A 72,089-nucleotide genomic window follows, 5' to 3' on the forward strand; every position below is an offset into this window, starting at 1 on the left:
GATAAAAACAGGGGAGTCCTGGTGACAAACTATTCTGGGTACTATATCTCAAGAACTTCATCTGTCCTAAAAGAGAGAGAACCAGGTAATAGACGGATAGGGATCATTGCAATTTAGTGGCATAAAACCACGTTACATATATGCCTTCTAGGAATTGGGTAAATTCTCCAATAGGTATGAAGGAGGATTTTACCAACACACAAATGGACAGACTATAACTAAGGCAAATTCATATAACCTATCAGTTTTATAAGTCATTGAATGGGCTTATATTATAGTTTGCTCCAAAGTGAGTTAAGAAGAGGGGGAAGAATAAAAATAATAAAAAACACACACAACAACAACACTTGACTGTAAGGAAAGAGGAACCACATACAAACATTTTTTAAAAAGACAGTCCCTTGGTAAATTGTGTTGTTGACCCCAATTTTTCACCTTTGCTTGTATACATGCCCATTCCCATATGACTTTGGAATTCCTTCCAAAAAGTCAGAATACATTTTTCCACACATTGAGTTTTGGTCTGGACCAACGTGTATTTCCCCACCCCTTGATTTAGTTAGTAGACAGAGATAAATGTAGCAGTGTGCCAGTTCTGAGCCGAACCTATGATCGCTGCATGCTCTGGCTTACTCCCTTGTATATATTATAACCATGAGAAAAATGGAGCTAGCCAACTGGTTGGATGTAAGACGAAGGATAAGTAGAGCTGAGCCTGCCTGTTCAATCTACTCCAGTTGATCCCAGTCTAGATGCATGAGTGATGATAGACAATTTTTGTTTGGTTCATTCAGTTTTGGGTTGTTTTAAATATACAGTTGTTAATTTGAAACAGATCCCTCAAACTGCTCTATTGCATGAATCAGGAAAAAAATGAGAAAATTCTGAAAATTTCTAAAGGTGTAAGATTTGGCCTTCATGAAATATAGGCAGAATATATGAGGAAATAACTTTAGAGATGACAAACTAGGATAAAATATAAAATAAGATAAAAAATGATATAAGCATGTATTTACAGTAAACCAGTCATACATCAAAAAATAAAAATATTAACAGAGGAAAATTATATAATTTATAGATAAGATGAACTTGAATACCTCATAATATATAATAAAATAAGTAAATATATAGGGAAACAAAGATGAAAAGGACTTGTAAAAATAGTCCTTTATAAAAGAACATTTGAGAATCTATATTAAGCGGGGGGAGAACCTGGGGTTTCTTAATTTTTTTTTTCTTTAATGAAATAATTTTTTTCAGTCAGAAGGAGGGGGCTGAGCTTGTAGATCCAGATCAAAGAGTTCAAAACATAGTCTCAGGAAATCAGTTTCAAGACACAACTTGATAGATTCTGACAATGGTTTTAATTGCAAAAATAAAAAAAAAACATTTATACCAAAGCCATGCAGAAGAAAATAAAGGATACCCCCCAAAATTGTTTTTTCCCAGACTTCTCTCCTCCAACACTAAATTTTGGAAGATAATAGAATAAATGTTATTTTTCATCAATTCATGACAACTTTGTATTTCAAAATTATAAGGTGATAGTTAAGACTAAGAGTGAAAAGGGTTTTAAAACTTTACTCAATAGTTATTAAGTTGACAGAAAAATCAAACAAGATCAAAGGTTCACAATCAGAGTTTTCCAGATCTAAAATTCTGTGCTTCTATTTATAATTTCTGTGATTTCAATTTAAAATTTTATTTTAATTATACTGTAGATTATAAGGTGGTTTCTCTAGCCCCAGGGAGAAGCTTGGCACTTCAGGTTAATCTTTTTTATTCTGTCCTAGAATTAGAAATGTGGTTGTTTGAGCAGGAAAATTTCCAAGAAACAAAAAATATTTTTTCTTCCACAAAATGATTATTATGATTATTAGGGTAAACTAATAATCATAGACATTATCTTTCATCCAAGTTCTTCTATATAAATTGCTCATATATTATCAAATAAAATATGCAGTATACTCTCAAATGTAAATAGTAAAGCACAAATTTTTTTAATTCAGTGCACAAATTTTTTAGCACTTGTTATTTATGAATTTTCTTTGTTCTGTATTTGCAAATTTTCCCAGGTTGAAAAAAAACATGTAATATTTTTATAATGGAAAAGTCTTTACTTAAAAAGAGGAATGTGGTCTGTATAATTCTACTTTGGACATTTTTGTGTGATCTAGTGTTGACGGTATTATTTGTATGTTAGTGATAAAGCTTACCTAACAATCTTGGAGAAATGATGTGAGAAGAAACAGGTGTTTCTTTAATTCTGCTGCAAGTTCTATATTTCACTATACAAGTGACAGCTGTGCCACTGATTTTAAATCACATAATGTTTAGTATCTATTGTCAAAGAGAAGACATACAGATCAACAAAATGATAAAATTGTGTATATAGTAATGTCCAATTATATTATGATTATTTGTAACTGCTCATTATGTTTCTATTATTTTTTCAATTTATAACATGTGCATTTGTGTGTATATGTGTGTGTATATATATATACAGTATAATATATATATGTGTATATATATTTATGTGTGTGTTTGTATATATATATATATATATATAGCTACAATTCCCAATGTCATTAAAATATCATTTCTAAAGACATTTATCCCATTGTCTAGAAATAGGAAGTTAACAGAATTTGAACCTCCAGAAATAATTATGAATTGTAACTAGAAAGTACAGACCAGTATTTGACCTACAGTTATTGCCTTGACAAAATTCAACTGACCATCCATTCCCCTATCTATGATATTCATGAGCCTGTGGGTGGATGGCACTGCCTATGTCAATTACTTTTAAATAGTTTGTTACATCATGTATAATCTAAGATAAAGTTTCTGGAACACTTGAGAATTCAGCTCTAGTCGTTACCTTATTGTTAATTTGAAAGCAGATTATTGAAATAATACTATGCTAATGGTGGCTATAATGTTGGGAAATTATTGTTGGTATATTTGAATTTTGGTCTCCTTGGAGAGCAATTCAGGAATAATACCTAAAACCACTGCAGTGCAGTCCTGAAAATAATTTTAAAAGAAAACAAAACACTATTTTTAACTTTCTCAGACACTTCTAATGAGATTAGAAATTTTTTTTCATGTAGTATTAAACATTAGGATGACATTTATATGTTTTTTTCTGCATTGATTCACATTTCTAGTGTTTGTCTCTCCCTATTAAACATAGGTTATAGGATTTTAATGGGATTCTATAATTTAATCTGAATCCTGATGTTTTAGAAAGTTTATGGTCCGAAGAGGCAAGGAGTGGTCAGTTAGAGTGGGGATAAACCTGCTATTTAAAACTGTGGCGACTTTTGAGTTCCACTAAAAAAGGCTTGGAGTAATTTGTGAATTTGTTTTACCACTGTTCAGGAAAGTAATGGATAGTAAGCAACTTAAATGTATTTCAGAAGAAACTTCTCTTTTGAATTGAGGAATTTCTAAGAGAGAAATAATTTTAAAACCATAAATGAGTTGCATTTCCTGTAAGAGACTGAGACTGGGATTGAGTGAAAAATGGGAGAAATTGTATTTTCCTTTTTTAACTGGTCCCAGAAAAGTGGGAGAGGGGAGCTCATATTCTGGGTATGGGAGCATAGTTCAGAGGCACACACATTAGGAGAAAACTTACCCCCCTGCCAGGCATGGGAACAACTAGGCAAAACAGAGAGTGGTGGTGATAAGGGGCTCCTTTAGGAGGAGTAGGACCCATGATTCTGCAATAGTTGTAGCTTGTAGTCAATAGTGGGTTTGATTTCCTGCCTTCTAATTCCCTTCTGTTGTCCTCAGATCTTCGGAGAACCTGTCTTGAAATTTCTTACCTTTGTCGACCTGGTCTTAATTCTACTTTCGGGAATCAGGTAAGAGAGGATTATAGATATGATCTTTAGGGAGTAGAGGAGTGTTATACAGGAAAATACCCACTGGTCAAGATTCATCTGACAGTCAGATTTGCAGGATGTGTAAGTGTTGTGTAGGGATCCCCAGAAACCCCAGGGAATCTAGTGAAGGTTAAATTTCCTACAGACCTGTGAGATGTGGGTCAGAGGATTATTATGTTCACACTGAAGGTACATGAAAGAAAATTAAAGAAATTGGAGTCTGAGCAACAGAAATAAGACTATAAGAAAAAGTTTTATCAAAATTTATTTAAGGTGTCAACTACAAGAAATTATTTCGATATTTTTTTTCCTTTGCTCATGTTTCATAACTGAATCTACCTACAAGTGTATATTTTTAGAATTGTGTGTGTGTGTAGTAGGTGTTATGAGAATCTAACAGAGGCAAAGAAATATATATATTAGGAAGAAGTGTATGTAATTCAGCATAATCAAGAGTGTAAATAGGTGGGAATATCAGCAATATGGATAAAAGGTAGTCAGGGGCCAGTTCACAAATAGACTTGTATTCCAAGAGGAGACCTTTGCGAGCCACAGATGGTGGCCCAAATTCAGATAACAGATGTACTTAAAAAATAAAAATCTTGCCCACACAGTATTTTTTAAGTTAAAATTAGTTGCAAAAAAAAAAAGTGAGAGGATCCAAATTTCTGTCTCTCTTGAAATATAAGGAGGAGTGCCAATGTTGAGTCTGGGTTGCTGGCCTGCACCAATTGATTGAAGATGAAGAGCAATTCCCTTCTTAAGTTGTTTCCTTTTCTGGTGACTGACTGGTTTCTGTTGGCTTTATATTTGTGATATTTGATGAGGTCCTCGGTTCTTACAATATCACTCATATCCCCCCCTGCCCCAAATTGGCTCTAAAACCCTCCTACATCTAGCTAGGACACACTGACTTTTGAAAAAACTTTACTTTTATTTTTTACACTGTTATAGATGGACCATCCTCTCCCTCCCCCGGCTCCCCGCCCCCCCGCCCACCGCCTCCGCTACCATTTGTACACTTTCACCTAGTCCCCTGCCCCCTTTTCCCTTTGGCTATCACCACACTGCTTTCTGTGTCTATGCATTATGTATAAATGTTTTTTTGGCTAATCCCTTTTCCTTCTTTCATACATTCCCCACCCCCCCTCTTCTAACAGCTGTTAGTCTGTTCCATGTATCCATCCTCCATTTCTATTTTGTTTGTTAATTTATTTTGTTCATTAGATTCCAAATATTACTGAGATAGTAAGATCATATGGTATTTTTCTTCCTCTGGTTTATTTCACTTAGTATAATAATCTCCAGGTCCATCCATGCTGACACAAAAAGTAAGATTTACTTCTTTTTAATGGCTGTGTAGTATTTCATTGTGTAAATGTTCCACAACTTCTTTATCCACTTATCTACTGATGGGCACTTGGGCTGTTTCCAGATCTTAGCTATTGTAAATAATGCTGCAATCAACATAGGGGTACATATATTTTTTTGAATTAGTGTTTCAGAATTCTTAGGATATATTTTCAGAAGTGGGGTCACTGGATGAAAAGGCAGTTCCATTTTTATTTTTTTGAGAAAACTCCATACTGTTTTCTACAGAGACTACCCCAGTCTGCATTCCCACCAACATTATATAAAGATTCTCCTTTTTCTATGTCCTCGCCAGCACTTGTTGTTTGTTAATTTATTGATAATAGCCATTCTGGCAGGTGTGAGGTGATATTTCATTGTGGTTTTAATTTGCATCTCTCTGATGATTAGTGACAAACATTATTTCATGTCTATTGGCTATGTATGTTCTCTTTGGAGAAGTGTATATTCAGGTCCTTTGCCCATTTTTATATCGGATTATTTGTCTTCCTGTTATTGAGTTGTATAAATCCTTATGTATTTTGGAAATTAACCACTTATCAGATGTATCATTGGCAAAAATGTTCTCCCATACAATGGGTTCTTTTTTTCATTTTGTTGATGGTCTCTGTGGCTGTGCAAAAGCTTTTTGTTTTGATATAGTCCCATTTGTTTACTTTTTCCTTTGTTTCCCTTGCCCTGTGAGGTATATGCAAACATATTGCTACAAGGGATGTCTGAGTTTTTTATTGACTAAGTTTTCTTCTAGAATTTTTATGGTTTTACAACTTACATTTAAGTCTTTTATTCACTTTTAGTTTATTCTTGTGTATGGTATAAGTTGGTGGTCTAATTTCATTTTTCTTTTTGCCCAATTTTCCCAACATGCAAATGAAAGCGTACAAAAAAGATGGGGTAGCAATACTTATATCTGGCCGAATAGTCTTCAAAACAAAGGCCATACCACAGACAAAGAAAGTCACTCCATAAAACTAAGAGGTTCAATCCAATAAGAGGAAATAACCCTTGTAAACTTATGCACCCAACATAGGAGCACCTAAGTATATAAAGAAAATTTTGGTGGACATTAAGGGAGAGATTGATAGCAATACCATCATAGTAGGGAATTTTAACACCCCACTGTCATCAATGGATAGATCTTCTAGACAAAAAAAAAAAAAAAAATCAACAAGGCTACAGTGACCTTAAATGACACACTGGATTTGAAGGATTTACTTCATATTTACAGAACATTTCATCTCACAGCAGCAGAATATACATTCTCAAGTGCATATGAAACACACTCAAAGATAGAACAGATGTTATAACACAAAATAAGTTTTAACAAACTCAAGAAAATTGAAATTATATCAAGCATCTTCTCAGATCACAATGGTGTGAAACTAGACATCAACTACAATTTTAAAAAATGGAAAATATTCAAACACCTGGGGGCTAAATAGCATGTTATTAAACAGTGAATGGGTTAACAATGAAATCAAGGTTGAAATAAAAAATTACCTAGAAACATGATTTTATTCCTCTCACTCTACTTACAGTGCCTTCCAGAAAGATAGTTGCAGAATATTGAGTTAAATATGTTGAAGCAGTTTCCATAAAATGATTTTCTGAATTGTGTAACAAACACTATAAGACCCCATGATGTTCTCTCCAGGTCAAGAATCTTAGGGTAGGACAATAATTTGGAAAAACTGAATGTCCTTCTCTTGAAGATTTTGAATGCATTTTAACATATTAAGATACCTTAGAAACTACATCTTTTCCAACAACAATCACTTATCCTATACCAACTTGGTGGCCTACAATTGAACTCAATTCAGACACTAAATTCCTGGAGTTAGTTCAGACCCCACAGATTAGGGACTCAGTCCCATGATACTTCCCTTACTTCAAACACCAGCCACAAGTTTTAGGTATCCCCAGGTAACTCAAACTTCTGCCCAACACACTAGAAGCTTTGGGGTTCCCACGATACCCCTCTAGGTTCAATAATTATTTAGAACAACTCACAGAACTCAGGAAAATGCTATTCTTAAATTACAGATTTATTATAAAGTATGCAACTGATGTATAGTCAAGTAGAAGCAATATTTAGAACAAGGTAAGGGGGAGGATACAAAGTTTCCATGCCCTTTCAAAATGCACCAGCCTCCTAGGATACAGATATATTCACCAATCCAGAAGCTTCCCAAATCTCATTGTTTAAGATTCTTTTTTAAAAATATATTTTTATTGATTTCAGAGAGCAAGGTAAAGGGAGAGAGAGATAGAAACGTCAATGATGAGAGAGAATCATTGATTGGCTCACTTCTATATGGCCCCCACTGAGGCATATACCCTTGACCAGAATCAACCTAGGACCCTTCAGTCCGCAAGCTGATGCACTATCCACTGAGCCAAATTGGCTAGGACTCAGGGGTCTTTATCAAGGCTTTGTTACGTAGGCATGATTTGTTAAATCATTGGCTATTGCTGACTGAACTCAATCCAAGGCTCTTCTCCCCTCCCCAGAGGTCAGGAGATAGAGATATAAATTCTAACTCTCAAATCCCCTGGCTGTTTTTTCTAGCAACCAGCCCCCACACTGAAGCTATCTTGGGGTCCCAAGAGTCACCTCATTAGCATAATGAGACACTCCTATCACTCTGGAAATCAGGGACCAAAAAACAGATGTATTTTTTATTTTACCTAAGAAGTCCTTCAGGAAACATTCTGTTTACTTTAATGTAATTTGGTATAAACCATACAAAATTGTGACAGGAACATTTTTGATAACCAGTTTATATTACATGAAGTAAAATTTGAAAACATCTATATATATAAAAGGCTAATATGCTAAGTGTCCAATCATCTGACCAGTCACTATGATGCGCACTGACCAACGGGGCGGGGAGAGGGGGGGGGGCAGACGCTCAATTCAGGAGCTGCCCCCTAGTGGTCAGTGTGCTCCCTCAGTGGGAGTGCCGCTCAGCTGACTGACCAGTCCTGGTGTCCCACCAGCCCAGCGGCAGCCACTCACTCCCTCAGTAGTCCTGCAGGTCCAATCTCCAGAGAATGGGCCAGGCACCAACAGAAAGCCGCTGGCAAGATCCCGACAGCGCCTCCAGCCTCCTGGAAGATGGCCTCAGACACCACAGCTGCTTCCCCTCCCTAGATGCTCTGGAAGGAAGAAACAATATAAAAGCAGCTGCCAGGTGGCTCCTGACAACCAGCGCAAACATCAGTGGGACAGATCCAGATTCCAGGCCAGCAAGGGCATCCCACTGCCCTCCTGGAGGGCCAATTGCGTCCCAGCCCCTCACCTCCACCCCCTTCTGGACAGGTGCCAGATGCAGCGCTCACAGCTGGTGAGTGCCTGCTACAGGGGAGCGAGCCTCTCCAGATCAGGACTGACTGGGCGTGCAAGCCCACGGCAGGTGCAGTGGGGCCGGGATGAGCAGGAGCAGCAGGCAGGAGTGCCAGGTGTCATTGGACTGCCAGTATTGGCTCAATCCCTGCAGGCCATGCTGAGAACCCCACCTGTTCACAAAGTCATGCACCGGGCCTCTAGTCTTTTATAAACTTAAACAGAAATACAACAAAACAAAAACAAAACTGAAAACCTGATGTGTCTGAATTCAACCATTTCTAAAGATGACCAAATGGTTTTTAGCTGAAAGTACATGTTCCTAGTGCTTTCTGATTTCTGGCATACCTAAAAGAAAAATGTAGATAAAAACACAGTTTTTAGCCTTCCCAGATGTACTTCCAAATTCTAATTTCTGAGTTCAGGACCAGGCACAGTGTAGGCAGTGTCTAAGGGGCTCTGGCTGGCTCTCCACCCTGGCTTTCCCTCTAGGCTGGCTTGTAAAGGTTGGGATTGCTTCCAATTAGTGCAATTTTACCCAAAGAGTGGTAACAGAACAGATATGTGTGGGTTCTGAAACTCCTTCCTGTTTCACCTCCCTTTGCAAATATGAAGGCTAACGGTTCCAAAATGGACAATAAGAGAGTTATCTTATTTATTCATTTATTTATTTAAATTCTTTATTACATATGTCTCCTGGCCCATTGTTTATTACATATGTCTCCTTTTTTCCCATTGACCTCTCCCCAGCCACCCCACCCCCCAGCACATGCCCTCACCCCCCTGTGTCTATCGGTTATGCTTATATACATGCATACAAGTCCTTTGGTTGATCTCTTACCGCCACCCCCACCCCGCCTTCCCTATTAAATCCAATGAGTTAGTAACTTGATTTATCTGTAGAAATGATCACTTCAATATAGAGATATCTTATCCTCTTCCTTTTTGTATTTCAAATGCTTTCTTATAATAAGTTGTTCCTTTTCCATTTCTAACCCACATAGTCAATATACAGCAAGTGACCAAGAATGTAGTAATTGGCTTCCAACCAGACTCTCTATTTGTAAAAACAGAATGGTAATATCACACCTACCTAACTCCTTTAATGTGGAATAGTGAAGGAAATATTGACAGCCTTTTGATTTTTCCAAGCAAAGCGTTGGTTCAACACTTGAAGCCTCCTATCTACCCCAGTGATCAACTTCAGCTTCTGGATTCCCTTCCTCCAGAGATTTCCTGGACCCACCCCTCCTCTGGTTCGCTTTCCTAGGTGTGCTTACCTAAGGTTCCTAACTCTTTGCACCTCGATTCTTTTTTCAAAATCTCAAGTTGCTTGAGGAGTGAGACTCTTTCTTCACCCAGAAGGCTATGCAGACATCATATAAATATCAGGTTGTCAGTAAACCATGGCTTATTTTTTATCTTTCACTTCCCTGTTGTGACATGTTAGGCAAGTACACTACTTGCTTTCCTATGGTAGCTTTAATGTTCTCCTCTGTAAAATGAAAGGGCAAAACTAGAAGCCTATACTGCTCTCTGGGGCTGTTTGGAGTACAGAGGAAGTTATGACAAAGCAGAGGGAGCACCAGGATGGCTCACTGAATCACATCACATGGATGTACTATGTTCAGACGTGTTACATATAGGTCTTACACCAACTTGTTGGGGGTTACTGTTCTTTGGGTAGAGAGGCAGACACTAGATCTAAGAATAAAACAACAGCATGGATCTCATCAGCTGTTGGATTTTATCTGGTCTGAATCAAGGTCAGCAAGGCAACTAGCAATGATTGAGTTCCCAGTATGGTATAGACACTATGCCAGGAGCTTTCAATTGTTGTGCAATTTAAGCCTCACAACAACTTCATGGTTATGTACAATAAATTATCTATATTTTATGGGTAATAAAACAAGTTTATTTAGAAGTAACCTAGTGAAAGCCAGCCAATAAGCATTAAAACTGACACTCAAACTCAGGTTGACTTGCAACCTTGTTTATTTCATTTATTTTGCATTGTGTCTCCCCAGATACAGCATGGTGGGGCCCACTGTAATTGTATTTATTTAGAACTAGTGGTTCATATTCTTAGCCACTGCATTTGTTTTTTCTAAACTTGGCCCAGCCTGTGGCCTCCTCGATTTTCTTCGATAAATAGATTGGTTCATCAAAGGAACAGAGCATCCCATATAAACAGAGAAAAAAAATTAACAAAGGCCCAAACACTCAGTAAAACTGGTTCCACAAGATTTTATTTTACTTCTCCAAAGTACTTATTTTTGTCTGTAATACTTAGAAGTCTTCTAACTTTCTTTACTCATGCTTTGAGTAAAAATGTTCTCCTTTTTCTTTTGACATACTAAAATTGCAATAGACTTCAGTTGGAAAACAGTATATTCTTGTGAGGCAAACTGAATTACAAGCAATTCATGCAGATAGGTGCTAGGTATATTGATTTCTGTGTACAAAATGTCCTTTCCCTGATTTGTTGATAAAATTTTAATGTTATACCTGTTAGAACTGTTAAATACATCCTCCAACCATAGGGTTCTTATTGGTGTTATGGTTTCCCCTTTGATCATTTGTTTTCGTAGGACTTTCACATATTATGTTGGAAATTGGACAGATTGTGATGATGCTGTGACCAAAGGGGCCTCATTGTATAATCTTTACTTGCCGCTTTGAGCATTAGGTCAGAACATGGACAATTTCCAGACTGTTCTAGGTATACCTTAAAATTGATGAGTAAAACACAGAACTGGTTACAATTTGGATTTAGTATCAAGGCATGATTTTTCTGTGACTCTAGAGGCTGATCAAAAAAAAAAAAAAAGTAGGAGAGACTGCTTCAGCAGATAGGCTAAAATTATATTAAAATCTAAGTGGAGGCCAAGAGAAGCCCTTTAGTCAATAAAAATGTCTATGGTTCATGATTGGGCAGAAAATGTGTGACAGGGTTAAAGGTAGATCCCAAAATAAAGCAACATGCACCAAGCAGATTATTCAGAGCTGTTAGTTCTCGGTTTAGATTTATCTCCTGCTGTTCTTTTAAGAACCTGGGCCATCAGGTTATTCCTGGTTGCTGCACCACACTCTGCACTCACATGTAGGCATGCTGGTGTCTGGGCCTGTGATGCTCCCATTGTACAGGTCATAAATGCCCTGCTCTCTACTTCCCAGCTCATCTTTATCTAAATCCTTCCACTATGTAGATTGATCTCTGCGCAGTCAGCCAATGTATGTCAAATGAGCATCTATCTCATTTGCTCTGCACTATTATGGGGACATATTAAAAAGCTCGGAAGAATGCTAGAGGTAAGGAAGCCCACTGAGGATCCACATTACCAAAGGCCTCCAGCACATGTGTGATTTGAATTGCAGGGGATTTGGGTTGGCGTGAAGTTTTCCAGATTTCAGCTGCCACCTACACAACGATTTATTTTCTATTAAAAAACAACAACAACAACAAAACACAGTATCATTAACTGAAATCATTTTGATATGGAAACTTCACATCTTTGAAATTATATATATGCCCTCCCCCTTGAATTTAAGCTGTTAAAACAACAAGAACAAAGATAAAGACAATGAAAGTGAAATAATATTTCAAAACTGTAACTCTTACCTATTTCTGCCCAAGGCTCTGAATCTAAAGTCTACTCTAATTTTGTTGAAAAGGGATATTAGCTCAGGTATGGTGACCTCCTAACCCCCAAATGAGACTTTTGTCTCCACATAATCAGCAGTATTGAAAGAGAATTGAAACGGGAATAAATCTGTCATTAAGTGATTCAATGACATTTAAAGCCTTGTGCACATACCACTGGAATGACTATGAATCTTGCACTGGAAGTCATATTGTGTAGTGCTAGTGTTATGTATATATTCTTGAAAAAATTGAATTATTGGAAAAATGAAAAAAATAAAGTAAAATTAAAGAACAAAACAAAACATGTAAGCAAGGGTAGTGGGAGTTTTGATTAAAGTGTTTCTGGAAAACCATTAAGCCCTTCTAAGCAGGATTTTGTTTTCTTCCTTATTCCTCTATTGTATAATAGTCTATGCTTAATTTATATATGACCTATTGTCCTCAAGATAATATATCTCATTTTGTGCAGAAACAATGACCAACACTTCTTTACATATATATACACATATGCATATATACACATATGCATATATACATATATAACATATACATATACAGTGTGTGTGTATATATATGTGTATGTATATGTGTGTGTGTATATATATATATATATATATATATGTGTGTGTGTGTGTGTGTGTGTGTGTGTGTGTGTGTAATTATCCAAACAGGAAAACATAAAGGGAATAAATCATGGAATGAAAATGAAAATTGCAGTCTAAACACAGCCAAACCCGACACTGCTGTTCTCTGTCTTCTGTACATTCTTATGTGGACAGTATATGTACATCTGGCTTGCATGACTTTTTAGAAAATGTAATGCTAAATGCTACTAAATATGAGAGAATACACTCACATACGTGTGTGCACACAATACACACACACTCATTTATTCAAAATCCTTATGCGCATATACCACTAACTTTAGCCTGAAAAAGCTTTCATGGAGAACCTAACAATGAAATACCTTCAACAGTCTTTGCCCCACCCACTCACCCCACTATCTCCACAGTCTATACCTAACGCTATCTAGTGGAAAAGGGAAGGCAGCCTGCTTCTATTGTTCCTCTGTTTAAGTGAGATAAGATCCTCACTCTGCACATATTTTCCCTTTATCTCCACAGTCCTTGTGACTCAGCTTGTTCTTTGTTTAATGCCTTTATTTCTTGCTTTGTTTTGCTTCTTCATATCTCTCTGGGTTTTGAGATCTTTACTGATTTCAAGAGTTGGTCCTTTTTTTTTCCTTCTTTGAGTCCTTTCTTTGTTTGTTGTTAACTGGTTGGCTTATAAATGCGTCCAAAGAATATGGAAATCCTATTTTTCCTCCTTTGTCAGTTCAATTTTACTTTAGAAACTAACAATTGAGCCCTAAACAGTTTGGCTCAGTGGATAGAGTGTTGGCCTGCAGACTGAAGGGTCTCTGGTTTGATTCTGGCCAAGGGCACATACATGCCCAGGTTTCGGGCTCGATCCCCAGTGGGGGGCGTGCAGGAGGCAGCCGATCAATGATTATCTCTCATCATTGATGTTTCTATCTCTCTCTACCTCTTCCTTCCTCTCTGAAATCAATAAAGAAATTAAAAAAAAAGGAACTAGCCATTGAAATTTACTTTCAAGATTGTTTTGGCCATTTAGTGATATATTAACATCCATTCCCCTTCCCAACCAAAACAAAGCTTCTTTCAACAAAGACCTCTAAATTGACAGGCCTCTTATGTGTAAGATAATTTTGAATTAATGTAGCAGCACGTGATATGCCTGTAAGTACCTTATATCTTATTTCTTCACCTGGAAGATATACATCCCTTATCCTTGTCTATATATTGCAAGTGTTACTATTTCATATAAAGGAATGATTTTTAGAATAAAACGAACTCATCTATTACAGAATGGGTATAGTTTGCTTCATATCACAACTTGATGTTAATGAGTTAGTAACATCTCTAAATCTGGTCCTTACAATATCACTATCAACCTGGAGGATAACATTAAAAGGACTGAAGTACAAAAATGGCTGATTCCAAGGTTAAAGGATAACCTAAGTGGGAGGTTGCCATTGCATAAATTATTAAAATCAAAGGTCTTACTTGGATAAGAATTTGAATGAAGAATCAACACTTAAAAATGAGGATATTAAACTGAATCTAAATGCAAAAACATATAGAATATATACTAATATGCCCAGACATATGGTAACTAACTTAAGGGATGAAACAATCTACATTTATTATCCTTGGCCCTAGGAGAGCTTATCATGTAGCTGGAGAACCAAGATTTAAAAACATGAAGCAAGAAGAGAACTAATATAATAGGAATATAATTAAATGGGAAAAGTGCAGTGCATATTATTTATGTTATGAAAATCAGGTAGGTCAGAGATTATGTCTTATGACAGCACTCGTTGTTACAGGGCTGTTGGGGTCCATTTGCTACACATATCAAAGCCCAATTAAATGAGAACAGGAGTTTTCAACCAAGAAAGTAAGGGTTTACTGGTTGAGGCAATGGTGCCAAGCCCAGAGACACAGATGAGCTAGTGCTGAAAGACCTGCTCCCTGGTGGCTTCCAGTGGATGAGTTATATAGGGGAAGAATTATTAATCATGGTGGCTAAAGGAGTTGCAGTCCTGGGCTCTACTGATTGGCTGGGGCCAGGGTAGGAAGTAGTTGATCACTGTGTCAGGTCCTAATGTCAGCCATGGCATTGTTCTGTCAGTTTTCATGAGGTTGTGGTCTGTAGGGTCCTTCTGTTTCCATGGGCTTGGGGATGAAACACAACTAAAGACAAGATGTTATCCTTAGCTTGACAAAACTGTTTCTCTGTTCCTGAGGCTTTGTTCTTAAGACACTTTGATACTGACCAGAATCCGATGTCCTAAGGGCTTAGTGATTAAGGAAGGGAGTGGGTGGACAGAAAGGAGGAAGGGTCACTTAAAGAAATGGAGTTTCTGTGTGGTTGCCCTGTCAGGAAAGACATCATAGAAAGTAAAAGAAGCATGTGGAACATGTCACAGGGAAAGGGCACTATTGACACCTCTAGCCCTGAAAGTGCTTTTCATACATAATTGAAAGGGAACAATAATAATCATGACTAAGATTGGCTCAGTGGATAGAGTGTTGGCCTGCAGACTGAAGGGTCTCTGGTTTGATCCACTGTATTTAAATCTCCCTGTAGGCCAAGATCAAGACATTTAGCCCTCATAAACTATCTTATGGCTAAACACATTAAAATGACAATGAAGGTGGCTGTTTTTGAAAAGGCTAAGTGACTATAATCAAACAAAAATATGTCATGTCCATTTCATCTTTGCTAATATATAATCTACTTTTGCCTAATACAGGTCACTTGGCCCAGGGGAATAGATGCAGTAAGTTTTGTAGGCTCCAGAAGCGTATATTATCTAATCTAATAATAGACAAATATGCAAATTGACCATACCTCGGACACACCCACAAGCCACGCCCACAAGCCACGCCCATCATCCAATCAGAGCGAGTATGCAAATTAACCCAAACCAAGATGGCTACAGCCACAGAGAGCAAGGTTCCCTAGGTAACAGAGGAAGCCAAGCTTTCTGCCAGCCGTTGCAGGCCTAAGCCTCCACTCAAGCTACAAAGTTTCAATTATAGAAGGTAAACAAATTCAAACAAATGGCGGCAGAATGGAGCTTGAGAGAGCAGGCCAGGGTTGCTGCCAGCAACAGGGGTAGCAAAGCTTTCTGCACACCCTGGCCGGGCCCACACGCTCAAGGCAACAAAGTTTCAATTATAACCCCAACACAAATGGATTCGGGCCTCGGAGGGAGCCCCAGGCTTGGCTCTGCTCCAGGCTACAAAGTTTCAGTTGTAGAAGGAAAATAAATTCCAGATACCAGGGTCTCCGCTGGCATCCCAGGGGGCGTGGCCCACCTGCAAACCACCACAGGCCCCTCGCTCAGGCCGCCGCACGCCCCAAGGGAACCCCACCCTGATCAGGGACGCCCTTCAGGGCAAACCAGCTGGCCCCCACCCCTGTACCAGGCCTCTATCCTATCTAATAAAAGAGAACTATGCAGATTGATCATCACTGCAACACACAATATCGCTGCCCCCATGTGGTCAAAGATCCTGCCCCCATGTGGACACAAGATGGCCACCACAAGATGGCCAGCAGGAGAGGGCAGTTGGGAGGCACCCGGACTGCAAGGGAGGGTAGTTGGGAGGCACCCTGCCTGCAAAGGAGGGCAGTTGAGAGGGACCAGGCTTGCAAGGGAGGGCAGTTGAGAGGGATCAGGCCTGCAAGGAAGGGCAGTTGGAGGTGATCAACCCTGCAGGAGAGGGCAGTTAGGGGTGACCAGGCCAGCAGAGGAGGGAAGTTGGGGGCAAACAGGCTGGCATGGGAGTGATTAGGGGGTGATCAGGCTGGCAGGCAGAAGCAGTTATGGGCAATCAGGAAGGCAGGCAGGCAGGCAGTTGGGAGACAGCAGTCCTGGATTATGAGAGGGATGTCCGACTGCCCGTTTAGGCCCGATCCCAGGGATCGGGCCTAAACGGGCAGTCGGACATCCTTCGAGGGGTCCGAGATTGGAGAGGGTACAGGCTGGGCTGAGGGACAACCCCCCTCCGTGCACGAATTTCGTGCACCGGGCCTCTAGTCCATGTATAATAAAGGCTTCATTTGCACCTTGTTGTTGGGGAGCACACGAGACTTGTTTGGAACGGTCAAGGAATAATTAGGGGCACCATCTTTGACACTCCCCTAAGTCCCCCCTGTGATGTTTTAAATATGTATATTTCTAATATTCCCCCACTCCAAAATACCTTAACACCCAGCCAGTGTTGCTCAGTGATTGAGTGTCAACCTATGAGCTGGAAGGTCACAGTTCACTTCCTGGTTGGGGCATATGCCTCGGTTGTGGGCTCTATCCCTGGTGGGGGGTGTGCAGGAGGCAGCTGATACAGCCCTCGCCAGTTTGGTTCAGTGGATAGAGCATAGGTCTGTGGACTGAGGGGTCCCGGGTTGGGTTCGATTCCAGTCAAGGGCACATGCCTGGGTTATGGGCTCAGTCCCTAGTGGGGGGCATGCAGGAGGTAGCCGATCAATGATTCTCTCATCATTGATGTTTCTCTCTCTCTCTCCCTTCCTCTCTGAAATCAATAAAAATATATTTAAAAAAACAAATAAATAGGTTTAGTACAAAATGCTGGATGAAGAGTTCTGTACATTTGTGTATATGAATTTGGATGATAAAGTAAAGGTTTTTATGTTTTAACAAAAGTTAGAGAACATGGTCATGCCATGGAAAAAGCATTTCTAGATCAAGGATGATAAAAGAATGTAATCATGGCAAGAAAGCTTTGAACGAAAGTGAATTGTGAGCGCACCCCTGCACTGGAGTTTTGTGACACTCTGTTCTCGGCATTCAATCATTCTGTTAAAAATTGGCAGTACTCTTTATGCTCAAGTGACCGGAGCCTGGCAGGGATATTGACCATCACAGTAGCCTAGAATGATAAATGAAAACTGAGAAGGTGAAATTGGCCAAAAATACAGGTAAAGCATTAGTGGGTTCTTATCATACTTAACAGTAGATAACTTACAATAATTACAAAGTTTCAAAACATCTAAGGTGTTGAGAATCTACATGAGCAGCTTTGTTATTGGATGATCTCTGTATCTCTGAGAATATTCAAGCATGAAGGCACTTAAGGAATTCTGTGCTAAGAATCTGGAATTTAGTGGGAAATCATCACTTCCAGGTTATCATACTACCCAACCGAGGGGCTGAAAGACTTGGAACACTAGAACTATGCAAATTTGGGTTAACAACAACAACAACAACAACAACAACAAAACTTAATAAAGCAATTATTCCTATGAACTTTTAATGGCCTTTCCCTTGTCTATTCCCAGGGATATTGCTTTACCCCTGTTGTGGTGAGAACTTCAGTGGTAAATTTCTTATTTATCACCAAGTTTGCGTTAAAATAGCCACATCCAAACCACCTATCCAACTGATATTAGCAATGTCCTTTTACTTCCTGATTAAAGTGCAAAGTGCTTTAAACATTCAGCATAAACACATTTGTTTATTTCTTTCTTAATTTGTGAGGCCGCTCTTTTGGCAGAAACCAGAGTGGAGGAATCCAAGAGGCATTGATTTCTTTCTTCATGACTATTTAATTGGTTAAAGTGTGTACCACTTGCAAGTGCCAAGATGCTGGTTACATTTTAATAAATGTCCTCTTTGCTCGATCAATACTTCTCAGCCCCCAAATAAATAAATAAATAAATAAGCTGTTCTCTCATAAGTTAATGGGGAGAAAATCTTTTTACTATCGTCAGTCATTGTGACAAACAAGAATATGAAAAGTGTTAATGAAATGACCAACTGTCTATAAAATAAAAGACTTGCAAGACAGTCTCCTTTCTTCCCTTAATTTGATGAAACAAAATGGAAAATTACACTAGTGCCCATCCAGCGTGAAATGATGTTAACAAGCAGAAAACAAATGCTATAATGAAGGACTTCTAGGATGTACTATGTATAGTCTTACTTGTAAAGAGGGAATTACTGGGCAGAGCTCTAGCCCTGAGCAACATCCCACCCCCTACTGAGAATCACAGCTATCATCATGTCCCTGGGGAAGCAGCACCATTCTGCACAATAGGACAAATTGATGTTCACAGCATAATAATTATCCATGTGCTGCAAACAATAGGCCACACAATTACCAACCAGGGCAATGCCCTACACAGGCAAAGTGAAGTTGCAAAATGAAGCAATTGTACAGATAATTGGGGCAATAGCCCCACACAAAAAAAGGATGTGCACAACTTATTTATTGAGCATTGTTTGCGAAGGAAGAGTTACAAACAATTGAATTTTCTGGAACACTGAAACTTACCATTTAAGCGCAAAATGCTTCATTTTTAAAATACATTCATTGAGAATGAATATCTTAAAAGATATTACTAATTTATTTTCCCTTTTAAACGGAGTATATAAATGTGATTATATTTTGATGGCTCTCTGTAAAATGCTGGTTACATTTTAATAAATGTCCTCTTTGCTTGATCAATACTTCTCAGCACCCAAATAAATAAATAAATAAATAAATAAATAAATAAGCTGTTAAAGATTAAACCAACAAGCAAATCTTTTGTCAAGGAAAGGTGACCCAGAAATGACTGGACTTTCAAACACATTCAGGAAGTGTAGAACACGTCCCTGTCTTCTACATAAGGATAACACTAGACATATAGATATGCTGTTAGCCATCTATTGAGAGAGTTAACAGGTTCCTACATAAATACCTAAGGTGCAAAGCAACATACATCAAATGGCATTCCTAAAATTCAGTGGGATACAGGTGTAGATGTTTTAAATAGCTTGATGTCAGTTTTTATACATGTTTGTTTCTTTTCTTCCTAGAGAGTTGAGTATAGTGGTCATGTCTTTATCGTGAAGCTCAAACTGCCTGGGCTCAAACTTCACCTAGCATTTAATAATCACGTATCACCAGAAATCTTATTCGAATCTTTCTAAATGGCTGGATTCTGTTAAAAAAAAAAAAAGGAATAATTAAGATCCTATACTGTTGTGATTTTTAAACAAGGTTATCCATGCAAAAATATTTAGCCTTCATTGGCACTTAATAAGTGTTCTATACATATTAACAATTTAAGTAAGAAAAGGAGGAGGGAAATTGATTAAATAGAAATGTTGAGATGCAGGTATAAATGGCAAGCATGAAAAAATTAAAAGGATAAGGGACAATTGCAAAAACTAAAGGAATAAAGAAAGGAGTAAAGGCAGAGAATTTAAAGACACTGTGCTCTTAACCATTCATGTAAAAATTACTATTTCAGTATTAATAAATATGTATTGATCAACATCACAGACTAGACACAATGCCAGACACTATCAAATTACATATACCTTATTTTTCACCAACATCTTTGAAATGGAATCTATCACTGTCACTCTGTAGATGAGGAAACCAAAACTTAGAATAATGAAACACTGTAGGTAATATAATAAAATTAAAACATATTGTTTAAATATGTTATTTTTTGGCTCTAAATCCAATGTGCTTTTTGTCCTATCACAAAGCCCACATATAAATGTTTTTGTTGTTGTTGTTGTTTTGTTTTGTTTTCTTTTTTCTTCCTTGTCTCTCCTCTCTGATTAATTTTCTTCTTTGCCTTTTGTGGGATTTTTTTTTTTTTGGGGGCACTCCCTATGTGTGAAGCACTGAAATGAGAGAATAATTAAAATTAGGTCTTTGCCCTTAGAAATTTTACAGTCTATGAAGGACAAAAGCACAGGAAAACATGCATAGAATATAACAGATGACTTCTCCCACAGGCATGGGAATGAAATGCTATTATATTTTACATCTACTGCTTTGCCTAGAATGCTTTCTCTTCCTTTACAGGCTCCGGGATCCTGATATCCATCTTTCAAACTTCAGGTCAAATTTACCCTCCTCTTCCTAACTATACACACACTGTGATCTTCCTCTTAAATCTTTCCATGATTACCTAACGAGCCTGTTAAGATACACAGTGCTAGGACCTGGGGCCAGATATAAGAATTAGTATCTGGGATGGGTCACAGGAATTTGCACTTTACATGTGCTTAGGTGATCCAGACACTGCCAATCCAGGGACCATACTCTAGGCACCATTGGCTACTCTACAGCACTCCTTCAGCACTTGGCAAACATTTCCCCCTGGTGTTAGCTAACGTTCCCATTGCATATGCCCAGTTCCCTACTTGTCATTTTGTCCCTTCAACAGAAGGTTTTTTGTTATGTTTTGTTTTGTTTTTTGTTTTAGTTTGTACTTCCTCCCACAGCTAGTAGCATAGTAGTAGGTGTTTCACTTGACTGGTTGGTTGGTGCAGCTATTGTTGTGTGAACTCAGGTTACTGTGTGGAAATGGAGGTGAGCATATGTAAATATTTGTATTATCATATCTATCAAACAAGATCTCTCAAATAATGATACTTACAAACTTTTTCTCATCCTTATTTGCAGAGTAATACATAGACAGTTGCCTTGGAAACACTCACTCTGATTATTCTAAATTCTCTATAATAAAAAATCTTGCCTTTCCTTTTCATTTACACAGTCTCCTTCATTTTTGTGTTTTGCTGAGAATACATCATGAGATCTGCATACTGATAAATGTCATTTTTGAGGACATAATTATTGCATTCATGTATTTCTTAGTTCATAAACCCATTTTTGTCAATCAAGCTTCCAAAGAGCAATTTTCTAATAAAAATAAATGTTTAATGCTATTTAAAATTATGTTTTAACTAACCTCTCTATAGTGTCCATCTCTTTTTTATTAGCGCATTTTAAAATCATATTTTATTACCACTTCCCTCTATAAATTAAAATTAAAGTTAACATTTCCATGTTTGATTTTAAGAAACAGAAGAATCAGGCTACTTTTTCAAGATATGTCATTGAGTACAGTCTGGCCTTAACAATTCTGAATATATGATTCCAAAAATCCAATTTCTGGGCATAGCCATAACAAGTTGCATTTTCTACTAGACTCAGCACACTCTTCATTACTTATTGTTACTGTTTACTCAGTTTTGAGCTAGACTCTCCCAGAGTGCCAATTATGTCTGGAGAGTTAGTCCATAGACCACAAGGCGAAGAACAAGTCTGACAATTATCCTATTAATTTGATCTATATTTACATGTAGATGGTCAAACCAGATAATTCAGTACAAATAACTCACCCAAAGGACTTATTATTTGGATTGGTTTTCTCCATAGATCAAATTAGACTCTAATAACTCCCAAATCTCCACTTTACTTTATGTCCTATAGATATAACCAAAGGCGATTCTACCTGTTATAGCCCATGTATGCCAACCTATCCATTTGTAGAAAAGTGGATTCAACTCTCAAAGTTACTATATATTTACTGAAAAGTTCTTAAAGTCTGGAGGGGTCAAGAATAGTCACTAAGAGGCATTATTATAATTATTTCCTTATATCAACCAGAATGTATATTTCATGTGCATTACTATAATCTCTCTTCTGCATAGTATGAACTCTAAGATTAGTGATTGGAAAGAGCTACTCTGTGGGTGCTCCCTGGGAAAGGGGTTAACATTTCCACCAAAAGGAATGAATGACTAATGATTGGACTTCAGGTGGATACATACATTGGTGCTGGAGATGTTTTGGGGCAGGGGGCCTCAATCATCAGGAAAATGAATGAGGATATTAAGGCAAAGCCAACTGCTAAGTTATTTGAACCTGTTTGACTCACATGTCAGCATACCTAACTGAAGAACCTGAGGGAGTATGGGAGTCCAGTGTCACACTGGTAGATTCCAATCCCTCCTGAATAGGAGCTATTATGAACACTTGCTTTGATTTCACACCTACCTGCTAAAAGATGTTATCATCCTGTCAGTTCTCTGAAGGAGATAGGTCTTTCTGGGAGAGGGAGAGCAGGCTGACAGCCCTGAAATGTTCCCTGGGTTTTGCAGCTGGAAAAGACATAGATCAGAGTGGTGACTCAAGAAATTCCTGTCCCACATGAATTCTGATAAATATGCAAGCTCTAAAACATTAAGCTACCTTTGTCAGCAATCTTAGATCCTATTTTCTCCCCTTTCCAGCTAAGTTCTTTTATTAGTCACAATGATAATGATGCTAATAATAATCTACTTATTCCAGCTCCTGCAATGATCCTTAATAATTTATGATATCCATTTTTTTGTCAAAAATTCAGCACAATTCAACCTAAAAAAGAGGGGGGGGGGGAGGAAGTTACACACAGAAAATGAATTATGCACCAAATTGTAAATATTCCATTTCTTTTGCTGATCTAAAACTCCCCAAAGAAATATGAACACTTGATTTAAAATTCAGCTGCAGTGACATTTCCTAGCTGGAAAGAATACTTGCACAAATTCACAAGTATCTGCAAAAAGATAACTTTTTTTTGTGGTTACTAGTACATTCTAATGTGTTTTTAAAAACTATCCTATGCTTATATTCCCAAAAATGAATAAAATATTTTTTGGTGAAAGCTTATTCTGTGAATAGATTTTTGCAACATGTCCGCCAGAAGGAACTTTGTATTTCTAGGGATAACTTCATGATAAGAGGTATGTGGCAGTTACTTCCTGCCTGGAAAATGGCAAAAGTCACATCGATGCCTACTATAGAACCACAGACTTAGCTGTTAGTTATATTGGTTAACTGGTATGTCACAACTGGAAACTATGAGCCCACTAAAGTCTAAAACCCTACCTGTTGGGTTTTCACCAGGGTTTTCAAACATAAACTGTCTAATAAATTAAGCTCACAGAAATGCCTTTTCTTCTAGTGACATTTTTGCTTCTTTCTTTTTTTTTGTTTGATTGTTTTTTTAAAATGTGCTCTTGGCTTGCTAATGTTAAATGATTTTTGATGAATCAAATATACCAACTGTCCAAGTAAGCATGTAGGAGAATAAGTAAAAAAAACATAACTTAGTCAACATCCTTCTTTATTTTTATTCTTTTCAGAACACACAGATGCATAAAACACATTATTGCACCCTAAATATCTTTACACTGCAGTGAATAGTTGTTATAAACATTGGCAATAATAGGTACATCATACGTAATGGCTTCTGTTGATATTAATGTATTTAACATTCACTCAACACATACATGCTTTCTATATATCTCAAAGCGTTTTCATGCACTTTAATAACACAACCCTGAGAAGCATCATGGGAGGGATAGTTTACCCCACTTTTTTATGGATAATTTGAGGGTTATAAAGTTCATAAATTGGAATTCTAGATTTCTGCCTCCTCCCATTAATCATAATTAACTCACATAAGAAAAGGTCTACTGATTCTTGGTGTCAGAATCACCAAGGGGATTTTTAAGAAGCCTTTTAAGAGGGATTCTTAAAAATACATGCTCTATACCTGGCTGGTGTAGCTAAGCAGTTGAGCATCGACTTGTGAACCCTGAGGCTGTGGTTCGATTCCTGGTCAGGGCACATGCCTGGGGTTGCTGACTCTATCCCCAGTGTGGCATGTGCAGGAGGCAGCTGATCAATGATTCTCTGTCATCATTGATGTTTCTATCTCTCTTTTCCTCTTCCTTCCTCTCTGAAATCAATATATATATATATATATATATATATATATATATATATATATATATATATTCACATGACCTAAATCTCTAACACAGAGGAAGGCACTACAGAACCAGAATGTCAGAATGTGTGGGATCAGGACCTAACAATCACTTTTAACAAGTACCTCAAATAGCCTGTTTCTGGGAACTTGTCCTCTAAATACCTCTGGGATTTATTTGGTTGTTTGTGTCATCAGCATTACCTGGTACATCCATAAATATTCTTTTAATCTGGAATAGTGGCAACAGAGAGAGCCTCGGTCAGACATCTCAGATGAGAGGAAAAGATGAAGCAAGGCAATAGCTTCTCTTCACAGGAAGGCCTTTGTTTGAAAGAAATGGAAACTCAGGAAGAAAGTAAAGACAGCAACAGAGAATCCGCTGCAAGGGAGACCCCATGTGCACAACCCACCAAGTCTCAGCCTTCTCTAACCTTCATACAACACGAATAATTCACCAAAGATTTTCAAATAGGACAAAAGCTAGTAGAATGGAATTAGGTAGATTTTATTTATGTCTTGGTTAACTGGATCCCACAAAGCAGGTCCACATCAAAATGTTAGTGATAAAGTTTACTTTTAACATTTTTTTCACTTCCCCTTCTAAACCCTTCCTCTTTCCACACCTGCATATTCCAATCTCGTGAACTGAACTAGTCCTCTGACAGCCCTTGGGGCCCACATGAGAGAGTCTGTAATGGTGGCATGTGAACCCAGTGATTGCCATTGAGGGACTGATGTCACATTTAGACAGAGGTACCGTGCCATCATTCCCACATCACCCAACATAGATGTTGCCTCCACATCTACTGGAAAGACACATCCAGAACCTTAAATGTGTGGCCCAACCAACCCTGTTTTATTCCAGCCTTTGTCACTGCAGCTCCTCTCTAAGGCCAGGCTGGACAGGATTGGAAATAAAATCACATCTCTGATTCCTGCTTTCTATCCCTTGAGTTGTGTCCCTCAACTGCCAAGTCAAACTTTTTAGTTTAGTTTTAGTTTTTAGTTTCACCCACAGTGAGGCAGCAAGTTGATGGAACCTAAAGAAATAATTAATTCTGTCACGGGGGGGGGGGGTGGAGAATCAATCACATCTTTTTTTTTCTTTTTTTTACTTTGTGATTATTTATTAAAAACAAAAACATAAAAAAACTAGCAATTGACCTTTTACACTTTTTCTATAATTCTGTTGCTCTTAAAGAAATGACATTGCTAAAAATAAAAACAAAAAAAGACAATTAAAATTCACATTCAGGGTTTTATTCTCTCTTCCTACTATTATTTTAGAAATATATCTTTTCTAATTAAGTGTTGACCACATGCTAAAATGATATGCAACATACACACATACACATAATTTTCAATGAAATGCTAACATTATTGCAATTGACAAAATAACCAAATACCATCTCTCTCTTCTCTCTCTCTCCTTCACCATTCACCCTCCCTTTTCATCTTTTGGCTTATCAATATATCAAATAACAAATATGATGGCTTCTCTATAGATCTGTGTTTCAGATTTTACTCACCTCTGACCTGTAATGTTCCAATTTAGCTCAAGTACTTTTATTTATGCTGTTCCGTAGACCTATACATTTTGATCAAAGAAATGACACTCGCTGTTCAGTGCCTTCAGAGAGCACTTTTCAGGTACCATCCGTTCAGAAAAAGCAGTCACCCAATACATGAGATTGTGACAAGGTATAATGTAATGGTAGTTATGCGAACCTCCAATAAACCAGTGCTACTTCACAGATTACTTGGAGAGAAAGTCTCTTAGCGTGCTTGAAGAAGTATGAAATGAATTTCATTTCCTTCTCATTTGCCTTGCTTCTGAAAGGTTTCATGCAAGATATGTGACCAACTATTATAGTACTAATCCATCCATGACAGAGCTCAATTTTCTCTGAGAATTTACTTCTGAATGGGCTTCCGAAATACTTGAAAGCTCAAAATTAAAGTACACTGAACAGAGCAGCCGCTGAGCTGTGACAACTGTCAGTCAAGAACACCAGTCGGAACAAAATGGAAATTAGGTTGTATTTTATTTTATTTTATTTTTAAAGTGATCTATAATGATGAGGTGGTAAAGTTTTATAGCCCATTTCCAAACAAGAACAATAAGGAGGGAAGTGGCGAGAACTGTTGTTGTGAGCTTTTCTCATTACCGCAAATGGAAATGGGAGCTTGCGTTATGGAAACTAGGAGTGATGTGCAAACACGGCGGCTGGCTGCGTGCACTTTGGTTCTGGTGGGTGAGAGAGTGGTGGAAGGGGAACTGTCTGCCAGTCACTTGAGATAACGTCTATAAAACAAATGACAGTGCCTGTCGCATTCCAGTACTCAGTGAGGCGCAGTGGTCCGGGAAGTCATCGCTGATGTTGCCTATGCCAAAGACAGCTTTGATCCATTGAAAGGCAGGATTTTTAAAAAGCCAACCATATGACTCCAAAAAGCTGGGGGGCTAGGGATACATTGGATTAAAATGGAAAACATAATTGGCAGAATTGCCAATCGTTCTAATTTGTGGAGGTGAAGTTCCCGAGATGCTGGAACAGAAAGCTTACATTCAGGGCCTCGAAGGTACCCAGGCCTGAGCGGTGCGTAGTGGACATAGAACAAGTGAAGCCGGTTTATTGGGCTGAACACCTAATCCTTCTAGTAGCAGTATGGAGCAGAGGGTAAGAGGGTGAAGAGCGATGTTTCCAGAAACTTTTCAATTAACAATATAAGCAACAAATCCAATGTCAGGCAGCTGCTTAAGATGGAATGTAAGTTTTTGCTTAAATAACAGAGATTCAATGAACAGACCTATGTAAACAGTAAATGCATGCTATTTGAGTTGAATTAAATGCTTCCAGGGTATTTTTATTTCTCTCTCAGAGGTCCTGACACAACACTTTAAGGGGCACTGACAACTAGGGGACAACGATGCATGTGGGTGCTTGAGAATGCCTTTCATGAGATATCACTCTCCATTCTTATAAGAGGAGATAATGCGTGGGGGAGTTGCATCATTAAGATACAGCATAGATCTGGGCGTGATGATGCCAAACAGGCTGATGTAATGAGGGTGGGGTATAAGATAGCAGGGTAGGGGCAGCCAGCAAAACTCATTCTGCTTATTCTGCCACGGCTCCAGACTTCCTGGTATTTTCTATTTTTGTTTTGTTTTTGTTGTTTCTTATATAAATGGAGGAATTAAGTTTTACCCTGCTGTAAGTCAACTTTGAAGCTCTAATCCAATGAAATCAACCAGATAAAGGGTAGAAAATGATTGTACCGCTTTCCACACAGCACCAATTAGCTTTATCTTCCAGGGATTGTGTAATAGGTGAACATTTATAACAGGTTAGTACATTTCAAAACCCTCTTTTTTCCTTCCATCTGGGTGACAAAAGAGTAAGCCAGGGTGTCGCAGAACCAGATGTTCTAGTCTCTCTCTGTGATGACATTCAGGACACTTGATTTAAAATGCCAGTTCAGTCTGAGGCCCGGAATGATGGAAAATTATTTTTTAAGGCCAAATTTAACAGGTTTAAAACATCTTTCCAATTTTAGCTACTGAGAATAAGCTTGGACTTAATATTATACTTGACTACAATAATTTAAAAAGGTTATTTAAACCTGTTTTAATAAATTAAAAGCTTGGAAAGGTCATTGCAGTAAAAGAATCATTTAGGCACTTATATAAGCATGAGGTGTAAAATATAGCTTGGCATGGAAGGCCTTATTTCCAGAATTAAATTTTAAAATCTGATGTGTTTCTTCAGCAAAGTCTTTGAAACAAGAGTGGTTGAGACAGGGCTAGAAGGGGAGAGGATGAAGAACATTGCTTCCGAAATTTATCAGACTATAAAGAAACCATGGATTCAATGTCACAGTTTCTGGAAAGGAATGCACTCTGAAGCTGAAGAGAGAGAGATTTAATGAGCAGATCTATGGAGACAGGAGTTCCAATTCATGAGAGTTAAGTCAAACCACTTTTAGAGAAGAATTTTTTTTTTTCTTTTTCAATTTTTGGTGCAGTCTTTTAAGCGGTATTGACAACTAGGGGGGAACAGTATGGCAAAAACCTGATCATGATCTTATTTGAAACATGGTTGAAAGACTTGGGAAATTGACCTGGAGTAGAGAAGACTGGAAGAAGAAGGGCTGGTATAGGGCTTCAACAGTACTGTCACTTAAAAGACTCTATGCGACTATTTACTTGTACTTAATATGTATTTTTAAATAATCTAAGGGAGCAACAATAGAGAAAGGCCTTTGTCTCTCTATGTCCTAAGAGTGTAACTAAGATAAGTAGCTGATGTTGCCTTGAGTCAGTATGCTGTGGAGGAATTAAGAGCATGGGTTCCAGTTCTGAGCTGCCTAATTCCCAGCTTGACCTCCAAGTTCTCTGTAGATCTGGACACATTAACACATCTCTCCGGGATCTACTTTCTGTGCAAAAAGTATGAATGTAATAGTATCGCCTGAGAGTGTTGTCCTGAACATTCAGTGGGCTGATATTTGTAAAGCACTTAGAGCAACACTTGGCCGATAGAGGGCGTGCAGTAGGTATGAGCCGCTATCATGATATTCATAGGAAAGAACCTTCTAGCACTATGAGAAGTTGCAAAATGAGAAGACATACTTGAATGCCTATCTGTCACAGTGGCCTTAGCAGGTGGTTGGTTTATGGTTCCTTCCAACTCAAGTAATTTAATTAAGTATTCTTCAGAATAAAGAATAATTTTGGGAGGTGCTTGAAAAATTGTTCTTCCTCTAGGAATAGCCCGATCCAACATAACCAGGTTCTAGAGAAAAAGCTAACATACAGCTTTTCAGAGTTTATCTCTTCTTCCTATTTTTCTGTGGTCCTAAGAACCCAGAGCCATAGTGGCTAATATGGAGATGGGCTGAGTTTGTCCCTCAGCCATATGGAGAAGTAGCTGGACCCTTGTATTCTGGGTTTTCTTTGTTCACAATCTGTACAAACACAAATAAGAAATCTATCTATGCTAAAAAAAATATTATATATAAAAAAAGAAATCTATCTATGTTTCCATGTTCTCATCTACAGACAGTACTAAGAGGATTTGGAAGTCAGGAAAAAAGACAGAATCATGGAATGGAGGGATCTTTGTCCATGAATCATAGAAAGGAAAGCCTCCCAGAACTCTTACAGGAGCAAGAAATTAACTTGTATTAAACCCTGAGGTTTGAGGCTTAGCCCTTTATTTTTGTTTGTTTGTTTTGCCTAGTCTATCCTGACTAATAGATCAGGGAAATAAATATTGTCCCTTTTTTGGTCATGAATGAGGATATTGAGACTCAAAAATACTAAGCTTCTTGACTTCAGTCCCATTCTCTTCTTGTTGCAATAGGGGTTTTCAAGAACTACAATCAAATAGTAACAGTGGAAAATTAGTTAGGCCTACAGTATACAAAGCACTGTTTTTTATTGCTGTACGTGTATCCCATCTTTTACAAACTTACATGCCCCTGGAAGGTGAGCATTGAAATAGTCCCATTTAACTGGTAAGAAAATTGAAAGACAGAATTGTAAAATAATTTTCCCCAGGCCATCACTTAGGTAGGTGGTGGTGTCAGGATTAGAACTCACATAACATGACGCTGACTGTGAATGTGTGCCCAGAATATATGCACGGCAGGCTCTAGATAACAGGGATTTTACATCCTTAAAGGGCTACTGCCCTATGGGAAGCTGATCAGCATGGAGAAAGGGCAGGAGTGAGAATCATATCCAAGTTGTGCTATGTGTCTCCTGCTTTTGATTTTGCTTGATTTTCAATGTAGAAATTGAAATCATCCAGGAACTTTGCAGGAGACTCTGTAGTAAGTAGTAAGCAGAGGACTGTTGAGCACATGAATGCAGAAATCTGAATAGCTGAAATACAGCAGCAGTTGACTTACCTGTTTCTGGTTTGGGGTCCTGTCTCTGTTTTCCCTGTCATGATTAAATCAACAGTGTTTAAATCAGTCCTATTTACTCATTGTATAAATCATGGATAATAATAATTTAAAATATATTGAATGTATATATGCTTTATTTTTAGTGAAAAACATAGTATCAGATATAACTATTTTTGTCATCTGGTAAGTGAGTAGCTTTCCTTTCCTATGGTTGTCTCATATATATATTCATCATTTCTTATAATTTAACTATTCTCTTTTATTCTGTTCTTTTATTATTAGATCTTCACAAATCAATTAAAGAACAATACCATTTTACTTGTCTCCAAACTCACCACACACATTCTATTTTAATCTATTTAGTAGTATGTGACAAATAATATTCCATTTTGAAATGCTATAAAATTACGAAATGTATTTAAATTTCTGAGGGTATTAAATTTTATCTAAATGTTGTTGGTATGAGCTTCTTCAAAGCAGAGATATATTTTTATATCCATGATAATATCTTGCACAGGGCTTTGAACATAATAGCTATCCAAAAAATGCCTAGTTATTAACAGTGACCAAATCACCCAATATTGACAATCCCATACCCCAGCAAAGGCTGAGGTTGGTTGAAGTTTATGACCTTTGTCAAGAGTCTTCTGTGTTTTGTAGGAAGAATTCTGCTCCTAACTAAAAATGTTCTGAAGGACTAAGAAGTGAGCTAAGTCATAAGCCTACTGATCTTCATTGTGATTATCATGTTTATCTGGAACTTTCTGTAACTCCTTAGTATTTCCAGAAGTATTCAGTTATTTGATATTCATCGATGGAGATGACTGAGGACTAAGGAGATGGGGCACACCAAAAGCTTCTGGCATTGAGATTTACCACCCATCTGCTGGTACCCACCTAATTATGGTTTTGCCATGACTTACTTTCACATTTATTCCCTGTGATTATGGCAGGGTAGAACAACAAAGAATTCTGTATGATCAGTCACAGGAAGTAGACGTGGAACATAAATATTTTTCATCTGCCAAGTAAGTATTTTTATTCCATGGGCATAGTGGTTTTTGTATTTAAAATGACAGATCCTGTCACAAAGGGCCTTAATATTATATTGAAAAGATATCTGTATTACAGCAGAGGTTAAAAAACTCATTTATTTATAAGACTCTCAGGTCCTGGAGAGGTCTTCTGCCTCTTTCTCCCTGCAGACAGTTAATATCATCGAAAATAAAAAGCTCTTATATTATATGACAAGGCACAGTTGTATTAAAAACAAACACAGGCTGGCTGGTGCCAGAAATGTGCTCTGGTGGGGGGTAACTGTTGGACCTAATTGGGGAAAAAAAAAGTAGGTGCTGTTTTGTTTTGTTTCCATATTTTTCTTCCAGTAATTTTTAAAAAAAAAATTGCATACAGAATCTGTTTGATTAAATGTTACACAAGATAAAGTATGCTTTATTTCATGGAGTTTTCAGATTAAGAAAAAATAATCCCCCAAGGCATAGCTGAAGGATGAGAATTAGTCATGGAGCGGGATGGAGGCATAGCTTGTCTAACCTAAGCTACAGAGATGCTTGCAACATTAGAGAGATGAGGGAAACCCACTAAAAGAATAGGCTGAAGGGAAAAGGACATTCCTTCACTCCCTTGTGGCCTTTTATTGCCTTCATCCCTGCAGCTTTGGAGGTTAGGTAAAAAGTGAGGAAACTTGGAGACTGATGGTCTTGCCTTACTGAACACATGGTCAGTGGGATACAGGAACATGTTCACCCCACCTCAAGCACACACTGGGGTTCCTCCACAGATCCCAGCGATCTCCTGTCTGAGCCACCAGGTCACCAAATGAAGCCAATGGCAGCTGGTCCTGCTAAAGTAAAGACCACAGAGTAAATGAGCCTCAGAAGTCAAGTGGGACTAAAACCAATTGCCATAGACCCGTGCGATGCTGTGAGAGGCACCTGAAAACACATGAGCAAGCCTGCCTAGAGGAAAACAAATGCAAAACTGAAGTGCAATTCAGTGAGAAACCAGTTTCACCATTCTACTAGAGTGTACAAAGAGGAAAGAGAAAATAATATGTCCAAGCCCTTAGACACAGTAACAATTCCATATAACTTTCCTTCTCTAAGCCAAGATTCATAACAGGTGATGAAGAAAAAAGGGTCTAAGATGACTTTGAGAAGAAAAAGCTGGAGGGATGGTAATATTTTTTTTTATTATTATTATTTGTCTTCTCTGCTCTCGGCATTCTTCCACTCAGAGCAATGCTTTCAGCTCCCTTCATGCTGCTGGTTTGTGTTTGAAGGAAAACCAAATGAGATCAAGGATTTGATCAGTCAAGGCCAAGGTTCATGTTGGATTAGTTAGCTCAGCAAGGATTGAGCTACTACTGCTATAGAAATGGCATTGCATTGAGTGCAATAGGAAATCCACAGTCTCCACCGTAAAGCACCTACAATCAAGGTGGGAAGGATGGACGTGCAGAGAAAGGTCTTAAAAACAGTGCCAGTGATACAGAATGTGACAAAAGTTTGTTAGAGGGAGACTTAACTTTACTTCAAATACAATTGTCTTTTATCTTAGTTATCTGAAAAAAAAATCCATCATGTATCTATTCTATCTGAAAGGCAGACCTAGTTTATAAATATATTTTAGTGTAAGTGCAAGCATTTGTCTAATTCTAAAAAGAAATTGTGATATAAACAAATGCTCATTTTTAGAAAATCTGGGACTGAAGAACAATGTTTATTCTAATCATTCTGCAATATATGCTCTAAACTGTGGTAATACTGCCTCAAAATGCAGTGTTAGCTCTTTGCTGTCCCTCATGTGAGACTGCAAGGAACAGTCAGAGGTCTGCAAACAGGAAGAGGGTCTTTACCAGACCCTGACCTTGTTGGCACCCGGATCGTGGGTTTCCTGCCTCCAGAACTGTGAGAAATACACTTCTGTTGTTTATAAACCAAACAAAAAAGCACATTTTTAAAAAAATGTTGTCATAGAAAAGGTGTAAAATGTTTATTTTTAGAGAAGTGGAAGATGGGCCATGCAAGGTTACATCTTTACTAAGCCACTTCATGGAAAAAGAGAGATATAATTGATCTAGCTAGTTGGGCTCAGTGGATAGAGCATCGGCCTGTGGACTGAAGGGTTCTAGGTTCGATTCCAGCCAAGGGCACATGCCTGGGTGGCCTGGGTGGCAGGCTTGATCCCGTGCAGGAGGCAGCCAATCAATGATTCTCTCTCATCTTGATGTTTCTATCTCTCTAACCCTCTCCCTTTCTCTCTAAAATCAATAAAAATATTTATTTTTAAAAAGAGAGAGAATTAATATAGGGCTTGTGACTTAGATTCTTTTTTTAAAATATGTTTTTATTGATTTAAGAGAGAGAGAGAGAGAGAGAGAGAGAGAGAGAGAGAGAGAGAGAGAGAAACATCAAAGATGAGAGAGAATCTTTAATTGGCTGCCTACTGTGGCTCAAGCCACCAACCTGGGCATGTACCCTGACCAGGAATTGAACTGTGATCTCCTGGTTCATTGGTCAACACTCAACCACTGAGCTACACTAGCTGGGCTGACTTAGATTCTTTCTAAAAGTTTTCCTTCTCTATACTCTTCTTGGCCATAGGAGAAATTTCTTGAGCACATATGTGTATGTTTACACAAATTTAGACTCTGAATTCCTAGCAAAACTAGTTATTTTAAACTAGTTATTTTCCATATGGTATGAAGTAGCACATAAACTGTATGGAACAAGCCTTCCCTGCTTCCTTCTTTCCATATGACTACTAAACATATCACATTAATAAAGCTAGTACCCCTTTTATTTTTTAATATATTTTTATTGAAAATCAAGGAAAAGGATAGAGAGATAGAAACATTGATGAGAGAGGAACAAGGTCCATCGGCTGCCTCCTGCACGCCCCCTACTCGGGATCAGGCTGGCATCTCGGTCATGTGCCCTGACCTGGGTCGATGCTCAATCACTGAACCATATCAGCTGAGCTACTCCTCTTGTTTTATACCTGAGTATTACTACTGGGGATATTATTTTTGACATATATGGGTGTGGCTAGACATTGACATTTGACTCTGAACTTGTGGCTGAGATCAGAGTTTCTAATTGGGGCTTTTACTGACAAGAATTCTGTTCCGTTCACATGGCTCTCTTCCTTGAGCAACTTTCCCTAATGTCTGTGATATAATATGAACAACATATTTTGGTGCTTTTTAAATTTTGTCTTTCCTGACTTGTAACTTTTTAAATGTGGAAACCTCCTCTGCTCAACTTACAGAGCAATAGCTAAGGTTTCTTTATAACTCTATGGGCTTTTTGGGGGGAATGAGTCCAAAACAGGGCTTGATTTGTCCTTACATGGAGAAAATAATATCTTGTGGGGAGCAGGTGGTTAAAAGGTGGTATGTACATGGCATGAGGATAACAGAATGTGGCTTTATGCATGATTGGCTCAATTTCCAATATACTACAGTAAGCTTTTATGGCATGTGGATGATATAGGAGGCATAGTGTTAGCTACTGTGTCTGGTAGGGCCCAAACATGAAGAAAATGTGGTTCTTACCCACCAGGTTTTTCCACTCATTTGAGAAAGAGCCATTTGCTAAACACCCTTAAATTCAAAGGAAGTGATTATTAATATCCAAACACAACAAATTGTTATGGCTGTAAGCAGAGGGAGGTAACAATTCCAAAGGGTATAATTTTATCAAGATAATCAAAACTTATTAGGCAAACTTAATTTTTGCAATGCGGAAGCCAACAAATGTTGTTAAAAAGGGGAAGGGAGGAAGTATGCAACAACTGGATGATTAGACTAAATGGTGCCAGAAATCTATTTGTTTTGAAATATCCTGAATTCTCATTATTTTTTTCTCATTAATTTTTATTTCACAATTTGGTGACCTATAAGTTACATCATTGGCCATAGAAATATTCTATATATTTAGACTAATCACTTTGTCAAGTTTGCTTCCTGGGGATGCATACTTCTGTTTTTAATCATCTTTATCTAAACTGTTATTCCAGGAACACTAAATTGTGTCAAAATAATGTAACACAATGGTGTTCACTGCTCTTCAAAAGGCACTCCTACCCCAAGTTTAAATATTCTGTCAGACCAAATTTACATATATGGAAATGTCTTTAACATTTAAAATAGACAAAGGGTGAGCCACAGTTCAATCAAACTAATGGTAAAGGTTCCATCTGACTCAGAATTCAGATGTTTGGATAAAGAAGCTGGCAATTTCATAGTCTCTCTCTTTCTCTCTCCTTTTTTTTTTTTTAAGTTTCTTTAGAGACCAAATTAGATAAATTGCTATCTGACCCATTGCTTGAGGATAAACATTAAATGGTTTATCTAGGCAACCCAATCACCTCCAGCCAGAGTGGAGAATTGGCCTAAATAATGAAGGTGTGTGTCATTCATCTCTTTGTCTGGCTCGTGGTAACCTTGACAGGAATGAGTAGAGACATGCTGATTTGTATACACTCAATAATTCAAGGTGTTTGCTTATCTTTCCTTGTCAGATGCTGCTCATCCCAAGTCCATGTTACCATCTAATTAGCCATTTCTTAACTTTGCTTTTCCACAGAAAGCTTTATTTTTTATTTCATGAATTTAATTTGCAATCACCTTGCTTCTATAAAATGTCACAGTTATTTCATTTGTTAACATGTTTATTAGTTTTTCTTATTTGTATCCTTGAAATGCCTTCCCCCCATTTTTTTACTCACCCTCAATGTAATACTCCATTTGATTTTGCTTTCTGAAATATAAATGAACTATTTGTAACTAAAAAAAAATATTATTCCTCAACTGTGCTTACTGAAATCAGGTAATAGGTATTTTTGCCTCTGAATTCTTTCTCTGGCATTTTTTCATCAGCTTTACAGGCTTTTAGTGCTCTTTATAGAATACTATGCTTTTTCTGCTGTTTGGAGTCTGACACTAGTTGTTATAAGCGTAAGTATTTTTGGATTCTTCTCTTTCTGAGTATTCAAGGATTAGCCCCTCCCTAACCCTTGGGTCTTGGTATCTCCATGACTGGTCTGGACCAATGAAATATAAGCAGAAGTGTCAAAAATATATATTTTTGCTTGTGTGCGACTCTCCTCATAATTCTCTCCCCTGCCTCAGTGACCGTGGAGATGGTGCAGAGCTGAGCTGCTACCGGGATGACAGCTGCCCAGGAAGCAGGATTTGCTGAAGCTTTGGGCGAATATAGGACAAACCTTTGTGATTGGGGAGGTTGTTTGTTATTTCAGCATAGCCTTATTATAATCTAATTGATACACTATCTTTGCAATTATTCTGAAAAAGTATTTAGGCAGTGACACTCTATCAGTTGTAAATATCGTGCGCCCTACACTGTGCAATATCCTAAGGGAAATATAGAAGATACTCTATTACAAATGAGGCTTCGACCTCACCGCAGAGACAAGGCTGACAGACACAAATAACTGAAAGGGAATTGAGGCAAGTGTGTGACTAAATGCTTAGTTGTGGATTCCAAGTGCTCTAGAAGCTTCAAGATGGGAATTCCAAGTGGGATGCAATGGACCAGCAGAGAGTAGGAAATAAGGAATGCCCGGATATGGAAAAGACAAGGCTAAAAGAAAACACAGTAAGACAATAGGTATGACATGTGGTAAGACTGGATGGAGGCAAGGTTCCAAATAAATGGGCAAGGGCCTCTAGCCTGTCTTCATTGTTCTCCATCTCTTTTAGGTAGATATATTTTCCCCAAAAATAAGCTGCATATAATTTCAGATCAAGGAATAGGCTTTTGTCACTTCACCTCCAGCAGCAGTAATAACTTCTGTTTAAGAAATGGTCCTGTTAATATAGGTTCAGATTTGATACATCCTAAGCAAATACAAGCCTGAGTTCCTGCAGGTATTCAGAGGACCAGCCTAAGCACCATACACTAACAGCCCCATGGATATGCCTCTGCCTCCTAGGAACTTAAGGTGACAAAGAGCCACACTCTTTGCCCTCTTCTCAACTGGGCCTAAGTCTTGACAAGTAAAGACCTGAACATACACTAACATAGTTTCTAACAGCTCAAGGCTGCATCCCTAGGATGACCCCGGGCCCCCTTAAAGTGCCTGCCTAAGAAACTCAAGGCTGTGAAAAGAATGTCCCATTTGTTCCTCCTATATCATGTCCATTCCCAGCCTCTGTGGGCAAGAAAGAGCCTAACTTTGATAAGTGCCAGTTTAGCGAACCCAGATGGGTTTTACATGGACCAACCTCTCCTTTGTGCTTTGTGTAACGTTTCACCGCCCTGACTCTGCTGAGCCTGGCTCAGCCCTCTCTATTCCCTCTCTCTTGAAACCACCCAGTCATCTCTGTACTAGAAGAAGTTGAACAGAGTTCCCACTGGCCTCTGCTCCCTAATGCAGTGATATATGACTGATTAAAATCTTCCCTTACCACTTTAACTAGTGTCCAGCTTTGTTTATCTTTGGCATGACCCAAGAAGAAAATCATGCATGAAGATGGCATGCTAAGAATGGAAAGTCATGCTCTGGCTGGTGTTGCTCAATTATTAGAGCATCAGCCTGTGCATAGAAGGGTCAGAGGTTTGAGTCCTAGTCAAGGGTACGTACCGTGGTTGCAGGTTTGATCCCTGGCCCTAGTCAGGGTTCATTCAGGAATCACCAATCTATGTGACTCCCACCTTCGGTCTCTGCCCCATCCATCTTTCCTTTTCACTCTCTCTAAAAAGCAATGGAAAAAAATATCCTTGGATGAGGATTTAAAAAAAAAAAAGGAATGGAAATTCATGATATCAACAGTGTGTGTGTGTGTGTGTGTGTGTGTGTGTGTGTGTGTGTGTGTTCTAATACATAATAGTAATATCAAATCCACAGCCCAACTTTTCAGTAAGGGTACTCTCAACCCTCCACCCCACCTACTGTGCACTGCTACCTTCCCAGTCATCCTTACTGAGCACTGAGGGTGAGACACAACACCTCATTGTTTGGATTTTTTCCTGTTGAAACCTAAGACTGTTTCCTCTAGAATCTAGTCATCGTTTTGACAGCAATTAACAACATTTTAAAGTGCTGAAAACAATTACCTAAAGTCTACCATAGGTATAATTTTGGGGGTCTAAGATAACTTTGAGAATTTATTTTTCTTAAAAACTTTAGAAAATGGTTCTAGAAATTATGCTTTCCTTTCCGTGTTATGTAATATAATGGAAATTGTCATTGCACACACAATGTTTTGGATTAGTTAATTAAGACTAAAAAAATTTTTAATCAGAAAAATTTTGACAGCAAGACACTTTATAACTGGGCATTGAGGGTAGTTTATATGTTACTACATCTCATCTCTTCCATCTAGATTTTTAAAGAAGTGACATTGTTTCCTTCTTATCCTTCCTGATCATATGTTATATGTTTTCAGACATTAACATTTCTGGAGGAAATTAATTCATTTTATCTTTCAGAAACAGCTCCATGGTCTTTAAAAAATGGTGTGTTGGGCTGCATAAATCTCTCTTAAAGGCCACCATGATTTAATCCTATGATCCAACTGAGTGGAAGCAGTTGACTTCTCACTGTCTGTCTTCTAGTTCTCACTATAATTACTGCCCCCCCCCCCCGCCCCATTGTAACATATACACTTCCTGTGAATGTGCTCAAACTGACATGTACTAGAAAGAAAATAAGCCATTTTAGGACTCTGGTAAGACCTCCTTTAATCAGAGCTATGTTTTTGCTTGTCCACCATCCAAACCCTCACAATTCACTAAAAGCCCTCACTTCATCTTGCAAAATGCTTCTGACCAGTTGGACACTGGCTTGTCATTTGATTCAAACCAATGATCTAAGTCTCAAGTGCTCCATCTAGTAGACCTGCATAATCATCCAGCTTCCTGCACATTGTCCATTTTAATTAAGGGTGTGCTACACACATTAGAGAAAGTTTATGAGCCAGAGGCTGAGCTTATTTGTTCATGTACCAATCCCCAAAATGGAGCTTTAGCACCTCAAAAGAATAGGAATAATAATAATAACAATAATAATGAATGTTGGGTCGCCTTGAACACCAACCTCCTGCTAAATGCCCTTTCTCTGTTTGAATTTCTTTCTAATTCAATGCCATTAAAATAGATTCTCTTAAAGACTCTGTTCTGTCAAACACAAAAAAGAGAGATGTATGGAGTGTGGGATTTAATTATCACTGCTTTCTATCTCCAAATGTGAGTTTTTCTGAGTAATAATTGCCCAAGTTTGTCTTCAAAAGGCATTTTAATAGTGCTAATACTAGTAAATATTGCTCATTTTGATACTGATGTTCTGTTTTAATGGTTCCCATGGTTTCTAAAAGTCATTTCTTATTGTTTTACTGTAGAAAGAATCTTACTTTAATTATGTCATAATTGTTTGGAAGCCATAGAATCTTAATTAATGCCAGTGGCTTCAAGGCAAAACCAAATGTAGTGTTTGTATTCATGTTTGTTTCTTCAGCTCTTCCTGCCTGAAAAAGGCCCCCCATGAGCTTTTCAAACTACAGACATTCATAGATGTTTTTAAGAGACTGGCTATGTCATTCTTTTAGGTTGTTTAAGTCAGATTTTCTCAGCTTCACCTCAGATTTTGAAGGTTAATAAGCAATCAACATTCTATCTTTGCAGGGAAATCTTTATCTCGAGAATACAGTTGTTCACTCTCCATGGTAAGAGCAGAAACCCCTGGTTGCTTGCAAGGTGGGATGGGATGAACTCCAAATGTCTTTCCTTGGAATTCCATGACTGCCACAAATCAAGTGCACTTTCGTCTCCTGAAAAAATCGCTCCAGTTAACATACCACCAACTGGTTGTCTTCATACTTCCCACAAATGCATTTGCTCACGCTCTTCCCGCTTCCCAGAATCCTATCATGTCCCAGTTCAAATCCCAGAACCTCTCCTGCCATATTACACTCAAGCACAGATGACTGTACTCCACTGGTTAAACTCCAGGAATCACAGCTTGACTTTATATTCCATATACATTCATGGTTCTTTTATCTTTTAAAATCACTCCAGAGAAGACCATATCTAAAAGCTTTTGGATTTTCTATGGCATTTTACATAAGAACTTGCTTGAAGCTGATTCCCCTTAAATATTGGTTTAGTGATTGCTTATGGACTTTTCCCTGAGGACCTGGCAAGTTTTCAAAGATACATCTAGAAAACTGATCCCTGCTTGATATCAAAGAATTAGCATAGAAATTCAATCTCCTAGAAGCAGAAAGCTGGAAGTGACTTAGAAATTGTATTTTTGTACATTTAATAGAAAGAGGAAACTTGTGCACAGAACATTAAATTGTGTTTCCCAGGGTCCCACAACTAGTTAGTAGCAGAGATGTAACTAGATCACAGGATTCCTGACTCTAAGTGTTCAAGTTTTCCCTTGTAATTTTCACAAGTATCACATCAATCACTCTTGTTTAGCTATTCCAAATAGCCATCTGATTGTCTTAGTCCCATCCCCATTATGCATGCTAGCTGGTACACAAGGAATAGCTATATGGAAACCATTGCTAATCTAACATCTCATTTTCTCTTTAGTTTCAATCTCCTACACAAACTGAGATTCGAATAACAACAATTCATTTATCTGAATTGATTTGCAAAAGGCTTTAGGTTTTCACTCAAATGGGGAGAAAATTTGTGCATGAGCCCCTAAGGAGTGGGGGAGGGAGTGCAGGAATAAAGGGAAAATGGAGAGGGCAGCAGTATGACCTCTGAACTTGGTTCAGCTCTGTGACCCATTGCCTGAGTATGGCCAATAATGTTATTGATGTCACATGAGAAAACAGCAACTTGTGGAGGTCAAGATCAGAAATGTCGATGAAGTGGGACAGAGAGGGACCATCTCCTCATTCTCTTGGAAAATAGCCCAGATGAGGAGCTATACAATTCAGTGACTTTGGAATTGGCAGAAGGTAGCCTTTTTGTCCCAGATGTGGTGTTCATTGTCATGGTTAACCGTGTTAGTCACGGCAGGAGTGAGGCCCCCTTCAATATTCCTCAGACATACAACATGACTTGAGTGAGCTAGACTGAGAGTGGCAGGAAGAAATTGACAGACATCACACAGTGTAGTAGCAGACTGAGCAGACTCTATGAGAACTGCAGCTGTGACTTAGGAGACATTTCAGGGGGTTGGACTTGGGGACGTTTCTGGTACTCCTCTTCTGATGACCTCCTTCTACCCACAGGTCTGACACTTAGGAAATGGTATTACACCTTAATAATTAATATCCAAAACTGCTCTGAAGAGCTGTGCTAGACACTGAGAACAGAGCAGCAGCGGTGATCAGTTTCTTCTCTTTAGTTGTCCAATGACCTGTGTTGTTATTATGGCAAAATTAATTGTTACCTTAATCTGCCACTTGAGTCTACGTCAGCCTGGCCAGTCTGTGGGTGGCTGTGGCTCTGGAATAAAGAAGTTTACTGAACTTCTAAAGAGTGCTTTTAGTATAGCTGGCATGGCTCAGTGGTTAAGCATTGACCTCTGAACCAGGAGGTCACAGTTTGATTGCATGGTCAGGGCACATGCCCGGGTTTGGATTTCAGGCTTGATCCCCAGTGGGGGGAGGAGGAGGAGTGTGTGCAGGAGGCAGTCAATCAATGATTCTCTCTGATCATTGATGTTTCTATCTCTCTCTCCCTCTCCTTTCCTCTCTGAAAGAAGTAAATACATATTTTTTAAAATAGCCCTTTTATTATCATGTCCCAGGCCTCCACCACTATATTTGTGACCCTAGAACAAACATTTTACTTAAAATGAATAAAAGATTTCTCAGATGGAAATCCTATCATCATAATTGCTATAGTCAATGTAAGTTACTGGCCAGGATGAGTATTGAAAATTGCTGGTACATATGATGGTATTTGAATGAAAGTGGTATCTGAATCAACTTTGGGGAACAGGTATGTGAGAATTATTATGAATGCATTTCTGGACTCTCTTTCCTCATGTTTACCATCCATTATCTGCCTTTGTTCTGGTTCATGCTATTCTTTTTATAATCCTTTTTTTAAAAAATACAAAATCAATACAACTTTAATTACAAAAACCCATGGTGCCTCTTGAAAAACAGAACAAACAAAAAGGGACATTTTGAAAAGGGGCTTGTGATCTGAGAAGCCTGACCTCAGGCCATCCTATTTCTGAGGGGTGATGTTGTTGATCTGTTGGTCCCATTATAATGATTTACACATCCATATCTGGCCCCTTTTGTTCTCCAGCAGGCTTTGTGTATGGCAAATGGGGAATTGCATACCAACCAGGGGTTTGACATTTACAATGCTTTGTAGCATAAGATAGAGTCACATCTGGGCAAACATTGTCCCTGGTGGTTAGTGGCTCATATCATCTGTGCATAGTCTGGCTGCCAAAATGATGAGCACTCATTAGAAATGTCCCATTTACTCTCAGAGCCAAATAAAAGCACAAACTAATCTAAAATGAACATTCACAGGGTGTGTGTATGTGTGTGTTCAATTTGTGCTGGCTTCTTCCCGGGGCATAAGGCAGCTTGTTTTTTTTTTCCTTTGGATATTGTTTATCTCAGTGGTCTGAATCAATGTGAGTGTAACAGTGTAGAAAAGCTAATCCTTGATCGTGTGCCTCAGCCTGAGTGGAGGGACATTATATGAAAGAGCCAGATGAAATTCTTTTGCTGATTTTTAACGTGTATATACTACACATTAAATTAAAAACTGTGTTCACTACTTGACACAGCCTCAAGTTTATGAAGAGCCTTGGGGACAGTTTTCTTGAAAATGAGGCTTTCTCTGAGCAACTGGACTTTTTGTTTAATTTGGTTATTTGTCTGGGTTACATTTTCTGCAAATTAAGTACCTGATCATGAATCCATCTTTAAGTTGGCTCTTAGGAAGATAAGACACACAACAACCAATCTAAAGCATTCTAGATAACTTTATAGCAAACACATTAATCTCATTCTTGAATTTATCGTATTCTCTACCACGATTTTATGCCTTCCTAATTTTTAAGTTCTTTGTGCATTTATCTTGCAGAATAATGAGCAATTTGTTAGTCATTCCTTTTTGGAACAAGGTATATATAAAGACCTAAAACAAATAAAGTAAAACAAAATAAAACTAGTCTTTTACCTCAAGGAGCACATAAATTACTTGTGGAGACCGTATAAATTTAGAGAAAGATAAAGATATAAGGAGGTCTACACTAAGTGCCAATACATTGTAGACATTTAAAGCAATAGTACCTGCAAGGATGGGAGATTAATCTGGGTTGTAGGACTCAGGGGAAATTAATAGCTGAGATGGAATCTAAATACCGGATCTCTAGTCAGTTATATAATCTTGAGTGGGACAGGAAAACCCAGCCATGAAACTACACATGACATAACTGAGTAAAGGAGTTTGCTCTTCGCTAGGCAGACTGGGAAAGTTAGAGGTCTTACATATTCAGAATTTCTTTTGTCATTCTCATGGTCTTCACTCAGACCCTCCTTGGCCTTATTTTAGACACAATTTCAGCACACTTGTTTTTGTTTTCTCAGCTCACAGCAGATTAGAAGCAGTAGAAATCTGAGGACTTTAAATGATAGCCTGATGACAGTTGTGGAGAAGCAAAGAGCAGAGACACAGAGATGGGACTCCTAAGTTTGGAAGCCCAGGGCCATCCCTGTAGGGTAAATACATCTCATACCCCAGCAGTCCTGAACACAGCTTTCTCCACATGCCAATACCTGATTTTATAAGAAATGAGGTTTTTATGTGATTAAATCAACTAAGGATAAGAAGATAGGTCATGCCTTAGCTAGTTTTGCTCAGTGGGTAGAGCATTGGACTGCGGACTGAAGGGTCCCAAGTTCAGTTCTGATCAAGGGCACATACCAAGGTTGCAGGCTTGATCCCCAGTAGGGGGCATGCAGCAGGCAGCCGGTCAATGATTCTCCATCATCACTGATGTTTCTATCTCTCTCTCCCTCTCCCTTCCTCTCTGAAATCAATAAAAATCTATTTTTAAAAAAAGATAGGTCATATTGAAAAACATAAAATAATCAGAAAATTGTTCTAGACAGATAACCAATATCCCCCCAACCCAATTTTACTGGCATTTCTGTGACCATGTTCAACCACTATCCTTGATTCCATCACTATTATTATGAGAATGTTTTTAAAGCCACTGTTCCACAGTTGCTTTCCTTATACCCCAAGGTAATTTCATACAGATGGTTATTTTTAGCTTCTGATTCTTCCAGTTTTATGGTCCTAAAGCTCTGGTCTCAGCTCTCAAGTTGATGGGGGCTGGTCCATGGAGAGGACTTAGGTCATCACCTCACCTCATGCCTCCAGTGCTGACACATGGTTGTTGAATCAAGCCTTCTTTCCAAGGAAAAGTTTCTGTTCCTTATGTCTTCTGTCTCCAGTTGTCCACCTTAGGCCACATTTCTACAGATAAACAAAGACATAGGAATTGATCTTTGGATTGGGCAATCTGGTGGCCATTGGCCACCCAGTCAAGAACAGTTTGGGGCATGTTGGAGATGACTTTTCTCAGAGTAGCATAAAAGTAGATGCATAAAGGACATAAGGGCAGCACTAGAGACAATGTTTTGAGAAGTTTTGTGTTGAATAGAGAGAAGAAAAATGGGACAGTAGCTAGAGTGGGATGTGAACTGATATGAGGCTTGTTTTGTCATTGTTGTTACTGGTTTTTGTTTTCTTTTAAACTGTAATATGTCTTGAGATGGATGGAAATGATCTAACAGCAAGGAGAAAATTGTGAGTACAGGAATAAAGCCTTTGAATACGTGAGAGGGATCTAGTGATAAGAGGGAGAGCAAAATGTGGAACTACAAAAACATGCAGGCAAGGACTAGCTGGGGTAGAAGTCAGCTTCTCAGAGGGCTGTCCATACAAAGCTTCCCTCTGGTCTTTTCTGGTCTTCTACGAGAGATGCCTGAATGGTCGCATAACAAAAAAAATAGGATGGTAATTGAACTTTGCACATCTTGGGATTCCAGTTGACACAATTTTATCAAGTTAATTTTATTGCTACCAAAGTCTATTTTCAAACTCTCTCCTGGAGAATGAAAAAAAAAAAGAAAGAAATTTAAAGAAATAGAGCATGCTGGAATGAGAAAGCAAAGGAGATTAATGGGCTCGTTTTCTTCCTTTTTTGTAAATACAGTTTGAAATCCTACCAAAAACAACCCAGACTGAAAATAAACTGGAGCACCAGAAACTCACACTGGCAATTCAGTTGTCATTTAAAGAACAGTCCCCTGGCATTTCTAATGAGGGTCATGGCACTCACGTAAAGAAATAAGGAGTGAAGAGAGAAGAAAGAGGAGACGAGAAGGGAAGAAGGTACTAAGAGGAGCGGGAGAATGAGGTAGGGAAGAAAGTTTTAGGAAGAGAAGACTAGACGGGAAGAAATAGAGAGAAAGGGTAAATAGCCAAGAGGGATAGAAAGAGATTTTCAGTTATAAACTGTTATCATTCCTTTCTCCACACTTGCCAATCAGTGCAGCAACATGCTGTTAGATTAATATGTAGCAGCAGCCCAACCTTACAGAGTCATGCGTTGTTTCAGTCTGGTGTCTCACTCCCCAGATATAATCACTACGCAAAATAAAGACACATGAATAATGTTGGTATTTTTGTTAATGGAGAGTGCCTTTGAGTTTGGCTCAGAGACAATGGCCCGTGGTTGCATCTGATTATAACTCATCTCCATGGGGGTAGAGAGAACTGTTGTAAATATGTGAGAAATTATGAGCTTCTTTAGCAAGATGAACTCTGTGATTATAATGACACTTGGCATTTGCACATTTTGTAGCCTTTCTCATCTGAAAATCATGGAGCTACTTTTATATTATAACTAGATTTGTATGTGGGGGGTGAGATGGGGGAGGTCCCTGTTCCTTTTCTCTTCTCTCTTTTCTGCATTTCTTTCTTTCTTCCTTCCTCTTCCCTCTCTGACTTCCTTCTTCCTTCCTTTTTTTTTTTTTTTTTTTTTTTAGTAAGAGGCAGCTATTTAGAGTATTATCAAGATAACTAAAAGGTCTACAGAGAAAGGCAGTCTCAGAATTTGAGCTAATGTGTCAGAAGGAAGTTGAAGGAACACAGTAGGTATGGCTGTTAGCTCTCTAGGAGAAAGTGGCTCGTGCTTGAAAGTTAGTCTAAAAGTGTCTTCAGAGTCCAAAGATTTTTCTGTTCCCTGAAGGTAAATACATCCCTACTTCCAAAGAGTTTCCTATATGGCTTAACTTGAGAAATAATGAAAGGCTCCTAATCCATCTCATGCAATATTTGGGATGCACTTATGCTAAAATGTTGTTTGTTGTTTATCTGAAATTCAAACTTAACTGATGGCCTATTTTGCTATTTGCTAAATCTGCCAATTCTACCACAGCTACATCCCAGTGGGCTAAAACAGATTACATAATTGGCCTGTCCACAGGTTAAAAATTGACCTCTGGGCTGCTCCTTAACTAGTGCCTGCTGATGGTCTCTGATCTTCCACATGCTAGACTGTGACCAACAGAGCTGCCTCCTGCCTCCAGCCTGATGCTCCCAGGGTTGCCCTACTGGCACGTTGGCCTCCCAATCAGGAAATCATGCAAATCCTCATCCTGGGATTCCTAGACTGGCCCTTTTGCCAAGTAACTGGAGCAAAGTATACAAATGAGTGGAGAAGATGGGCTTCTAAAAGTCTTAATTTGCTGTATCAGATACTTGAAGACAAGGAATGGCCTTAGCTCACAAGGTTGTTAGAATGGCAAAGCTCTTTGCAAATGTTAAAGAGACATAAAATAAGGTTCCAAGACTGGCACCCCGATGTAAAACAAATATTGGCAAATTGGTTTGGGGAGAAAAAAATTTGAAAGAAAATGTTGATATTTGCTTGCTTGCTCACTGTAGAGTTTAGTCTTATAGGCCCTACAGCTCTGAAGACTGTCTTTTCTTTCCTAGTGCCCTGCCTTCATCTCCCCTTGAGAATGACCCAGTTTACCTTGTCTCAGGATAAAGCATAGTTTTGGCAGTCAGCAGATGTCTTTACTATTCAAAATTGCTGCAGCAGCTGCATTGCAGTCCCCTGCTCAGCAAGCAGGTTCCTGGTCAAGTTCAAAAAAGGAACCAAGCCTTCATTTGTGGGATGCTGTGTTGAAGTCAGACTTCAGAGACATGGCTTTGTGCAGCCTCCTGGGACTTAGCTAGTTTTGAATTGCCGTGACCTCCGTGCCCTTACAACATCACAGAAAACACCATCACGGTGCCCACTAATTGGTCACCTTGATGTCAGTCCCAGCATGGAGATCAAGGACAGAGCCGGTCCTGGAAAGTGAACTACACACGCTCTCCGAGGTGGTCTCTACAGGTCAGGCTAGCATCCTGCTGAGAGCATAGTGCGAGGGAACCTTACCCCAGGACTACTTGAAACATGGCTGTGCTGCATGTGAACAAAGGACAGGTGGCCTCACGCATGACCCTTTCCTTGCTACCTACCAAGTCCAAATTGTCAGCCTTTCACACCTATTATGCTTCCATTATCTGTGAAAAATACTAAGTGCCATGCCCTGGATGTAACATGCACAAAGCAGATGCCTGAAATTAGTTTCTGCTCATTGGTTTTAAAAATTATTAAGATTATTTTATTTTTAAGGTAGCAAATCAATCAGGAATTGATGGGGTATTACAAACAGGTGCATTTGGGAAGCTCACTGTTATAATAATCAAGATTTTTTTTTTTTTTTAGATTCTAAATGCAATGTGTTTTGTCAATAACTTACATAGTAAAAACAGTGGGAAAAAACATAGGAAATAAATTGAATACATCTTTCTTTTATTTCCTTTAAGTTGAATACATTTGTGGGTTACCATTATCACCCATTTAAAGCAGGCATTTTAGGTGGTGGGAATGACTAGAATTACGTAGAAATTCTAAATTTCTAATCAAAAAAGAAAAAAAAATGTGATAACCACTGCTGAGGGTAAGATTTATTAAAAGTGCTTTATTCTATGATTCAATTTACCAAATGAAATATTGCATGGAGTCCACTTAGATAATGTAAGATTTTCTCAAAGTGTCCTCATTTTCCTCTACTCCCAATGCCAGGCCCAGGAGCCTCTGGAGGATTTATTTCTGTCCTTAACCCGGGGACCAGTGCTGCAGTAGTGGAAGACAAATATTAGAACAGGAGATGCTTTATTCAATTAAAGGTCTAGACATTCACAATCATCATAAGAACTGACCCAGAACTCCTAAGGACGAAAACCACTGAAAATAGTAAGGACCAAAGTCTCGGATGCCCTGTTAAATGAGGAAGAAGTGTGTCTTCTACAGACAGAAGAGGGGCCCACGGGGCCTCTGCTCACCTTTGGAGACAAAAGTAGTTAAATATCTTTTGAGTAACTTAGGGGAAAAAAAAACCCAAACCTTTGGGAGTTGTCTGGGTACGGTATGATTCTCCTTTAGGAGGTTCCATATGCTAGGAGTGGGTGAGCAGCCATTCACTGGACAAATCCAGCTGTGAGGGGGAGAAAACCCAGGCTGCTAGATGGCATTGAATGAATAGGCTGGGCAGGTCATATAGAAATGGAGGCACTGTGTGTATGTATTACTGATTTGTGAGAGAATAGAGACATTTTAAGGAAAGGTTCTCTTCCATGGACCTGATACTGGATTAAGGAGCTCACTAAAGCAAAATTAGGAGAAATAATTCAGAAACTAGGAGGAAGAGTCAAGTCAGTTATCAGTATTCTAAAGAATCAGCCTAAAGGTAAGGATTAACTTTTCTGCTTTTCTATCTCCTTTAGTGTGGCCAGTGATCAAAGCTAAGGAGAGGTCCAGGCAAAAATAACGAGAGAGGGCAACAGGCAGAAATAGCAATCCAGAAGTAGCTTGCACCTGCCTTTGTCAACCTGGGACTGTGGCAAAGAGTCAGCAACAGTGTACATGATTCTGCATATGAGCTAATAAAACCTGGCTGGGAGCAAGACACAGGAAACATACTCGAAGGTTCCCTCACTAAATCTCAAACAAGCTACAGACTGCAATGATGTCTAATAGGCTCACTTGCTTAACTAGTTCAACTAGCTTTTTAAGTACCTTTCTGTCTCTATCCTTCTGTGATAACAGATTCAAGAAGGGGCCTGAGAGAGGGGAATAAAGATACACTTGAGGAATTGTTTTGTGGTATGACTTCATTCGCAAAGGGACTTGGAGTTCCAACCTTAATAAAAGCTTAGGTAACTTCCCAGGATTGTGGGAATAAAATCAAGGGGCCTGAGGGCTAAGTCCTTGTTTCTCATGCAAGAGGACTATTGAGGGTTCATCATCTCAAATGTGAACTCCGCTGGGTAATCAGTCATCCCCATGGTAACCCAGCAACTTTTAATTGTCTTTAATTAAGGGGCCACAGAGGCAATCAGCTACATTTCTAGCACATTAATGAGGGAGGCATGAAGTGCAAAATGGCTGCCAGCAGTAGACTGTGCTTATGAAAACGAGGAATCCCGGCAGAATTTCTAAGGGCAAATGTGATAGGTGGTACATTCACGACTCTGCAGGGTCTAGGAAACCCAGACTGAAGAGGTGAAAAATTAAAAAAATAAAAATCAAGAATGTCTGGAAAAAATAATTGTGAGGAATAAGTAATATAGCAAATAGTATCTTTTCTGTTAAATTATTTTTAAAAATAGAATATAATGTGCATTTGGGATTCTTAACCATTAAAGTCCAAAAAAAAGGACAAAGTGAGCTAGTTAAATGAAGCTACAGAGTGGCTTTGCCATAAGCCTGATATTGAATTACAAAGTAAAATTGGAAAATATAATTCTGAAAGCTTGACTACTTCAAGTAGCTTTCTCTCTGATTATGACATTGCATATTAACCACTTTAAAAAACCCACAAAACTATAGTATTTACTACATGGACATTTGTTTGCCTAATTATAAATGCCAATATAGCTTCATTTGGAGGATGGGGCACCCTGACTCCTTGAGACAATTTAAGAAGTGACTTTATACATATTTTCTTGCTTGATTATTATCACTTTCCCATGAAATATGTTTATGTAGCATATGCCTGTACCGACTTTCACAGTTGAAGAAATTGGGCAATAAAGCTCAGCCTGGCTCTGGCCAGTGTGGTTCAGTTTGTTGGGTGTTGTCCAGTGCACCAAAAGGTTGCAGATTTGATTGCCAGTCAGGGCACATGCCTGGGATTTGGGCTTGGTCCCCTGTAGGGGGTGTGCAGGAGGCAGCTGATTGATGTTCTACTCTCACATCAACATTTTTTTCTCTCTCTCTTCCTCTCGCTCTAGAAATCATTTTTTTTTTTTAAAGGCTCAGCCTGGGTCCTGTTGCCCAAAGTAGCAAAGGTCAGCCTAGACCCTACATCTGTCTAGGATTCAGTGTTCTTACTATCACATGTGGCCCCAGGCAGGGCACCACTTACACACCTGCTGCCTCCTCTCAGCCTTTCTGAGCATTTGGTGGGTAGTCAACACATATTCTGACCTAATTTAGAAAGAGTAACTTCAAATTAAAGACTGTGGTTTTGAAATGGAGCAAGAGCAGAATCATTTTCATTAAGATTTAAAAAATATAAATATGCACTATAGGATTATTTATTTTCATTGACAATCTCATTAAAATAATCTTAAACCATATTGTTAAAGTTATATCCAGTTCTTTGCTAGGTGCTGTAAGGAAAATTTGGAAGAAAAGATGTTTAAGAATAAATGATTACTAGGGGCTGGATTGCTCTCACTCTTCACAAAGAGATTTGCCCCAGCCTTTCTTGTATATCCCTTCCCACTGACAATAAGGCTTGCTTGCTCTGGGAGCTGACCCTTACAGTTAGACATTTCAGTTAATACTTATAACCAGCCAATCAATTCACAAAACTCTGAAGTCAGCCACTATGTGCAAATCCAGGTCCTTTGACAGAAAGAAAGGTACAAAACAGGTTCTGTTCTCAAGGAGTTTACGGCTTAGTTGGGAGGTAAAGTCCACATAGGAAAAAATAAAATAAAATAACACTAACAAAGCAGATGAGCCCATGGACAGGATTTAAATTTTGTTTTTTAGACTTATCAGGTGCTGATAGAACCTGCTTGAAATTTTCAGGCATTCATCTCATTATTTTCATAACAATCTGGGATGTAGAAATGATTATCATTCACATTCACATCAGAAGTGAATACAATCAAGTTCATCTTCAGCTCAAAACTCTCCCATAATTGATCTACTAAAGCCATTAATAGCAGAGTTCTTACCATGGCTACAAAACCCATTGGGTGAGATCCTGTCTTCCTCTTCTATATTCTTCCTAAACTCCTACCTCTTGCTCCTCATCTCCTACCACTCTTTCCTCAGTCCCCTTGCTCTGGATACATTGACTCCTTAGTTCACCCAGAGGAATATCAAGTGTGCTCCCACCTCAGGCCTTGCTGCTTCCATGGCTCACCCACAATGGATTTCTTCAAGTCCTTTAGTTCTCTTCTCAGACCGCACCTTATCAAGAAGACCTTTGTAAACTTCTCTAAAGGAAACTGCAGGCTCCACCCTAGCAGCTAATCCCTACACCTGGCTTTTCCTCTCTCCAAAACCTTCTCGTGCGGATCTATCTGTTGCCTCTCTCCCTGGGCTAGCAGGAGCTTTGTTTGGTTCACTGATGTCTTCCCACAATAGGGTAGAAACTAGCATTGAAGGGACTCCAAAAATATCTGTGGAATCATCTGACAAGGAAAGTAAGGCTTCAAGAGTTTAGGTAGTTAGCCCAGCCGCAGCTCCATGGTGGAAATGAGGCAGGATCTCCATCTTTAATGATACCTGTCTGGATGATCTTTGAGAAAAAGACCACCTCAAGCGGTGGGCAAACAGATCACAGAACTTAGACACTTAGAGTTCTGTCTCTAAACTGAAAGTCTGACAAATGTGAAAGAAGGCATGAGGTTATTTATAGTGGCTCCACATTTTTTTAAATTAATAGTCTCCAAATACATCAATTCATCCACCGTGTATTCTGTTGTACTCAGTGCTTGGCATTGCAGACAAAGTTTTTTTTTTTTTCTTCTTTCTTCTGGGAGATAGGTAGATATGTGACAGGTAGGTAGGAAGGTAGATAGATAGATGATAGATAGACAGATAGCAGGTAAAATTATTCAATTCTATTGTTGCTGGTGTTCTCATCTCTAAACCCAAATATTCTACCTCATGCACCCTTCCAGGACCCTAAAAACTGCAACTTTATAGATATTTATCCAATTAAACCTCAAAGCAACCAAAACTACCATTTTCTGAGATCATTACTATACTCTCAGTATCCAATAAACAAATTGACATTAACTGTATTACTATTTTTGTCTGGCCTGCGTAGCTCAGTGGTTGAGCATCAACCTATGAACCAGGAAGTCACAGATTCCCGGTCAGGGCACTTGCCTGGGTTGTAGCTTGATCCTCATTGTGGGGGTGTAAAGGAGACAGCCAATCAGTGATTCTCTCTCATCATTAATGTTTCTATCTCTCTCTTCCTCTCTCCTTCTCTGAAATCGATAAAAATATATTTTTAAAAATGTGTTACTATTTTACGTTTCCAGTAAAACTTGTTCATTTAGAGAGCTCCTGAAAAGATAGCAGTAATGATAGAAATTGCAGTGATGTTTTGATCAAAGAAGAGACCTGTAGCCCTCATATCGTACTATCGGGTTGTTCTGAGCTCTACCTAAACACAAAGCTGGCATTGGCCTGGCAGGTAAACAAAAGCGAAAGGAAAGGAAGAAAATGGGCTGTATGGCTTAAACGAAAATAATTTTCTTCTTCTGTTCCCTTCCCCTTTCTTGCTTTTCACTTTCTATCAATATTGTTTCTTCTACAAGGAATGACTTCTCCCATGCACTAAAAAATGTCATTTTTGAGTTTCTCTCTGGGATAGTTTGACAAATGTCCAGGCGGCATGGGGAGCACACACCTCTGTCTTTCCAGGTGGCTTCAAGTGAACCAGAAAGAAAGCAGAGTGTGCTCTGTCAGGAGAGAGGCTATTGTGACAAAATATAATATAAATTCGTAATAATGACAACAATAATGGTCCTATGGAGTCAGTACTATTTCTTTTCTTATTGGTTTTGGATATTCAATTCCTGTTTACTTAGAAATTACCTCGAGAGACTATGGAAATGTAAGTAAAAAATATGGAAGTATAACTTTTTGTTTCTTTAACTTCTTCTCTCAGTTAATTAAATTAAAATGGGGACTCTGTTGTTTTCAGCTTTAAAAAAAATAGCCAATTGAAATTTAATTAGTATCTTTTTTTCTTTAGCATGCATGCCCTGACGTTAAATTAATAATCAGTTGTAAGCACTTCAGGTTAGAGACTATTATGACTTTTAATAAAATTCAACCTAGGACCACATGGTAGATAAAATGACTAGTGCTCAGATAAGAATAACAACTGTGCTATAAATAACAAAGGGTTAATACCTGTCTCTGTTCTCTCTTTCTCTCACTCTCTTCCCCTCCTCCCACTCTCTCTAACAATTACAGAGAGACAGGAGGCTCAAGTGTATTCTAGGACCAGTAGATGTGATAAATCAAATTAATTACTTTTGCCCTAAACTGTCCTCGGTGGAGGATTTTTGGCTACTGGACTGTTAATACCTCTTTACTTAATCACTGTCCTATAATGCCATCCCCCTGGTAGAAGTGATGAACTGGAGCAATGGCAATCTTTCCACCTTTCTTAAGGCCCCACGAGACCCTGATTTACAAGGTGAGATTGTTATGTATCATTCAGCCAATATGCCTACCCCTCAGAAGCCCCTCTTTTCCTTTGGAGCAGACTAGAACTCAGGGGAGTTGATGTGGTAGGTGCCTTTTTAAAACCTGTTTCTCTCTTACCACTGTACTTCTGCTTTTAATACATTGTGAGTTTCTTTGGATGTTAAACCATATTTGATGGATATTCTATCAATCAAGACTTTGAAATTGCCATCTCTTTGATCAAGAAGGATTCATCACCTCAATGGTTTACACCAACAGTCACACCAGATTAGTCCAGCTCTCAAAGACATACCTGCTCAAGGACAAGGCTACATGGAAAGTGGTGCACTGAGTCAGGGGTATTTATTTATGACAACTTGTTGGTGTGGTCACCTCCCTCTTCATGTAGGCAAGGCTGTCATGTCCATAGGAAAATGGAGAATGCCAGAGGAATGTCTAGACAAAAAAATAAATCCTGGACATATTTACTACTCATATTTTAGTTTATATTACATGTAATTTATTTTTTTATGTGAATGGCCTTATTTTTCTCATGAATGAATGCTGAAGCTAACATTAAGAAAAAAAGGCCTTCTCTGATTAAGTGCCACTGATTATGGGGGTGACTCAGACATATTGTGAATAAAAGGAGTATCCCATATTTGAATACAAAATATTCCTCACCCAATTCATACATACACACCCATACCACCTGAGATCTGGCTATAAGGAAACAGCATTTATCAAGTCTGATCTCCAGAAGCTGATCCTGGCCTCTGACTTCAGGGCCTCCTTAGATGGAATGTTTTCCAAGCCCTTTGATCTGAGGAGGACATTCCTCCCTCAGGTCTTTTCCTCAGAGCAGGTTTTAGGAGAGAACTTGCTAGATGTTTCCAGGGGTGGCATCCTGAGGACTCTAAGATTCTCTGTGGAGAAGAATCAACTTTAAAGACTGCAGTGCATTGTGGGAAATCACTAAATATTGGCATCTTTCTGTGAGTTCTAATTTCTCATCTACGAAAAAGAGTAAAGTCAATACTTAGGAGTTGTGGGACCAGAGGTATACCATGGAATGACCTCACACAATGCCACTGAATGTAATGTACAATGATCATGAAAATTGTTTAGTAGGGGTTGAGAAGATGGAGTTTCCTCTTAGGTTGTGGTCATTGTCTATCTTTCTCTTTGTTCTAAAGGGTTAATGTCTGGAACATGGGTGATGAAGCAGAGGAGAACTCTTTTGAGTAGAAATATATAATTTAAAACCCCAGGGATTGTTTTTGGTCAGTTTCTTGCAATCTGCAAGATGATTTTTTTTTCAATTTATTTGGAATTAGTCAAGTGCACTGTTGAAAAGGCAGAGTGAATTGATGCTAAATAGTTTTTGGAAGATGTAATTGACTGATGATTTGTAAATAGCCAAGCTTATCAAAAAAGTAATTTAAATGTTTTGCTGACAATTTTGTTCAGTTTGGTATACTCTGTAAACTGGGGAGTCCAATTATTTGCCCTCATTAGCATGAGAATTATCTTTGTTTGGCTAAGTGATTTGAGGGTCTAGAGTTGTCTAGAGCTTTGGAATCTGAACTTTTAATGACCTGTTACCCAGCATAAACATCACTCATTGGATGATAATGCCAAAATGTTTGTAAATAAGTTTTAGGCATCATTTGATTGTTTGCAATGTGTTCTTTATTGTATCCACGTCTATATGGGAGATAGTGGGATCTTGTTGTGTCTGTTTCCATGTACCCCACCATACCATGTGTGCTCTAAACTCCAAAGAGACCACTGTTCATCATATGAGAGAACTCTGACAAACACATTCAGATAAACATCATAGGGGTTTGATCATTTTGATTATTTAATTCATGAAAGTAGTATAATAATTTTTTAAAATAGGTATTTACCAGGAGAGATATTTGCTAAACACTTTGTTTTCTATACATTTTTGCAACTCCATAGCAGCTCTGAAGGAAGAAACATGGTGTCCCTCAACACCATAAAGTAGATATTTGGTAGCTGAAGAAACTAAATTTTAATGTTGACTTGTTATCATCTTATATAATAAAAGCCTAATATGCTAATGTCTGGTCGTCCGGTTGGGGGTTCAACCAATCAAAGTGTAATATGCTAATGATATGCTAAGGCCACTCAACTGCTCACTATGACGTGCACTGACCACCAGGGGGCAGACACTCCAAATGGTAGGTTAGCTTGCTGCTGGGGTCTGCCCGATGGAGACTGAGCGAGATGGGCCAGACACATCCTGGAGCCCTTCCGTGATCTCTCCCCAGCTGGCCATACTCCTGTGTCCCTTCCTGGCCCTGATCATGCACTGGTGGGGTCCCTCGGCCTGGCCTGTGCCCTCTCGCAATCTGGGACCCCTCAGGGGATGTTGGAGAGCTGGTTCAGCCCAATCCCGCAGGCCAGGCCAAGGAACCCCACTGGTGCACGAATTTGTGCACTGGGCCTCTAGTGTTTTTAATAAGTCATCATGCTGAGATTTGAAATGTATGTGCTGACTGATCTCAGGTATTAACCAGCAGGGAATATTGTCTTAAAACATTAAAAAAGCCCATAACCAACTCAGACAATTGTGCGTTTTCAGGTGCTGGAATGGATACCTCTGGACATACCTAGTATTGGTGCTAGTATTATTTTAGATCAGACTTAGGGACAGCACTCTGGAGGGAGGGTTTGAAGCTGCATTTGCATATTATTTTACATAAATATTTAAAAAATTGGAATGGAAGTAGAGGGGCTGATGGAGTTTATAAGTTGACTGAAGATCCCATACCCACCTACCCACCTAGTATATTCCTTGTCAATACCACTTATTATTAGATGAGAGAATGAGCCACACTTCTGCTGCCAAACTTCTTTGAGTCAGACTTACAGAAAGATGGAATATGTTTATTCCTTCTCCCAAGACTCTCAGAGGAGGTACTCACTAAGAATAGGATAATGTTATAATGTGCAGGAATATCTGGAAGGGATAAGCTATTGCTCCCATAGGTGTATTGAACATAGGAGTCTAGGTATGACATCATCGGAATCACCTAGAGCCAGGGTTCCTGGGACTGGACCCCGGATAAATTTAAGAAGAGTTGGGATGACCTCAGGTCAGGTCTTCTTGCAAAGAGTAGGCTAGCATGCAGCATTATGAGAGAGGATTCAGAGAAGCCTGGGAGGAAAGAATAAAATGGAAGAGGAGAAAAGAGTGCTGAAAAGTAGGGGGAATGTATCAAAGAGAAAAGTATGCCTGTTTTGTTTATTACCTTTTTTCAAAAGTAGCCCTGTTTCTGGGGTTTCTCTATATTTCATTTAGATCTGGCTGCATAGCCAGAACTTGGAATGTACCTGCAACAGAGAGAAGGAAAGGCACCAGCTGGAGGTGTAGCAGGCTCACTGCTCTGCTGTTTTGTTCTACTGCATTGTATAAAATGAATCTTTTCAAACAGGTGAATTTTCCAACAGAAATGGCCCAAACAGCCTCAGCTCATTGAATAGAAAGTGTAATGGTGATCTAAACCTATTACCTTCAATGGAGTCTGTGACATTTTCTTCCAGCATATTGATTGGGGAGAGAGAGGGAGAAGGAGAGAGAACTTTTTCCTCCACTCATTGTTGCGTCAGTCATTGTAATGCTAGTCACAATGCGTTAAAAAGCATTCAGAATCAACAGAGCTGGCTCTTTTGTAGCAGGAGTAATAAATTATTTTACTGAACAGAATTAAAATGCTGTTTAAAATCTTATCGGTACACATTTTTAAATTTCTCACCCAAATTTTTCTCCTTCCCTACAAATCTCAAAAAAAATTCTTAATTAACAGTTTTCAGCAAGAGTGTTCTTACTTTTTTATCAGAGTCTGGCATATTTTTTGCAGTGAAAAACTGTTAATGCCATCTCTCGAAAATGTCCTCCTTCTTACTAATGTTCATTTCAAAATAATCTGTAATTATAGATGAGAAATTTCAATTTTATTTAAACGAATGTGGACAGCAACAACTTTGGGAGGGTAGAAATGCTTCTTTTTTTGTTTTGGTTTATTTCTAAGCATCTGTTGTGTTATTGTTCTTATTGCATAACACAGTCTCTGCCGGGAAATAAAATGGAATCAAATCCAGCCTCATTATATTGAAGTGTCACTTGTGTGAAGGTAGTAATAGTGTTGTATTAGGATATGATGGAAATATCCCAGTTTCATTGACTATAATAAGCAGCTTATTCATTGAGCTTGTGGGGATATGGAACTTTTAACAACCCCCTAATTTTCAGGTAAATAGTATTCATCATTTTCCGTGAATTACTAATATTCTTTATATGGCACAAGCATTTATCATAGGAAACACTATCATGAATTTCGAAGGAATATACAATAGCAACCATCTCATAAATAGATGAGAGATGCATGGAAGTTCCCTAGTAGGAAGGGACCTGCTGAATTATCTTTATTAGTAATGTTACTAACTTATATTGAACCCATTTGTTTAGGTTTTATCTTAATTTAGTCCATTCAACACCTTGTCTCTAATATTTATATGTATTTTTTCTTTGTCTCAGTATAAATCTATTGCATTTCATATTATCTGACTTTTATAATCTTGCCTATTACTTACAAGCAGTCTGCTGCTACAGTTGTTCCTAGGTGTTTTTATAAACTAATTTAACATCTGTTAGCACTATATAACAGTACCAACCTACAAATGGCCAGTAGAAATTAGCATTGTTGAAAATTATCATGTAGATTAATGTAGTTACATTAGTAATTGTAGGATCCACTCTATATTTCATGGTAGCTTGATGAGTAATCAGTGTTATCTAGCTGATTTTCTTTTCAGTATTGAATGAAATCTACATTCGAATGTAATTGCATTTAAGGCAAGAGATCATACAAGCTACCTTTGTAGTAAATTAATTTATAATTGTGCTGAATTAAAAGACTTCACATAGATAATTCAGGAAAATTAGTTTTCTCTTATAGAAATAAAGACTCACTCAGTAGACAGGTGCAAATTGAAAGGACTTTTGAGATATTGCTTTGTCATTTTGGTCTCCATAGACAGTTGTAAAGAAGTAGCATTCAGACAGATCCTACATCCCAAAGCAGACTAGCCAGAATTGCACAGATCCAGTCAGGTAAACCTTAATTCCAGTTCTAGTTTTGCTGCTTATTTATTCTATTCTTTTTGAACGAGTCACTCCATTTTGTTTTCCTTCTCTGTAAAATGGGAATGGTACCTAATCTTGACTATACAGAATTGTTGTAGGATCCAACAAATTCATCAGTGTATTTATTTTTTCCTTAGAAGAAAAAAAAAATGAACTTCTATGGAAGGACTATATAAATGGACAGTCCCTGCTCTCAAGTAGGCTATACCACATATAAGATAGTAAGACACAGTCACATGACAGTCAACAAATTTTCCTCAGTCTAAGATTGTCTCTGGTTCTGAATGGACAAACCACAGCAAGATTTCAAACATCCCTGACATTAAGATTGGCTCAACAAAGATGCTTAAAGGCAGTGGTCGGCAAACTCATTAGTCAACAGAGCCAAATATCAACAGTACAACGATTGAAATTTCTTTTGAGAGCCAAATTTTTTAAACTTAAACTTCTTCTAAAGCCACTTCTTCAAAATAGACTCACCCAGGCTGTGGTATTTTGTGAAAGAGCCACACTCAAGGGATCAAAGAGCCACATGTGGCTCAAGAGCCGCATGTGGCTCAAGAACCGCAATTTGCTGACCAAGGCCTTAAGGAGAATAGACTGATGGGATGCTGCAAAGCCTCACAAGATCCTTGCTCCATACTGGAGACAAGCAATTATCTCTGCCTGAAGTCCAGGGGTGCTATTCCATAGTTCATGCTATAAAGAGAAATTTAGACAAATGTGAAATTGAGAAAAATTTTAGTCTTAGCTTAACTTCTCTCCTTTGATATTCATAATTATTATTATAGGTGTGGGTAAACTACATTATCTTGAATGTACTTTTGAACTCTAAGATTATCTATATATATAAAAGCCTAAGTGACCATTCGAAGTTTCGACCATTAGACCATTTGACCATTCAACTGGTAGCTATGATGCACACTGACCACCTGGGGGCAGATGCTCAACGCATGGAAACATGGAACAGACTGATGAATCTCAGAGGAAAGCAGGGAGGAGGTAGGGTGGGAAGAGAGTAACCAAAGATCTTATATGCATACTAGAGGCCTGGTGCATGGATTCGTGCACTGATGGGGTCCCTCAGCCTGGCCTGTGGGGATCGGGCCAAAACCAGAAGTCCAACATTGCCTGAGGGTTCCTGGATTGTGAGAGGGCACAGGCCAGGCTGAGGGACCCCACCAGTGCACAAATCCATGCACTGGGCCTCTAGTCATTATATAATGACCTGAACAGCTACTCAGGGATGATTTTACAATGGATGGTAAATATGCAAGAAAAGTTAAATATCCAGTCCCCAAATTATTGGTTTTCTGGACTAAGGGAGATAAGAACATCCAAATTTCTTAACAGCCCATTGGGGGACCGCTACATTATCAAGCCTATCAGTATCTTGTTGAATTCCATATATAAGCCATATACCATTTATTCCCCCAATTTACTCATCAAGTAAAGTAGCATTTAAGTAAACAGAGTAAATCTGGAACTAGTTTATTATTATTAAACTCAGTGGTTTATAAGTTCAACTAACAAGAACAAATATGATGATAATAATAAATATTAATTCAGATCAACATCAAACTCATTTTAATTTCAGTGCTACATATTTTGATTTAAGTAGTCATATTCTTTTAAATGTTTATTACATATTTTTCATTTCCAGTGACGTCCTGTACATTTGAGTTTCCATCCGATACATTTCTTCTCCATCTTGAAGAAGTATATTTAGCATTTTTCTGTGTGTATGTGCACAACAACTGATAATGAATTCTCTTAATTATTGCTATTTTGAAATTTTACTTATTTCACTTTTATTTTTTTAATGATAGCTTGACCAAGCTACTTTATCACTGTAAAGTCGAAACCCTCTCCTAACTTTAAAAACTGCCATTGCCTTGTGTCTAAAAGTTTGGGATTTCATTTGAACTTGCTTATTTTCTTCTTGTGTTGTTTTTTTTCTATTCATTAAGACTTTTTAAGACCAGCTTTAAAAAGTTTGCTTCTAGTCGTTTCACCTTCTGAAGCAGGTAAAGGAGATGACATTTCAATACACTTGCTTGAACTTGCCTCTTGCTGTTAAGACAATAAGTGGTTTAGTGGAAATGTTTCCTTACCTTCCATACCCCATTTCAAGTCTGTAAGGTGAAGTCCACTGACTCAGATATTTATACTTATATTTGAATTATTAAACAAGGTGATGAAATGATTCTAGTCTCCACTTCACAATGAAGAAACTGAAGCTCAAATAGTAAATTTATTTCAGGAAGATCCCAGAGTGAAATAGTCACCCGGAAGCTAAAGAACAGATTTTCTGTACTATTACCATGCTTTTCCTGATCTTTTATAAACATATCTGTTTCTGTGGCTACTTTCCAAAAGAAACCGTATTACCAATCATGTTAACTTGAGTTTTAATATCAGTTTTAAACTTAAGTGTTGCTAATTACCAGTAGTGAATTAGCACATACCTTTTCAACAAGGTTTTCTATTCAATCTGTCTGGTCCAACAAGGTCCATCTTCCCCATTGCCAGTTTATGACCAGCACGTTTCTGATTAACCCCAGATTACAAACACTCTCCAAGAGGGAGAGGACAGCAAGAGAGAGAGAGCAGTTTACTATGTGCATGGTTAAGGAATCTTTTTTTTTATTAGGTATTGATCATCTACCTTAACGCTTTACTAAATAGAGTCCTGGGTTTGGGGATGCTGCCAGCATATTCAGAGAGAGAGAGAGAACTCGACCGAGTTCTCACAGTTCAGTGTAGCCTTGGGAATAATGCACTACACTGATACTATCTTTCCTGCAAGCCCAAATGAGGGGCATTTTTTAAAAGCACATTCTGCAGTCCTCAGGCCATGTAGGGTCCCTGGATATGTTTTTGTAAAACAGTGTAGGGAAGAAGAGGACTTTGGGGAAGACTAAATAATCTAATGGCCACAATTCGCTGCATTCTTTCCTCTGATGGTTACTCGAACTAGTGCAATTTGGGCTGTGAGCACCTGGAAGGAAATGCCCCGCCAGGCACTTGCCATTGAAATATGGGTGGAGAGCCATTCCTGCATGTTAGTTTCACCTTGTTATTTTCTTTAGGGTTTTCAGCCTGAAACCAATCAACCCGAAGCCCAATTGAAGAAGGAAACTACACTCACAAACTGTGGGAAACTTGGATGGTTCAGTGGGATCTAATTTGTTTTGGGTAGGAAAAAAGGATAAAAGAAAAAGTGGTGTGTGTGTGTGTGTATATGTGCAGAACCTGGAGCCGTGGGGATTAACAGGAGTGGAGCTGACTGCATACAGCATGTTTGCAGAAATAAACAACAGTGTTATTAGCGAACATAAAGCCTGTGATAAACAATTCCACAATGTTCTATTCATCCTAATAGGCAGGAGCATATAATTGGGACAAATAAAGTGCTAAAACAGTCCATAACCACCTTTCGGAGTGTCTCTCTGAATGAGTGAATTGCCCGCATGCTGCAAGGCACAGCTGTAGCCTAGGACACCAGCTTTTGTGTTTCACTAAAAGAATATGCTCCCGTTGCTAATGGAAAACAACAGAAGCTAAAGATGATTGCTGGGGTTGTCAGATCTCCCTCCCGCCCCCCCCCTTTTTTTTAAAGTGGTAATGAGTTGACAAGGAGATAATTCCACAACATTCAACAAAGCCAGAGAGAGCTCTTTGGAATACAATGCCAACTGAAGTCCCAAACACTTCCAAGGATGGGGACTTTTAAATCTAAACTCAAATTCAGTTGTCTCCATGTGGCGATTTCTCCTTTCCAACTGTCCCTGGACAAACTGTGTTGACCCAGCAATGGGCTTTTTTTGAGCAAGCCTCTCTTGTTCCCAATTAGAACATCATTCTGATGGTTCTGTTCCTTGGTTTGGTTGGTTTAATTGATCCAGTAGATAATAGTTTGGCACAACTAAGATGTGATGTTCTTCCTATGGCAGTAAAGACAGGTAATCATCATCTAGTCATTTCTTTTTCCAGCCTCAGTTTCTCTATTTTTCTCTTTAGAGATTACACTGATTTACTACTCCAGATACTGGCTGAAGTAATAGAAAATGCTGAATTGGTGTTGAAAATCACTGAAGTTATCTAGGCCCAGGAAGCAGGCAAGACTAATTGGAATTGCACTATAAGTGAATTTAATGTAATCATTCGACTACTCAACAAATATTTATTGAGTGCCTACAACATAGCAGGCACAGTCTGTTCTCCTTTTTCTATGTATATTTAAACTCTATACCCATTTTCTGGAGTAGCAATTATAATCAAATTATCATACCTCAAAGGAAAATTATTTATATTCTTAACCATTGAGTGAAATTTTTCTCCATTCAAACTCACCATGTCCAAAAATGCAATCTTGAACTACATGGACCAAAATACCATAATATGGAGTAGTAGAGAGAAGGGGAATGAGGAGACTGGGGGTAAAACTTATACTAGTTTCACATATACTAGGTATCTAGTGTCTTGATTTTTGGAAAAGAAATGAGTAAAACCAGCAGAAACAAACAAAAAACCCAGAAGCTAAAAGCTTTAAGATAACAAATGTGGAATTGATTGGCATAGAACAAGATAGTTTAAATGAGGAACTAGAATATAAAAAATGTTTTAGGAACTATTCAAGCCAGAAATAGATCAAGGGATCTGCTCACAGGAATGATGTTTGGTGCCTGGTTATTTTAATGGCGATAAATAGTTCTCTCCCTAAAACCAATTAAATGACATTGAGCATTACTTTTAAAAACATAAACACTGAAATATTTATTCAACACATGACTATTATTACTGACTAGTGGCCCAGTGCATGAAATTTGTGCACATTAAAAGGGAATTAATTAGAGGAAATATTTTAATATTGCTATTTGCCCTTTCTCTATAATAGAAGTGGCCGGCCATCCCACCCCCATTGGGTGACACCAAGACCCAACCAGCCCCACCCCCGTCAAGCCCCGCTGGGCAGGGGACCCAGCCTCACATCCCGGTGCCAGGCGGGGGTGCAGCCTCAGGTCCCCCAGCCCTGGCCCATGCCACTCAGCCTCACCCAGACCCGCCACACCACAAGACTTCAATGCACCTCCTGATGACTGGACCCATCAATGCACCTCCTGATGACTGGTCGTTTGGTCATTATGGATGAAAATAAAGTCATACACTTAAGCATGTAATTCATTTTCAATGCCTGATTTGTCTATGTTCTCTAAATTGCAAAATAAATAAGATCTTCAGTCAGATAGCATCATAATGCCAAGTTCTTTATATAATGACACATACCGTTCTCTCCATTTGAATGGATTAAATGTATGTGACTCATATGAAAGGCACTGCTGCTTTCTCTTAATAGAGGAAGCATTAGCTCATTACCTAATGCCATAAAGTGGTTTAAATGGCATATACTGACTTGAAGAACAGAAGGAAAAATAACAAAAAAAAACAACAACAACAAAAACACAACAACACATAAAACAACGTTCAGTGCTGTGGACGGCAGAATCCTCTCCATTTCTCTTTGTTTTTTCTGCTTTTCCCATGAATCTATTTGCACTCTGCCTCAAAATCAACACAGAAGACAAAATCAGATGCTTTAATTTGCATTTTATAGTGCCATTTAAGTACAAAGAGGTGTTTTTCAATCTTTACCTTATTTTTTTAATCAATGCAGCTCAAACTTGCTCCCAATGTTCCAGGAGCCAGGCCAACATGGCTGTGTGGACACACCTTTGCTAGGTGCTGTCAGGCTTCAGGGCTGGAGCAGGGAACACGCCAGGTGTTGCTGGAAACGAATCAGCTCTCCTCTCTACATAGCAGGAGTCTTTTCATTATAAAATGCAAAGCAGCAGCCATTTTCCATTACCCCCATCCCCAGCACTCCTTGCCCAGGGGCATAGGAAGGGGCTGGGAGGATATTTACTCTGAGCTCTTTGATTTCTCTTATTTAACTGAGCCCAGTGACATCTGCTTCTCTTAGCGCAATGCCAGCTGGCTCAGGGCTAGCCGCACCTGGAAGGCTAGCGGCTGAACTGACCAGGGGCTTTGACCAAGCCCGAGCGCGCAGGTCACGGATACCTCGGCAGGCAGGCTGCTCCTGAAGACTTTAGGCCCCTCCAACCTCCTCACTCCAGCTCCCTGCTCTCCCCATTTCACCCACAGGTGCCACCGGTGTGGTGTGCCCCAAGGCTTGGTGTGCAGATGCCAGGGTTGCAGGTTCAAGATGCTCCGCCTCCTCCTGGCACATCGAGCCATAATCGCTGGCCCAGACCTTTCCACTCGGTCTTGGTCTTTGGTCACTTGGTCTTTCTGGACTCTCTAGGCCAGGGACAGCCAGGACCTTTGCTTCTGACCAATGCCATGCCTGCAGCCTGTCTGGGGTACCCCCAGCCCTGGGAAAGTGTGGGGGCATGGCCAGCCTGAGTGAGGGGCCATGGGGGGGATGGGCTAGCCACTGCACCCTCAATTGGGGTGGGAGAGGCTGATCAGGGGTGGGGCCGGGGGAGGGGCTTGGCAGGGCAGCCATCTAGTGATGTCCCTATGGTGTGAGGGTCAATTTGCATATTACCTCTTTATTATATAGGATAGGATGGTACACAATGTTAATAAAGGGGAGGGTGTTCTTAGATTGTTGTTTGCTCTGAGAATACATTGATGTCAACTGCATTACAACCACAGTGAAGTAGGTGGAACTCAAGGAAAACAGAAATATGAGAATGTGTCAAACTTGTCTGGTATGTCTACTATATTATTAATTACTAGCTTTCCCGTTGCAGGAAAATTCCTGCAATGGGATTTCCTACTGCACTCTACCCCGCCTCCGTTCCTCCCTTGCCGCCCGCCTCGCCTTCTCCTCCAGCCCGCCCGCGTTTCCCTTCGCCCCCGGCCCCGCCTCCGCCCCGCCCTTGCCGCCGGCCCCGCCTTCTCCTCCAGCCCGCCTTCGTTTCCCTTCGCCCACGGCCCTGACTTCACTCCTCCCTTCTCCTCCCCCCGCCCCCCTGGCTTGCTTGCTTCTTCAAAGCTTTACTCCCCTTTGCAGCTCTTGGCTTCTTTCGACACTGTCTTGATATGCAAATTAGCCGCCATCTTTGTTGGGGCAATTTGCATACTTGTCCTGATTGGTTGGTGGGCGTGGCTTGGCTGGTGGGTGTGGCTTAGGTGTAGCGAAGGTGCGGTCAATTTGCATATTTGTCTATTATTAGATTAGATTCTTATTATTGGAATTTTTACATACTATATCTCTAAACTGTTCCCTAAAATACAAATCCCTTCAGCAAATGTCATTTATACCACTGGGAATATTCCTTTATTGTATCGCCAGTGGTCTACATGGATTTCATTTCACTTTGTCTCCATTAATGTTATATTAATGCTATAATTTTATTTTACCTAATGAAATACTAAATGCCTTTTTAAAATATGTAAAATCAGAATACTCAGCTTTACTAGTACATACTTATTCAAATTTTCAGACGTATTCTTAGAATAAAAAAGACACAAAGGGATAATATAGCACCTGGCTTACAGGGTCAAATGAAATAAATAATTGAGTGGAATTGAACAGGGTAGATCTCAAGTTCAGTAACTGGGGGTTAAAACATCACTTTCATTGTAAGGGATGATTTATGCATTATGGAGACATATCTTAACTAAATGTGGAAATACATGAAGTGGGGATGGGTGGGGGCAAATTGATAATATAGGATTGTGATACTGTGCCCAGTAGGATTGGTCATATGACAGTGTCTCCTTTGTACTTACTGGTCTTTTTTGTTCTCACCTATGCCACTTCATCAATCCAGGCATATCTGTCCTATATCCCATGTACTTAATCCTTATCCATTCTTCAAGGTGCTGAGGCATTTTTAACCACCTCAGGGTACATGCTGCGCTCTCCCTCTTCTGACCTCCTATACCTTTTACTGGTCATATCATCCACTTGATGCTGAGTAGATATGGCTTCCGTTGTCTTTTTACAAGTAGATCGCCACTAAACTAAACTCCCCCCACCCTAGTTTTCTATTGGACACTGAACTTGTTACAATGGCACAATCAGAGAAAATTCTCAGTAAATGCCTAATGCTATTTGTTGTATCATTACATGATAAACTTTGCACCAACCAAGTGCACCAGTTCAATGTTCACCACCCTCTCTCTGGCCAGATCTGGCCCATACCTCTAGGCAGTGGGAATGGGCTTTGTCATTGCATTCCAAGCTCAGTTATTGGAATCAGATGCACATTGATTGTGAGTCAAAGTTATTCCAATCTGACAGCTGTCCAGTGTCTTGTTTGTGGAGAGAGAAAATGCAAACTCATTGACTGTGTTTCTTTTTCTGATGGGCCACACGATTAAGAGAAAGGAAAACAGGAAGGACATAACATCATCATCATGGCAGTCAAAAGTGTGTCCACTCTGAGCTTGGTCCTATGATCAACCTTGTCAAGATGGTGTGCCCACATTCCCCAAAAAACAAATGTTGCTAATTCTAACAGGAGAGCAGAAAACCAAATGGTTTCTCTGTCTTCTTTGCATTAATAGAAGATATTCGTCTCCAAGGCTGTTATTGTACCAGCACTTTTCACTGACACTAAAATCCATCTTCTAATATGAAATCAGTATCAAAACAATCTATGAATAAGATATTTCTAGCTGGGTTTATGGGTTTTTCTCAAAATGCAAATTTATTATTTTACTTTATTTTCAGGAATGGAAAACATGACCTTTCTTCTCTTATTTTTCTTGGCATCATGGATTGGTAAATACATTCTATCTTTCTCTAGATATTTTATTATTATTACCGTATTTCCATAGCAAAAAATTAAGAAGATGGAGAAAGAGCAAAAAATAAATATAAAATAGGGAAAAGAAAGAAAAATGCAGAATATCAGTCAGGCTCGGCAAGGTTCCCCTAAGAATAGATTACCTAGTCTAATGTTGTGGAAAAATGACTGCTATACATCAGCAGAAGAGGTCAGGAAATTAAATTTTATGTGTCCTGCCTGGAAAAAAAAAATAGAGAGAGTTTGGCTGAAAAATAGAATCCTTCATGGCCTGGTGGGAATTTTGAACATTTCAATTTTGTTTAAAAAAAAATTTCCAATGGTGAAAGTAACCACAATTCAAGTAACAAGGTAGATTTTCTAAACTAAAATGAAAGAATATCTATCAAAGGCCATGTGGCTGCCAGGTATCAGGTCTAATTCCATGAGGTGATGGGAAAGTGGCAGGAATGTTTTGGAGAGTTCTTGAATTCTGTGAGGTACTGGTTATAGAAAAAACTTTGCTGTCCTCTATAATTATTTGTAATGCCCTCTAAGAGGCAGTTCCTTGGGCTGGATGGCATATGAAAGGGAAAAAATATTATCTAAGTTATAAGTTTAAATAGAAATTCTTTCAAAATATTTTTCTTGTGAAGAGACTGCACACCTTCTCTCCCCAGGTGTCTGATTCTCAAGTCATGTTCTGATTCTTTTTATTGTATTCTGTATTTTTTCACCTTTCTGATTTCCATAGAATTTGCATGAAGCCACAACACCTGTCTTTTCACCAGGGATAACTAATGAACTGGTACCTCTGACATAATTTTACTACTACCTTCTAGTCAAAAATTTTTATACCACTGTAAGATCTTCATTCTTTCTACTTGTCAATACTTTGCATGTATCCACAAATATATACTAATCTCATAGTAGCAAAAAACAACAACTTTTTTTTTTTTTACCTGATTTTCCTTCTAATTCCTTCCTTTAACACTTTCCTACTTTTGATAACCTAACTTGGTAAATGAGAAATGAAATCTCTGGCAACTATTTTTTCATCTTGATTATCAGATCTTCCTAGTCTGACTTCTTCTCCCACCTACCTTAGAAAATAGAAGTAGTTTACTTTTTCTTTTTATTTACATAATTTTTTATTTTTTCAATTAAATTTGACATACAATATTATATTTCTCTCAGGTGTACAACATAATTATTAGACATTTATATACCTTACAAAGTGATCACCCCAATAAGTCTAGTACCCATATAACACTATTAGTAGTTATTACAATACTAGAGGTCCAGTGCACGTATTCCTGAATGGGTGGAGTCCCTTGGCCTGGCTGGCTATCTGGCCAATCAGGGCCATCTTGCCCAGTCCGGAGGCCGATCGCCCCAGCCAGGGGGAGGGTCTGCAGGAAGTTGGGCAGCTTGGGGAAGGAACCGTGGGAGGTTGGCCGGCTGCAGGAGGTTGGCTGTGGGAGTGCACTGACCACCAGTGTGCAGCTCCTGCATTGAGCATCTGCCCCTTAGTGGTCAGTGCATGTCATAGCAACTGGTCCACTGGTCGTTCAGTCACAGTCTTTTATATATAGACTAGAGGCCCAGCGCATGAAATCGTGCACAGGTAGGATCCCTAGGCCTACCCTGCGATCAGGGCCATCTTCCACCCACTCGCCAGACCCCAGGCCCACCCCCACCACCACCCATCTGGTTTAGTATAGCTCCCCTTTTGCCATGCTGCGATTGGAGCCTATGGGCCGTAGGGAGGGACCAAGAGGTTGGCTGTTCTGCCTACTTGCCAGTCACCAGTCCCACACCGCTGCCACCCACCTGGTTCTCCATGGTTCCCCATTTGCCATGCAGCTATCAGAGCCTGTGCACCGGGCAAGAGACCAAGAGGTGGGCAATGCACCTCATAGCGACTGGTCGAGTGGTTGTTCCAATCGTTATGCCGTTATGGTGGCTGGGCTTTTATTATATAGGATTATTGAGTATATTCTCTATGCTGTACTTTATATCACCATGGCTATTTTTTAACTGCCAATTTATAATTCTTAATCCCTTTCATTTTTTCACCTATCCCCCAAACACCTTCCTATCTGACAGCCATAAAAAGGTCCTCTGTATCTATGAGTTTGTTTCTGTTTCATTTTTTCATTTATTTTACTTTTTAGATTCCACATATAAGTGAAATCACGTTTTATTTGTCTCTCTCTGTTTGAATTTTTTTACTTAGCAAAATACCCTCTGGGTCCATCCATGTTTTGCATATGGCAAAATTTCATTATTTTTTATGGCTGAGTAATATTCCATTGTATTTATGTACCACTTCTTTATCCATGCATCTATTGATGGACACTTAAGTTGCTTCCATATCTTATCCAGGGCCGCTTGGTACAAAGTGATCTGCAGATAGTTGTTACTTGTGCTGGGAGAGGCTAAGCTGAAAACTGAGGCCAGCTGTAGCTAGTGCCAGGATTGGGGCTACTTAGTAAGAGGTATAGGAAACACTGAGACTAGATGCTCCTTTTTGGGGTTTGTGAATCTTTGAGAGATTTTAGTAAATTTCATAGCATGAGCCAAGACAGTCCATTTGTATGGAAAAGCCACTGGAAATGGCTGGGATGGGCCTGAAACTAAAGTCAGGCAGGATGTCAGGAAATCACCATGGTGTTAGCCAGGTTGATGGATACTCAGATATGGAGGGCTCAGCAAAGGAACAATGGCTTATGCCAGTACTTATGTCTAGGAGAAAGTTGTCCCTCCAACCCAAGTCCTAGAGCCAGACAATTCATTTCCTCCCCATATTTCCTTGGTGCCTTTCAAGCTGCTACCCCAGCACTAGAACTCAGAATGAGTGAGTCCATGCATGGGTCCTTTAAGAGGAATGCCTGGGACTCCAAGAGCCTTTGTTCTCAGCCTTAATTCCTGCTGGTTTTCATAGCCATAAGTTATGGGAACTAGTCTTCCCAGCCCTTGAACCCTGGGCTGGGAAGCCTGGTATGGTACTGGGACCCCTTAATCCTCAGGAGAACCTCTGCAGCTGAGATATCCTTCCCAATTTTTAACCACCACACATGGGTATGGGACCAACCTTTTCCACATCTCCTCCCCTGCTACCAGTCTGTATGTGGCTTCCTCTGTATATCCTTAATTATAGAAGTTCGGCTCAGCTAGACTTCAGGCAGTTTTCAATGATGGTTCTTCTGTAGTTTAGTTGTAATTTTGATGTGGTCAATGAAGGAGGCGAGCACATATTTTACCTACTCTGCCATCTTTCTAGAGGAGAAATAACCTTTTAACAATCAACATTAGCATTACTTCCTCATCTCCCTTGACTCTCATCATTACTTGTTACTGTTTATACCCCTTCGAACTCCTCTTATTCCTAGTCTTTAATCACACAGCGCCTTCCTCATACCTTTCCAATATCTCCTTTCTTTATCTTTAGCTTTTAAACAAAGACATTCACCATGTCAAGTGCTAGATTATGGTTAGCTTTTTTCTTCTAACTCTTTTATCTCTTTTTCTTAGGATGAGATACAACTTCTAATAAATGCTGTTTCTTGAGAGGTGGTGAAACAAAGAGGTTGGAAGCATGCATATGGAAGGAAGTTTGTTTCAAGTCCTAGTTTCACATTTTTTTAGCTATGGAGCTTTAATTACCTCACTTAAACTTTATAACCTCACTTACAAATTTTCAAAAAAATATCTATATCAAAATTATATTAGAGGAATAAATAAGAAACTATATGGAATGCACTTATTGAATCTTGCACATAGTGAATTCATAATGAATGGTTTTATCCTTTCAATTCACACCATCACTCATTCCTGTTCATGCCTTCCTTACATTTCTCTTAATACATTACAATGACTTCTCTCATGTGTAGTCTTTCTATTCCCTTGCTCTCTATGCAAACATCCCCCACCCCCCATTTCTCTTTCATCCTGAACTCTGTAGTTGGAATTTATTTTTCTGAAGCACTGCTCAAATCATGTCCCACCCTGA

The sequence above is a fragment of the Eptesicus fuscus genome, chromosome 12 (assembly GCF_027574615.1).
Source record: "Eptesicus fuscus isolate TK198812 chromosome 12, DD_ASM_mEF_20220401, whole genome shotgun sequence".
Taxonomy (NCBI): Eukaryota; Metazoa; Chordata; class Mammalia; order Chiroptera; family Vespertilionidae; genus Eptesicus; species Eptesicus fuscus.